The 69,009-nt window shown below is 47.4% G+C and overlaps 4 protein-coding genes across 9 annotated transcripts; all 4 read right to left on the bottom strand.

Annotated features, from left to right (window-relative positions):
* Positions 1-19,282: 19,282 nt before the first annotated feature.
* On the bottom strand, positions 19,283-33,710 carry MAG (myelin associated glycoprotein). 4 transcript variants are annotated; one of them, XM_037129531.2, is made up of 12 exons: positions 32,252-32,292; positions 30,401-30,460; positions 29,843-29,911; positions 29,301-29,669; positions 27,839-28,135; positions 27,469-27,726; positions 25,814-26,074; positions 21,972-22,259; positions 21,538-21,634; positions 20,725-20,824; positions 20,438-20,476; positions 19,701-19,768 (listed from the first exon to the last, which is right to left on the bottom strand). In XM_037129531.2, exons 3-11 carry the CDS (start codon positions 29,886-29,888, stop codon positions 20,450-20,452), a joined length of 1,743 nt encoding a protein of 580 aa, XP_036985426.2. In that variant the 5' UTR covers positions 29,889-29,911; positions 30,401-30,460; positions 32,252-32,292; the 3' UTR covers positions 19,701-19,768; positions 20,438-20,449. The 4 variants fall into 4 exon arrangements, with proteins under 4 accessions (XP_036985425.2, XP_036985424.2, XP_053523558.1 ...); XM_037129530.2 differs by lacking the exons at positions 20,438-20,476; positions 32,252-32,292 and adding an exon at positions 33,404-33,710 and having other exon boundaries at positions 19,283-19,768; XM_037129529.2 differs by lacking the exon at positions 20,438-20,476 and having other exon boundaries at positions 19,283-19,768.
* A 2,663-nt stretch (positions 33,711-36,373) lies between these two features.
* Positions 36,374-37,899, bottom strand: HAMP (hepcidin antimicrobial peptide). The gene is made up of 3 exons (XM_037129504.2): positions 37,745-37,899; positions 36,666-36,725; positions 36,374-36,583 (listed from the first exon to the last, which is right to left on the bottom strand). The coding sequence occupies exons 1-3, from the start codon at positions 37,826-37,828 to the stop codon at positions 36,479-36,481; spliced, it is 249 nt and encodes an 82-aa protein (XP_036985399.2). The 5' UTR covers positions 37,829-37,899; the 3' UTR covers positions 36,374-36,478.
* Positions 37,900-39,607: 1,708 nt separating this feature from the next.
* USF2 (upstream transcription factor 2, c-fos interacting) lies at positions 39,608-50,291 on the bottom strand. Its single transcript, XM_037129503.2, has 10 exons — positions 50,187-50,291; positions 49,885-49,931; positions 49,658-49,776; positions 49,310-49,510; positions 48,764-48,914; positions 48,554-48,641; positions 48,215-48,273; positions 40,632-40,726; positions 40,363-40,491; positions 39,608-40,269 (listed from the first exon to the last, which is right to left on the bottom strand). The coding sequence occupies exons 1-10, from the start codon at positions 50,246-50,248 to the stop codon at positions 40,180-40,182; spliced, it is 1,041 nt and encodes a 346-aa protein (XP_036985398.2). The 5' UTR covers positions 50,249-50,291; the 3' UTR covers positions 39,608-40,179.
* A 1,111-nt stretch (positions 50,292-51,402) lies between these two features.
* Positions 51,403-65,687, bottom strand: LSR (lipolysis stimulated lipoprotein receptor). Of its 3 annotated transcripts, none has more exons than XM_037129516.2 (10): positions 65,380-65,687; positions 63,883-64,227; positions 58,401-58,520; positions 56,401-56,457; positions 55,706-55,852; positions 52,878-53,039; positions 52,652-52,708; positions 52,433-52,564; positions 51,581-52,173; positions 51,403-51,489 (listed from the first exon to the last, which is right to left on the bottom strand). In XM_037129516.2, exons 1-10 carry the CDS (start codon positions 65,474-65,476, stop codon positions 51,454-51,456), a joined length of 1,746 nt encoding a protein of 581 aa, XP_036985411.2. In that variant the 5' UTR covers positions 65,477-65,687; the 3' UTR covers positions 51,403-51,453. The 3 variants fall into 3 exon arrangements, with proteins under 3 accessions (XP_036985411.2, XP_036985410.2, XP_036985412.2); XM_037129515.2 differs by having other exon boundaries at positions 52,652-52,711; positions 65,380-65,686; XM_037129517.2 differs by lacking the exon at positions 56,401-56,457 and having other exon boundaries at positions 52,652-52,711; positions 65,380-65,682.
* Between the last annotated feature and the right edge of the window lie 3,322 nt (positions 65,688-69,009).

Genomic DNA, 69,009 nt, shown 5'->3' with positions numbered 1-69,009 from the left:
TGGTGACTTTGAGTCACACACCTGTGGCTACTCAGCCCTAGCCTGAGCTTGACAGGAACCAAAATGTTGTTCCCCTCCCACTCCCCAGGAAAGTTGAAATTTCAGCCAGACCAAGCTCTGGGGGTGTTCAGCCAGACCAAGGAGGGGATGTTTTGCTTGGCTGTTGTCCAGCCTGTGAGCTGGCTAGAGTTGAGAGTAAGGTGGGTAGGGAAGAAGGAGGCTTGGAATTTTGGTACAGAAGGGCTATGAGAACCCTACCCTGGCTTAGGGGAGGAGACAGGAGCAGCCTGCACAGACCTGGAGCCTTTTCATCACTGAGACTGAATGATGGAGATGCTGCCTCAGGCAAAACCCATAGGACAGGGTTACCTCAGCTAGCTTCAACCTGGGATGTTAGTGGGAGGGAAGGGAAAAAAGAGGTCTGCGTTGTCCTGATCCTGGCCTGGTGCCTGAATGTCCTCCCTCCTATACCCGGTGGCTTATCCCTCTTAACAGATGGGCCATGAAACCTGCTCACCTCTATTCAGCCCAGCTAGACCTCATCTGTGCACCTGTTACAGAATTAACCCATTTGGGGGCCAAGATACTGTTACCAAAATAAGCCTTCTCCCCTGGGGTCTTTCTATTTTAGGTTCATCTTGCCCTCTGCCAAGTAGGAACTGTGTCTCTCAATGCCATAGTTTGGTAAAAAGGAAAGGAACTATTTAGTCAAAAGTTATATGGGTTTAGAGTAATGGCAGAATGTCACCACTGAATTTCAAAGTCCCTTTAAAACACTCACAAACACACACACAGTCCTTCCTCCCCTTGCCAAACCAGGCCAGTCAGGGTACTGTATCTCAGGAAGAGAAAACAGAAGTCTATAGCTTGGCTGGGCTTCCACTCTTAATCCAAAACCACATCCTCATGATGGGCCGATGGGAGTCCTCCTGTATTCTTTCAAACACTGAGAGACAGCTCCACTTCGCTGCTGTATCTTGCTTTCCTGCTTCTTAAGCCACGTGGTCAAAGGAACACCCTCTCTGCTCCCAAACCCGCATGGTTAAGCTCCAGAATGTGAGTTTAAATTCCGGTGCAGATCTTCCTCTATAACCCCATTTTCAACTCCTCCCACAATCACCTACATCTGCTAGCACTCCATATTCTCTGCCTTTCTTGGCTGCCCTAGTTAGTGGGCAAGCATTGTCTTGTGGCGTGGAACAAACCAGCTCCAAGCTCTTGCACAGGTGTTGTAACCAGGGGAGATGACTCCCAGTTACATCATGGGTCAAAGTCATGTCCATCTCCCTAGCTAGCCTGCTGTTGATATGCAAAACAACACTCAATAGTCCTGCTCTATGCCAGCCAGGCTTGTTGGGGGTGGGCTCTCATCCTACACCCCATTACACATCTGTCATCATCACTCTGAGTCACTGTGTCATGGGTTCTGACTTTTCTTCAGCTTAGACATTCCCAAGATAGGGGTGCCATCAGCATTTTCTGACCTTGAACTTGGTCAGAGTAGAGCATACTTATGTTCACTGAACATGTTCCTTCTGCTTTTTTTTTTGACATCAAGGAGGTGGCCAGTCATGTTGGACTCCTCTCTTTCCCTCCCTTCCAGCATTAGCAAGCCTCATCAGTTCCTCTGCCAAAATAGGTCCTAACCCTGCTGCTTCTCACCATCCTTACTTCTTTTTTCTTAGACAACTGCCATGGCCTCCTAAGCTCTCTCTCTGCCCATTGTCCACACAGCTGTCCTCTGTAACACTCTTCTGTGTATAATTTGCCAGTAGCTCCCCAGTTCTTATGCAGTAAAAGCCTGGGTCCGGATGATGGCCTACAATACCCTCTATGATCAGGTTCCCTTGGGTAACCACTCTGGCTCCATCACTGTACTCTAGGCATGGCACTTTCCTTCTTGATCCATGAAATTTGTAAGTACATCCCCACCACAGGCCTTTGCACCTGATCTTGACTTTCCCTGGACTCATTCCCCATAAATTGGTGGAACTCCCTCCCTCACTTCCTTGCCATCTCTGCTCAAATGACCTCTTTCTAAAATGGCAGCCTTGCACAGAACACTCTGTCCTATCTGACCAACATTTGTTTATCTGATCATCCCTTCCACAGGATATCACCTTCCTAAGGTTAGAGAGTGTTCCTTCTTGTGCACTGCAGTGTCCCTAGAGACCAGCATAGGCCTGGCACACACTAGGTGCTCAGTAAACAGGTTGATACCAACAGGTGGAGAAACCCTGGGGAAGGGGGGCGGTAGAGGGTCCAGGAGCTTGGTACTGTGTGACGCCTGAGTTTTGGCTATACTTGTGTATCATCAGTCACTATTAGTCTTTGTGTCAGAGCACTTCATTGTTTCCCAAAGTTTAGAGGTTTTTCCTAGGACCTCCAGGACTTTTGTCTTGTCTATAAATCACCTGAACTATTTTTATTTTATATTCAATACATTTCTTTAAATCAATTCACTTGATTGATTTTTTTAAAAAAGTTAACCTCTTCCTAAGCTTTTATAGAAAAAAATCACCAGTCTGGTATGCTAGGGTTTTGTTGTTGTTGTTATGACACATCCTAAATAAAATATGAATATTAATGAAAAAATCACTGCCAACCCCTCCTCAGATCTAGGTGGAGGGGTGGGACTTTGGGCAGCCGGGGTTACCTAGAGTCCCTCATTATTGACACTGTTCTGCTCCTCAGGGCGAAGTCCTTAGGAACATTCCTATCAGGCCAGACCTGCTGGAGCCAGGATCTGTTGTCAGGGGACAGGTGTGTCAGGATAGGGCCCCTGCCAGTACAAGAGATCTGGTCAAAATTTCCACTGTTGCTGCCATGAAGCCCTTACTATTCTTTGCCTCATCTCACACCATCTGTCCTGATTCAGCTCTTGGAGGTTTATTTTTATTTTTTAAAGATTTATTCTATTCTATTCTATTCTATTCTATTCTATTCTATTCTATTCTATTCTATTCTATTCTATTCTATTCTATTCTATTCTATTTTAATTGTTTTCAAGTACAGTTTTCTGCTCCTGGAGTTTTGCCAAATGTTTCCACTTGGAGCCTTCACTCAGGGTATTTCCAAGTGACTTTGCTTCCACGGGGACCCCTGACAGCTCAGGCCCTAAGGCACACTTCCATTTTGTGCTCTAAAAGTCCATTTTGCACTGGCCTTGGGAGCAGATGTCATAATAGAAATTTGGACATTATGGGTGAGGTTACCTGTCTAATATCCTCCTGACTGCAAGACCGTCAGTTCTGTGAGGAGAGGGCCTGGGCAAGACTTAGGTCAGGGACCCCACCCCTCTGCTCACAACCTGCTACCATAGCGATATAGCAGCCTCTGTCTCTAACCTTCCCTCCCAACTTGCTTTGGTTATTCTTGCTGCTAGAATTTGACTTTGGCCTCTGTTGTATCCTCTGCCTCCTTGCAAAACCAGGGAGAGCTGCCTTCCTCAGGAACCACACAAATTGCCCGCAGCCCTGCAGATCTGTTTTTATGGCTCCTTGAGCACTTTGGGCCCTGGAGCTCCTGTGGCTTCTCACCAAAATGGCAGTGGAGCACAGTGGTAAGGGCATGGACTGGAGAGCCAGGGCTCTGGGTTCAAATCAGAACTGCATAGTTACCAGCTGGGGGACCCCAAAAAAGTTAAATAACTTCTCTGTGCCTCAGCTCCTCCAGGTTCTCAAACAGTGCATTGGAAGCACCTGGAAACCTCATAAAAACACAGAGGGCTGAGCCCTACCCCAGAGTTTTCCATTGCTACAGAATTTGCCTTCCTAACAAGTGCTCAGGTGATCCTATTCTGCTGCTGCAGGGACTCATTGTGACATTCATTGTGACAGTTGTTAGAAAAGGTAAATGCAGACGAATTAATATATATTAATATATTGGACTCATGAGACATAACTTAAGTGTTCCACAACTGTTATTGTTAATATCACTTATAATAGAGGGTCTAGCCTTGTTTACTCTTTTTTTTAAAAAATAACTTTATATTTTTCAAAGTTTACATTCAATATTATTTTGTATTAGTTTCAGGTATACAGCACAGTGGTTAAACAATCATATAAGTTACAAAGTGTTCCCCTCAACATTTCTAGTACTTACCTGGCACCATACATAGTTATTACAATATTTTTGACCCTATTCCCTGTGCTGTACTTTATATCCCATGGCTATTTTATAACAATTGATTTATATTTCTTGATCCCTTTACCATTTTCACCCAGCTCCCCCTGCCTACTCCCCTCTGGCAACCATCAGTCTGTTTTCTACATCTATGAGTCTGTTTCTGTTTTGTTTGTTCATTTATATTGTTATTTAGATTCCACATATAAGTGAAATCATATGGTATTTGTGTTTCTCTGACTGATTTATTTCACTTAGCATAACACTGCCTAGGTTTCCCCTTGGTCTTGTTGCAAATGATAAGATTTTATTCTGGTTATGGCTGAGTAATATTCCATGATGTAAGATAAACAGAGGCAGTCTAGCTCCTCACCCAGATGTCTGGGCTACTAAGGGAAGCAGTTTCCCACAATCTTGAGAATGGGCATGATAAGAAGTGCTCTCATAGCCTTGAGACTGAGTCTAATAAACTGTCCCCAAAACCTTGAGTGGGCCGGCATACCTGTTGGCACCCTACTAGCTTTGTTTGTATCCAGTACTGAAGGCAGTAGGAGTTCCCTACTAAGTGCCACACTGGGGGACAGGTGAGATGCAGTGACATACACAGGGACACACAGCTTGCAGTGTGCGTGGTTAGCCCAGCCTTGAATAAAGGCATATCAAACATCCCAATGTCTCTGTGAATAGTCTTCCATCTGCCTGAATCCCATGAACTTGTCTGGCCTTGAACAGCCTTGTTTGTGTTGAATGGTACACAACACACATGGTGTATATGTACCACAACTTTTTAATCTACTCCTCTACTGATGGGCACTTAGGCTGCTCCCCCAAAAAATGCTACAGTGAAGTTAGGGGTGCATATATTTTTTGAATTAGTGTTTCAGGTTTCTCTGAATATATACCCAGAAGTGAAATCACTGGGTAATATATAAGACAGTTCCATTTATAATTTTTTGAGGCTACTCCATACTATTTCCCATAGCGGCTGCACTAATCTGCATTCCCACCAACAGTGCATGAAGGTTCCCTTTTCTCTGCATCCCCACCAGCACTTGTTGTTTGTGGATTTGTCGATGACAGTCATTCTGACAGGTGTAAGGTGATTATCTTACTGTGATTTTAATTTGTATTTTTCCGACAATTGGTGACATTGAGCATCTTTTCATATATTTATTGGCTGCTTGTATGTCCTCTTTGGACAAGTGTCTTTTTGGTCCTCTTATTCTTTTTAAAATGGATTGTTTGTTTTTTGTGTGTGTTGAGTTGTGTGAATTCTTTATAACTTTTGGGTATTTACCCCTTATCCAATGTATCATTGCTGAATATGTTCTCATATTTCATAAGTTGTCTTTTCATTTCATTAATGGTTTCTTTGCTATGAAAAAACTTTTTAGTTTGATGTAGTCCCATTTGTTTATTTTTCTATTTTCTTTCCCTTGCCGGAGGAGATATATCAGAAAAAAAATACTGCTAAGAAAAATGTCAGAGATTTTACTGCCTATATTTTGTTCTAGGAATTTTATGATTTTGAGTTTTACATTTAGGTCTTTAATACATTTTGAGTTTACTCTTGTATATGGTATAAGAAGGTGACCTAGTTTGATTTTTTGCATGTATGTGTCCAATTTTCCCAACATTTATTTAATAGACTATCTACCCCATTGTATGTTCTTGCCTCCTTATTCAAATATTAATTGACCGTATAGGTGTAGGTTTATTTCTGGGGTCTCTATTTTGTTCCAATGATCTATACATCTGTTTTTATGCAAATACCATGTTGTTTCTATTACTATAGCCTTTTGCTACAGTTTGATATCAGGTGGTGTGATACCTCCAACTTTGTTTTCCTATCTCAAGATTGTTGTGGCTATTTGGGGTCTCTTGTAGCTTCATATAAATTTTTGGATTATTTGTTCCAGCTCTGTGAAATACACCATTGGTATTTTGATAGAAATTGCGTTGAATCTATATATAGATTGCTTTGAGTAGTGCCATAAACAGGGTACTACTTCTGGGAGCATATAACTACTACAGGGAAGCATATGCTTCCATTTAGTTATATCTTCTTAAATTTTTTCTTCAGTGTCTTATAATTTTCTGAGTACAGGTCTTACCTTCTTGGCTAAATGTATTTCTAAGTATTCTCTGATGAAATTGTAAATAGGATTATTTTCTTAATTTTTCTTTCTGATAATTCATTGTTGGTATATAGAAATACAACTGATTTCTGGATATTTATTTTGTATCCTGCTACCTTACTGAATTCCTTTATCAGTTCTAGTAGTTTTTAGTGGAATCTTTAGGGTTCTCTATGTACATTATCATGCCATCTGCAAATATAATGACAGTTTTACTTCTTCCTTTCCAATTTGGATGCCTTTTATTTCTACTTCTTGTCTGGTTGCTGTGGCTAGAACTTCCAATACTATGTTGACATAGTACTATGTGGACATCCCTGTCTTGTTCCTGATCTTAAGAGAAACACTTTTAGTTCTTTCCCATTGAGTATGATGTTATCTGTGGGTTTGTCATATATGGCTTTTATTATGTTGATGTATGACTCTTCTATTTCCACTATTGCTGAGAGTTTTTATTATAAATGTGTGCTGGATTTTGTCAAATGCTTTTTCTGCATCTATTGATATGATCATGTGGTTTTCATCCTTCATTGTGTTTATATGGTGTGTCACATAATTGATCTGTGAATATTATACCAACTGTGCATCCCAGCAATAAACCCTACTTGATTATGGTTCATGATCTTTTTAATGTATTACTGAATTCATTTTGCTAATGTTTTGTTCAGGATTTTTTCATCTCTGTTTACTAGAAATGCCTATAATTTACTTTCTTTGTAGTGTCTTTATATGATTTTGGAATTAGGATAAGATTGACCTTGTAAAATGAGCTTGGAAGTCTTCCTGCTCTTGATTTTTTGGAATAACTTGAGAAAGATAGGTGTTATCCTTCTCTAAATGTTTAGTAAAATTCAGCTGTGAAGCCATCTACCCCAGGACTTTTGTTTGTTGGGAGTTTTTTTTATTACTGCTTTGATATTATTAGTTGTGTTTGGTTTGTTCAGATTTTTTGTTTCTTCTTGATTCAGTTTTAGAAAATTGTGTGTTTCCAGGAATTTGTCCATTTCCTGCAGATTCTCCAATTTGCTGTCATATAGTTGTTCATAATATTTTTACACTACTTTTAATATTTTAATGTTCATAATATTTTCTTAAAATACTTTGTGGTGTTATTTCTCCCTTTTATAATCCCTTTGTGATTTTATTTATTTGGCTCCTCTCTCTTTTTTTCTTGGTGAGTCTACTTAAAGGTTTATCAATCTATGTTGATGAGAGAAGATGTCGGCTAGGTAAGAGGGAGCAGATTCCACTTCCCCCTACACATGGGAGAGAAACCTGACCCATCTATGGAGTAACAGAGCAGACAGCCAACAGTACCACAGCATATATGAAAATAGGAGATCAAAAATTGCAGCGGACATTGTAAAACCAGATGGTAAGGAAGGTACTTCAGGACAATAAGGGCCCAGGGATCAGCACAGGCACCAGAGAAGCTGCAGCCCCAGGCCCAGGGCCCGCTGGGCTGGCCACATGGCTCTTGAGAGAGAGAGCTGGGTCAGTGCTCCCTCCCCGGCCAAGCAGGATTTGAGCAGCACTGGGAGAGACCTGGTTGCTTGAAGTTGCAGAGAAGGGAGTAAGAACTGAGTGGCAAACACATGGGGGCTGTGAGCACCCAGGCATAGCCCTGGGAAGAGTGTGTGCTGGAGCCCGTGTGACTGGAGGAGGCCAGGCCAGGGGACCATACCCGGGGATCTGGAGAGATGCCTCCAGAGACCCAGAGACACACCTCCAGAGACCCAGAGACCACACTGGTAAACCCACTCCTCAGCCTGCTGTAGCCAGCAAGAACAGAAAAACCGTTTTGGCCAGTTTGAAACCAGCAAGAGATTTTTTATTATTATTGTTGGTTTTTGTGTTTTGGGTTTTATTTTGTTTGATTTTTTAAAAGTAATTTTTATTTTTTAATTTTTATTATTTTTATTTCTCAATTCCTTTTCCTCCTCTTCTTTCTTATTTTATTCCTCTTCCTTTCTTTCCAATTTTATTTGTTCTACCTTCCTTAGTCTGCTTTTTTTTTTTGAAATACCCACAAATGAGACAAAAACACCCAGAACTGTGAAAAGACCAAAGTTGGACCTAAAGAGGGGGCATCCTAACAGCTGAGACAGAGAGACAAATTTCACTTTGCTATTACAGACAACCTGCAAGATATTGGATAATTATATTATTATTTTTCATTATTCTTACATCTTTTTTATTTTTTATTTTATTTTATTTTTTAAAATTTTATTTAGTTATTTTTCAAGTCTTACACCTTTTTTTGAATAATAGTTTTGTATTCCTCTTCTTTCTGTATAGTCTTCTTTGCTTGGCTGTTTATATTGTATCATATGACAGGTTGCCCCTGTCCACTCATTCATAGTGTATTGCTAATTTACTGTCCTTCACTTCACCTGTGTTCTATTAGCACATTACTGAAGGTCTGATACTCCCTATTCTTGGTATCTAGATCTCATAGATTCTGTCATATGATTGTTGCTCTAATATTATTGTAAATAATACCTGTTCAATATTATTGTAAATACTACACAACACCCCTCCTAGATCTCAGCTCACTTCACGGTTTCCTGAACTATATTACTGTAGTGGTTAACTCTATTCTCTCACACACTACACCTATTTACTATCCTTTATTCTCACTTACCTCAGAATCTGACCTTCCACAACCTCACTGCTTTCTAGATCCAACTTACAATCCTTCTCTCCCTAACAAATGTTTTATCTTCTTTCTGTCCTTTCTAAAAAGTGGCTAGTTGGGTAGAATATAACGGTTAACACTATACATCGCCAAAGGATCTCCTATCTCTTCCTTACTGGATGCTATTGTAAATAGCATGGAATACTCTCTTGCTGTCTTAAACCATTTTGCCTTACCCCTCCAACTGATCATGAAAAGAGTAGGTGGAAGTGGTGAACACCAGGATACCTGAAGGAGACTGCACCACTGAATCTCACAGGTATTCTACCACAGAACTTCACACCATAAACCCAGGGAGTCAGAACAGATCAATTTAAGAAGCAGAGGCTAGCAAGAAGAGTCTCACAAACAATGGGAAGACAAAGAAATAATCCCCAAACAGAAGGAAAGGAGAAAACCTCAGAAAGAATGCAAGATGAAATTGAGGCAACTCAACTATCAGATATTGAGTTCAAAGCAATGGTTATCAGGGAGCTTCATGAACTCATAATGAGCTACCAGAAACTACAGGGAACTACAATGAACTCACTGCAAACTATATCAACATGAAAAAGGAAATAGAAGCTATCAACAAGGGCCAAGAGGAAATGAAGAATACAATATCTAAACTGAAGAACACAGTAAAAGGAATCAAAAGCAGGATAGATGAAGCAGGAGATCAGATCAGCAAGCTAGAGGAGAAAGTAGAAAAAAATAGCACCCAGAAGGAGCAAGAAAGAGGCTCAGAAAGAATAAAGAGGGATTAAGAGAAATACAACATAATATGAAATGTAAAAAGATCTGAATAATAGGGATACCAGAAGGAGAAGAAGAAGAGAAAGGGATAGAAAACCTATTTGAAAAAGTAATGAGGAAAAACTTCCCTAATTTGATGAGAGAAAAAGTCACACAAATCCAGGAAACACCGAGAGTCCCAATCAAGAGGAACCAAAAGAGGCCCACTTCAAGACACATCATCATTAAAATGGCAAAATTCTGAGATAAAGAGAGAATCTTATAGGCAGCAAGGGAGAAAAAGGAAATGACATACAAGGGAGCCCTGAAAAGGTTAGCAACTGACTTCTCAATGGAAACACTCCAATCCAGAAGAGAATGGCAAGAAATATTCCAAGTAATGAGAACCTGAGGCCTACAACCAAGGCTACTTTACCCAGCAAGGCTCTCAGTCAAGAGAGAAGGCCAAATAAAAAGCTTCCCAGACAAAAGAAGTCTAAAAGAATACACCTCCACCAAACCAGCTCCACAAGATATGCTAAAGGAAAGGAAGAAAGAGAGAGAGAGAGAGAGAGAGACAGACAGACAGACAGACAGACAGAGAGACAGAGAGAGAGAGAGAGAGAGAGGAACACTGTCCCACTCCATGTCTTTTGGTTGGAGCATTTTGTGTCCCACAAAAATGACAATGCATAAGTACCTATCAATAATAACCTTTAAATGTAAATGAATTAAATACTCCAATTAAAAGACATAGAATAGCTGAATGGATATGAAAACATGGCCCACATATATGCTGCCAACAAGAGACCCACCTCAGGACAAAAGACCTACACAGATTGAAAGTAGAGGGCTGGGAACAAAATTTCTCAGCAAATGGACAGGAAAAAAAAGCTGGGGTAGCAATACTCATATCAGACAAAATAGACTTCAAAAAAAGGGCCATAAAGAAAGACCCAGAAGGTCACTTCATAATACTCAAGGGAAGAATCCACCGAGAAGACATAAACATTGTAAATATATATGCACCCAATATATGAGTACCCAAATACATAAAGAAAATCTTAGAGGACTTCAAGAAAGATATTGACAGTAACACAATTATAGTAGGGGATCTTAACACCCCACTGTCAAAAATGGATAGATCTTCCAAACAAAATATCAACCAAGATATTGTGGCATTGAACAACGCCTTAGATGAAATGGACTTAACTGATATATATAGAGCCCTTCATCCCAAAAAAGCTAAATACACATTCTTTTCAAATTCACATGGAATGTTTTCAGAGATAGACCACATGATAAGACACAAAACAAGCCCCAACAAATTCAAGAAAATTGAAATCATATCAAGCATTTTCTCTGATCACAAGGGACTGAAACTAGAAACCAACTCCAAGGGAAAAAACCCAAAAAACTCAAAATCATGGAGATTGAATAGCATGCTATTAAACAATGAATGGGTCAAGAATGAAATTAGAGAAGAAATCAAAAAGTTCCTGGAAACAAATGAAAATGAACTGACAACAACTCAAAATTTATGGGACACAGCAAAGGCAGTCCTGAGAAGGAAGTTCATAGTGATACAGGCCTACCTAAAAAAAGATAGAAATATTTCAAACAAACAACCTAACCCTATGCCTACAAGAACTCAAGGAACTACTACAAAGACAGCCTGGAGAAAATAGAAGGGAGGAAATAACCAAGATCAGAGCAGAACTAAATGACATAGAGACAAAAAGCACAATTCTAAGGATTAATAACTCCAAGAGCTGGTTCTTTGACTTTTCAAAGAACAAAATGGACAAGGCTTTAAGCAGGCTTATCAAGAAAAAGAGAGGACCCAAATGAACACAATCAGAAATGAAAGAGGAGAGATTACAACTGACACCACAGAAATACAAAGGATTGTAAGAAATTACTATGAAGAACTTTATGCCAAGAAATTTGAAAGCCTAGGTGAAATGGACAAATTGTTAGAAAAATATAATCTTCCAAAACTCAATGAAGAAGAAGCAGAAAGCCTGAACAGACCAATAACAGCAGAAGAGCTTGAAGCAATAATCAAATAACTCCAGACACACAAAATCCCTGGACTGGATGGTTTAACAGGAGAATTCTACAAAACATTTAAGGAAGAGTTAACCCCTACCCTTCACAGACTATTCGAAAAAACTCAAATTGATGGAAGACTCCCAAACCCTTTTTATGAGGCCAACATCATCCTAATCCCAAAACCAGATAAAGACATAACAAAGAAAAAAAACTTTAGGCCAATATCGCTGATGAACATAGACGCTAAAGTCCTCAACAAAATCTTGGCAAACTGCATCCAACAAAGCATTAAAAAGATCATACACCATGACCAAGTGGGATTCATCTCAGGGATGCAAGGATGGTTCAATATTTGCAAGTCAGTAAATGTAATACACCACATAAATAAAAGCAAAGACAAAAAACACATGATCATATAAACAGATGCAGGAGAAGCATTTGATATGGTACGGCATTCATTTATGATAAAAACACTCAGCAAAGTGAGAATAGAGGGAGCATTCCTCAATATAATAAAGGCCATATATGAGAGACCTACAGCCAATATCATACTCAATGGGCAAAATCTAAAAGGTTTTCCACTAAGATCAGGAACAAGACAAGGCTGTTCATTTTCATCACTTCTATTCAATGTAGTATTGGAAGTCCTAGCCACAGCAATCAGACATGAAAATAAAATAAAAGGCATCCAAATCAGAAAGGAGGAAACAAAACTGTCACTGTTTGCAGATGACGTGATAGTGTACATAGAAAATCCTATAGACTCCACCCAAAAACTGCTCAACCTAATAAATGAATCCAGCAAAACAGCAGGATACAAAGTGAATATCCAGATATCAAAGGCATTTTTATATACCGACAATGAAACAGCAGAAGCAGAATTCAAGAAAAAAAATCTCATTCAATAGAGCAAAAAGAGAAATAAAATACCTAGGAATAAATCTAACCAAAGAGGTAAAAGACCTGTATGCAGAAAACTTCACAACACTGAAGAAAGAAATCAAGGAAGACACAAACAAATGGAAACATATACCATGTTCATGGATTGGAAGAATTAACATCATCAAAATGTCCATACTACCAAAGCAATTTACAGATTCAATGAAATACCTACTAAAGTACCAATGGCATATTTCACAGACATAGAACAAACACTTCAAAAAATTTTATGGAACCATAAATGACCCCAAATAGCTGCTGCACTTTTGAGAAAGAAGAGCAAAGTAGGAGGGATTCACAATACCTGATACCAAACTGTATTAAAAGGCCACTGAAATCAAAACAGTTTGGTGCTGGCATAAAAACAAACACATGGACCAGTGGAACAGAACAGAGAGCCAAGAAATAATCCCAAGTCTCTATGGTCAATTAATATTCGACAAAGTGGGCAGCAACATAAAATAAAGTAAAGATAACTTCTTCAACAAATGGTGTTGGGAGAACTGGATAGCTATGTGCAAAAAATGAAACTCGAGTACCAACTTACACCATACACAAAAATAAATTTAAGGTGGATAAAAGACTTAAATATAAGCCAGAACACCATTAAAGTTCTGGAGGAGAACATAGGCAGGAAAGTCTCAGATATTTCACACAGCAACATTTTCACTGATATGTCCCCTCGAGGAAGGGACATAAAGGACAGAATAAATGAATGGGATCTCATCAAAATAAAAAGCTTCTGCATGGCTAAAGAAAACAATATTAAAATAAAAATAGAACCAACTGTATGGGAAAACATATTTGCCAATGATGCCTCAGACAAGTGGTTAATCTCCAGAATATATAAAGAACTTACATGACTCCACTCTAAGAAGACAACCAACCCAATTAAAAAATGGGCAAAGGACTTGAACAGACATTTCTCCACAGAGGACATACAGAGGATCCAGAGTCACATGAAAAGATACTCAATATTGCTAGCTATCAGAGAGATGCAAATTAAAACCACAATGAGATACCACTTTACATCAGTCAGAATGGCCATCATAAACAAAGCAACAAACAAGTGTTGGAGAGGTTGCGGAGTAAAGGGAACCCTAGTGCACTGTTGGTGGATTGCAGACTGGTACAACCACTATGGAGAACACTATGAAATTTTCTCAGAAAACTAAAAATGGATTTGCCTTTTGACCCAGTAATTCCACTGCTAGGATTATACCCTACGAACCCTGAAACACCAATCCAAAAGAACCTATGCACCCCAGTGTTCATAGCAGCACAATTTACAATAGCCAGGTGCTGGAAGCAACCTAGGTGCCCATCAGTAAATGAATGGATCCAAAAACTATGGTATATTTACACAACAGAATGCTATGCAGCAGAAAGAAAGAAGGAGCTCCTACTCTTTGATGGATGGAACTGGAAAGCATTACGCTAAGTGAAATAAGCCAGGTGGTGAAAGACAAATACCATATGATCTCGCCTTTAACAGGAACCTAAACAACAAAACAATCAAACAAGCAAAATATATCCAAAGACACTGAAATAGAGAACAGGCTGACAGTGTCCAGAGGGGAGAGGGGAGGGAATTTTGGGGGAAAAGGGGAAGGGTTTACAGGAACAAGTATAAAGGACACATGGACAAAAACTAGGGAGGTGTGGAAATGGGAGTGAGTGGGGAGGGTTGGGTAGGTGGGCTGGGATGGGAGTAAAAGACAGAAAACTAATACTTGAACCACAATTTTAAAAAATTTAAAAAAAATTTAAGGTTTTTATCAATATTATTTACCTTTTCAAAGGACCAGCTCTTGGTTTCATTGACCTTTTGTATTGTTTTTGTTAGATCATTTTATTTATTTCCACTCTGGTTTTTATTATTTTCTTCCTTCTGCTCACATTGAGCTTTGCTTATTGTTCTTTTTCTAGTTCCTTTAAGTATATATTTAGGGGTTTTTTTTTAGTTTTTCTTATTTCTTGAGTTAAGTCTATAACATTATAAATGTACCTGTTAAGACGTTTGTGTTTATTGTGTTTTCATATTAATTTGTCTCAAGGTAAATTTGATTGATTCCTTGATCTTGTTGTTAGTTCATTCATTGTTTAGTAACATGTTATTTAGCCTTCATATGTTTGTGTTTTTTAGGTTTTTTTTCTTGTAATTGATTTCTAGTTTCATCTCTTTGTGGTTGGCGAAGATGCTTGATATGATTTTAATCTTCAATTTACTGAGACTTGTTTTGTACCCTCATATGTGGTCAACCCTAGAAAATATTTTCATGTGCACTTAAAAATAATGTATATTCTGTTGCTTTAGGAAGAGATGCTCCGAAAATATCAATTAAGTTTATCTAGTTTGGTGTGTCATTTAAGGCTGCTGTTTCCTAGTTGATTTTTCTATTCAGATTTATCCATTGATGTCAATGAAATGTTAAAATCCCTTACTATGATAGCATCATTGTCGGTCTCTCCCTTTATGTCCATCAAGATTTATCCATGTTGAGTTTATTTTTGTGTATGGTGTAAATTGGTGTTCAAGTCATTTTTTTTGCATGTAGCTGTCCAGATCTCCCAACACCACTTGTTGAAGAGGCTAGTTTCCTCCATTTTATGCTTCTGCCCCCTTTGTCAAATATTAATTGACCATAGAGACTTGGGTTTATTTCCGGGCTCTCTATTCTGTTCCATTGGTCTATGTGTCTATTCTTATGCCAGTACCAGACCGTTTTGATTACAGTGGCCTTGTAATACAATTTTATACCAGGTATTATGATCCCTCCTACTTTTCTCTTCTTTCTCAAAATTGCTGTAGCTATTGAGTGGATCAAAAAAACTATGGTATGTTTACATGATGGAATACTATGCAGCAGGAAAAAGAAGGAACTCCTACCCTTTGCCACAGGTTGGATGGATATGGACAGCATTATACTAAGTGAAATAAGCCAGGTGGTGAAAGAAAAATACCATATGATCTCACCTGTAAGTGGAACCTAATCAACAAAACCAACAAGCAAGCAAAATATAACCAGAGACATTGAAATTAAGAACAAACTGACAGTAACCATAAGGAAGGTGGGATGGCATAGTGGGGAGCAGGGGGAAAGGGCTGTCAGGAACATGTATAAAGGACACATGGACAAAGCCAAAGGGGGGTAGGATCAAGGGTGGAAAGTGGGGATGGCTGGGGTGGGAGTGGTGGGGAAAAATGGAGATAACTATACTTGAACAACAATAAAAGAAAGGGAATAAATAAATAGAAAAAATATATTTTATTAGCAAAAATATTTACTTTATATATTTAAGTGTTTTTATGTGTGCATAAATGTCTACAGGGGTTCTATCCTCTTGTTGGATTGACCCCTTAATTGTCATGTAATGTCTTTCTTTGTCTCTTATTTTAGCCTTTGTTTTAAAGTCTATTTCTGATAAAAGTATAAATACCCTGGCTTATTTTTTGCTCTCATTTTCATGAGATATATTTTTCCAGCCCTTTAATTTCAGTTTGTATGTATTTTTTGTTTTGAAGTGGGTTTCTTGTAGACAGCATGTGTAAAGGTCTTAGTTCCTTATCCATTCAGTTACTCCATGTCTTTTGGTTGGAGCATAAATACATTTACATTTAAGGTGATTATTTATAGTTATGTATTTATTGTCACTTTATTCTTTATTACTATGTTCCTCTTTTCTTTCTTCTTCTTAAAGAAGTGACTTTAACATTCCTTGTAATACTGGTTTGGTGGTAATGAACTCTTTTAGATTATTATTGTTTGGGAAGCTCTTTATTTCATCTTTCATTTTAAATGATATCCTTGTTTGTTAGAGTAGTCTTAGTTGTAGGTCCTTGCTTTTCATCACTTTGAATATTTTGTGCCAATCCTTTCTTGCCTGGAATGTTTCTGTAGAAAAATCAGCTGATAGTCTTATGGGAACTCCCTTGTAGGTAACTATCTTTCTCTTGCAGCTTTTAAGATACTCTCTTTGTCTTTAACCTTTGCCATTTTAATTATGATTTATCTTGGTGTGGGCCTCCTTGGGTTCATCTTTTTTTTTGGACTCTGCATTTCCTAGACTTGTGTGATTCTTCTCTTTACCAGGTTAAGAAAGTATTTAGTTATTATTTCTTCAAATAGGTTCTCAGTCCTTTGCTCTCTCTCTTTTTCTCTTTCTGGTACCCTCATGATGTGAATGTTGTTACACTTGATATCTTCCAAGAGCCCCTTAAAATATTCTCATTTAAAGTTTTTTCTGCTTTGAGTGGGTGTTTTCTGTTATCTTGTCTTCTAAATCACTGATTTGATTTTCTGTTTTATCTTACTCGCCATTGATTTCTTCTAGTGTGTTCTTCATTTCAGATATTATGTTCTTCATTTCTGACTGGCCTTTTTATATGGTTTTTATGTCCTCTTGTATGGTTACTATATCTTTAAGTTCTCACTGAGTTCATCCATTCTTCCCTTAAGTTACTTGAGCATGCTCTTAAGTATTGTTTTGAAACCGTAGCTGGTATATTGCTTGCTTCCATTTCATTTAGTTCTTTCCTGGGGAATCCCCTGTTCTTTCATTTGGGACATATTTCTTTGTCTCTCCATTTTGTCTGCCTTTCTTTAATTATTTCAGTGTATCAGATAGATATACCCCAGTCTGCTATATACCCCAGTCTTGGCATGATGGTCTTATGTAGTAGGTGTCTTCTGGGCTTGGTGGTGCAGTCTCCCTGAGAACCTGCTCTACGTGCTCCAGGAACGTCCTCCTGTTGTGGTTGAGCCTTGATTTCTGTTGACCCATCATGGGTGAAGTTGAACTGCAGCCTGGCTATGAGGATTGCCCCCAACCACACTATATAAGCTGCTGTGGAGGGGCTGACCCCATGCAGCATAATTCACCCCAGCAGGGTCTGGTGGCTGTCAAGATCTATCTCCCTTTGGATGTGCTGATTGTGAAACTAATTGGGTTATGTTCTGATGTGATCTGAAGGGTATTATGTGTGTTATTTCTGGGGCTTCTTGGGAGAGATTCTGGTGCAGGTGAATGTCAGGTGCTTCCTGTGACTGACCCTGGGCTACCTGTTTAGAGCTACAAAGCAATCGACAGTTTGTGGCTGCCTCTGCTTGGCCTGGGTACACGTGTGTGTGGGGGGCAGACAGTGTGCAGGCTACATGCTAAGGCAATCTCCCATTAGCATCGAGCTGGTCAGCAAAGGACCCAAGATATCAGAGGTCCAAGATCTGCCTCTGCCTACTGGCTGCTTGTTAAGCTCTGGCAGTACATGAGTTGCATGAAGTACGTTCTTAGTGAGTCACCAGGTAGGGGCTAGTGGTGTTCACAAGGGTGCCCACCAGGTTCATAGAGACTCAAACTCAGCAACAAAGCAGGGTCTGAGGCCACTCAGCAAAAGTCTCAGGATACACCAAGGCCAACTACCACCTGCCAGGAGCCTGCAGACCTTTGTGGTTAGGTAGGGTCTAGGCAGTCATCAGAATGAGGTCAGCAGAGTTCATCAACCCCCAGAAGCCCAAGATTTAGCCATGCAAAGGGAGGTCTTTGCACAAGTAAGTGGTGCCATTTGGGCATATAAGGGGAAAATGGACCTCATCCTACAGTCACACAATTCAGTCTTCTCCATGGGTCTATCTATACCTCCCCAAGAGCCTTTCAAGACAGTCTTAACCATGGTCCCAGGCTGGCCAGAGTCAGCTGACAATTTTGCAAAGTGAAAATTGGACAGGGAAGGGCCACCATTAAGTTGGGAGACAAGGCATCCTTACAACCATGAGGCTAGTAAATCTCCTGTGAGGGCGTGGCACTATTTTGGTACACAGGGTCCGGCCTTCTTTAAATTCCTGACAGGTATTATAGAAAAAGAAGAACTGGGTCCAGAGCCTGTCCACACCACTTCCTAACTCTGAGACCCTGGAAAAATCACCTAGAGTCTCCTAGCCCCAGTGTTTTCATCTTCAAAGGGTTGCCCTGGGGGTCTCTTCCCAGGATAGGCTGAGTCTCCTGAAGGGGTTCAACATACAGCTAGTACCTAAGTAATGTTTCTTGAACCAAAATGGGATAAAGTTTGAAGACTACAGTTGCAAACTACTGCATGAATGTGAGAGATAGTAGTCAAACCAACACAGGCTCGTGAAACATTAAGACCTGGGATCCCACTAATCTACAGGGCATAGGAAGACATGTCAGTGTGTGAGTGAAGCCACCAGGTGTGGGACAACAGGGAATGTGGGGGCTGTGGCACTGAGGGACAAATAAGAAACCCGTGCCACTTCAGAAGGAGCAGCTACCTTCTCTTTCAGTGAGTCACAGCTGTGGCCAAGTGTGAGCCCAATACTGTCAGTCACTCTGTAACAATGGCAGGAATGACTGTTGTTATGTGAAATCAACCACAAGTCAAATAAGACATTCTGTGGGCCAGATCCTTCCCACAGCTCAAAGTGGGAACAATTCATTGGCAGCTGGCCAGGGCTTAGGGCTGGAATCCCTGGGCCTTGCCTCTGAACAGGACCCAGCAGAAGGTTAGGAGAGACATGAAAGGCTCCCCCAAGAACAAGCCAGAAATCATGAGGATCTAGACAAGTATTTGGCTTTGGGGCATTTATTTCATGTCCCTTCAGTACAGACCCTGGGGCCAGGTATGGGGGAGAAGACCAGGTGGGGGATAGTAATAAATAACACAAAGAGACGAAACTCCCCTCCAGACAGACGAGGTTAAAGGAGGTTAGAGGGGAGCCACACTGTGAGGGTGAGGTGCTGGCAGGGTGGGGGTAGCTGGGAAGGAGGGGGAGGCCAAGCTCCCAAGACCTCACTGTCACCTGCCCCATCCCTTTCCTGCCCCAGTGCTCGCTACTTTTGGGAGGAAGGGAGTCCACAGCCAGTGGGGGCCAGTGAGGGTCCTGAGGGGGTGGTTGCCAACAGGCTGCCCCCAGCTCCCTCACTTGACACGTATTTCAGCATACTCAGCCAGCTCCTCTGTCAGGGTATAGCTGTCCTTGGTGGGTCGTTTTCCCAGGTCTGAGTGAGAAAAGCTCAGGTCCAGCTCTGGGCGCTCTCCACGAAGGCCCAGAAGCCTCCTCTCTGATCCCAGGCGCCTCTCACTCTATGAAGGGAAACAATCCATTAGAAGAGTCCTGTTCTGCCTTTTCCAGATATAAGGCTGGAGTTGCTTTCACCCTCACAACCCCAGAGTTGAGTCTCAAAGCCCTGTGTGAACCTTTTTTCTCAAGGACCGCCAGCCCAGCCAGCCCCACAGTCCCCACCCAGGTCCCACTCTGGGGACTTTGCCCACACTGATCCCCCTTTGCAACACCCTCCTCATTGTTGATCCTGAAATAGCCTACAAATTCAATAAGTTTGGGAAGACTTCTTCAACATGGGAATCTGGGGGCACACAATTCAACCCATTAACACCTTCCCAGAGTAAAACCACCTGGTTGGATCCCACCTTTCCAAATATTTGTACATGCATGGCTCCATGAGTCCTTACCCTATGTTTGGGTCTGGTGTGGTCCCCCTTAATCTTGACAGTCCTGGAGGTGTGCCTTTGGTTTCCCTTTCATGCTTTCCACCCCCCATTCACAAACACATGAGAGCCTTTGGACAGACACATAGAACAGTGGCCACAGACAGAAGGGAGTAGCAATGGGACATGAGTACCAGGCAGGGCAGCCTTAACAGGGGACCATCCTGGACTCCTGGCAGTGACACACACATGGATGACAGCCCCAAGGCCCAGAGCTGGGCACACTGAGGTTCCCCCCAAACCTACCTCCTGGGCTGTTCATTCCAGGGTAGAGACCTCTCTGGACTATTGGAGAAGGAAATGTGGTCATAGACCCAGGTGAGGGCTTCCCTTGGGCCTGAGCCCCATAGCCCCCTTCATAGTCTCAGAGTAAGCATCCCTCCCAGCCCATGTCCAAGCCAGCCCTCCATCCTTCCTCCTTTTTCTTCCTAAGGAGCCTGACCTCCCCTCTGGCACTTGGCCTCCCAGGCCCCCAATGTTCTTGACATCCAGGTTCTCCAGCTAGCCTGGAGCCACAGGGCTCTGGCCCTTACCTCATACTTCTCCGGTGCCCCAGAGATGCGGAAGTCACTGCTGAACAGTACTGGGGGGTTGTTTCCTGCTGAGAAGCTGGGGCTCTCTGTCACATTCTTTCTGCAGGGCAGGACATGGCAGCCCAAGTGGGACTCCCAGGCCTCCAATCCCCCTCTATTTCTGTATTCCCATCTACCTTAGGAATTTGGCCCAAGGGATCCTGGATTTGTTCCCACCCATCTCCCCATGACAAAGCAGATGGCTCTTCAAATGAACAGCCTCCTCCTGTCCACCACTGCCCATCTCTCCCCTGCTTTGTGGCTGAGGATGAGCCACCTAGCTCCTGGTCTCTGACACTTTTCAGGACCCTAGCCTAGCTTCTCCATGTTCTCTTTATATGCCCTGGGTCTGTGTTGCTGCCAAGATGTGGAACAGAGAGATTAATTCATTTTTTTTTGGAGAGACATAAGGAAGAAAAATAACAGCACAGTTGTGGCAGGTAGGTGTGGTTTGGGACTAGAGATGGTTTTTGTTGCCACACGTGTGTAGTCATTGGTGCTTGCTGTAGCTGCAAGCCAAAGGAAGCTAGCTTTCCCCATCACACCTCTTGGAGGGCAGGAGATCATAGCAGAGAAAGTGGGGAAACAGGAAATGGTTGGTGGAAAGTGCTTGGCTCAGACACTGGCACATGCATAGGGCCCCTTTCTCCTCCATCCAGCTGAACATTCATTCTCAGCAGAATACACCCTCCCCCACCAACACAGGGCTGCCCTCCCTTGCCCATCCCTCAGCCCCTCATGCCACTCCCAGGTCAGCCCTAATGGGGCACTCACTTTCTGCGTGTCTGGGTAATGTAGCAGACGATGGCAATTAGGATGGCAAAGGCAACAACAGCTCCCACAGGCCCAATCTTGGCCCACATCAGGCGGTCTGAGAATATAGAAAACCCAGGTGCCCTCAGGGCTGCTGGTGGGAGTAAGATACCTGGGTTCCTAGGAGATGGGTGGGGACATTAGTGATAGTGAAAAGTAGCTGGCACATTCTTACACTGACTGACTAGTCTGAAGGGTATGGGGAGGGTCTAGTATAGGCAAACTTGCGGCAGCCTCTCCTTACCGACCAGAAGGGCCTCTTTACCACTGGATCAACCTGTATAACCTGACCCATGCTCAGTGGCTGATGGTCAGTCAACTTTGGGGAGAGGAGCTTGGATCCAAAAGGAGTCCCTCTGTTCCTGTGGCTCCCAGCCCCAGGCCACACCACTCACGGGCTCCCTGGAAGGGCAGCTCCAGGCTCTTGGTGCCATAGAGGTTTCGGGAGGTACAGATGACCCGTGGCGGGGCCTGGGCCTGTCCCCGCAGTGTAAGAATGCTGGTGAGCAGGAGGCCACTGCGCTCAGAGTACACAAACTCCCGCTCTGTCTCGTTCACCGTCACGTTGCGTGAGGGCAGCTCAAAGGCCACAGAAGGTTCTGGGTTGGATTTCACCACGCACAGGCATTGCACAGTGTCTCGGGCTGCTGCACAGTGAGACTCCAGAAGGATCACAGGAGCAACTGTGGGACAAAATCAAGACTTGAGTGGGCTGTAGACAACTAGAAGCCAGGACTCTTTGGCTGAGGGTGAAGAGCAGGGTGGTAAGTTCTCAGAGAAATGATCTGCATTTTCTCTTTTGCACTATTCCTGTGCACCCCTTCTATCTTTGTTCACCTTGTAAAACATAAATCACATCATGACATTTCCTGCTCAAACCTGTCTTCCAATTGCTTTGTGTCACAGAATAAAATCCAACTTCATTTTTTAAAAGATTTTATTTATTAATTTTTAGAGAGAAGAGAAGGGAGGGAGAAAGAGAGAGAAACATCTAGGCACAAGAGATACATCAATTGGTTGCCTCTTGTACACCCCCAACTGCGGAACTGGTCCTCAACCTAGGCATGTGCCCTGACTGGGAATCAAACAAGCAGCCTTTGGGTTCGTAGGCTGGTATTCAATCCACTGAGCCACACCAGCCAAGGCTAAAATCCAACTTCTTTGTCCTTTATCCACAAGGCCTTGTGGGAACTAGGCACTCTCTGATCTTTTCTTACCCTGAAAGGCTTATTCCTTTCTAGTCACACTGGCCTCCCTGCTATTTCTCAAGTTTATAGAGCTTTTCCCACCCAGTTATTTGTATTTCTCTCTCAGCCTGGAGGATTCCCTGAAGGTACTGTCCCTTCTCATTCCCTCACTCCATGAAGGTTCTACCCAGATACTCCAACACTCTCTTGCTTCACTTACTTCACTCCCTGTCCCAACTAGGTTTTCTCTCCAGCACTCATTTCTACCCGCGTTATACATTGATATGGCTTGTCTCTCTTTTCCATGAAGTCAGGCTCTCTTTCTATCTCCACTCTGTTGCCCACACTTACAATATGCCTTTCAAGTAGCAGAGCTCTGGAAAGACTTGTGGAGTGGGCTATTGAATTCTGCTGGCTACCCCTTCAGGCCATCCTGCAGATGGTCCTGCTGACTCCCTAGAGCCCATCATGCACTCTGACCCTCACTCCGTCACAGTATTCTCCAGTGCCACTAGCACTCAGCACCACCCTCTACCCAAGACCATTCAGTTGGGTTTTGCTTTGCTGCCATTTATATTTTTTCAAAAATGGTACAGGTATGATAATTTTCCAAAATATGAAATTACAATAGAACTTTGAATGTTGTTTTCAAAACTATATTCTTGCCCTGGCCAGTGTGACTCAATGAATTGAGTACTAGCTTGTGAAACAAAAGGTCACTGGTTTGATTCCCAGTCAGGGCACATGCCTGAGTTGTGGGCCAGGTCCCCAGTTGAGGGTGTGCAAGAGGCAACTGGTTGATGTTTCTCTCCTCCTCTTTCTCTCTCTCTTCCCTCTCCCTAAGAATAAATAAATAAAATATATATATATTTTAACTATATTCTATTTCTTTCCTGGAGAGGCCAGCACTCCCCTCTGCTCATTCTAGCCTGAATTCTGATTCTCAGTTCTAACCAAAACTCACACACAGGCAAAAGACCCTTGGCTCACCAACCCCACTTATTTTCAATTTCAAACAAAAAAGAATATGCAAGTAACAGTGATGGGCCAAGAGTCACATGACCAGATGTAGTCACAAGAGAGATGATTCTAATTGGAACCTCAGTGCATACACGTATATACCCCACATAAACAAAGTATATATCCCAATTCTGTTTAGGCACACATGCACCACGCTTGCTGTAGTGTTACCAAATTAACACAATGCAGAGCAAATCAATAATAACAAACCTGAGCTCACAGCAATTAAAATTAAAAAAACCCTTTTATTCAAGACTGCACCACTATGCTCCTGTGACAATGTCTGCCCTAGATACTGCTGGAACCCTGGCACTCTGCCTGCACATGCTGAGCCACTCTGAAGCTTCACAGGCAACCTGGATGACCTATGAGGCCCCAATAGATACTAAACGTACCCAAAGTGACCTTCATTTCTCCTCAGTTAAGGATTAATGATAGTACACACCTGCTTCAGGGACATCAGAAGGGCTTAGCAAAATAACATCTGTAGAGGACATAATCATGACCCAGAGGAGGTCCTTAATGCCCATTTGCTGCCACGACTTTTATTATGCGGTGGAGGGGGGGCGAGTCTGTGACTGATAATGCACATGAGATGGTGTTACGTGGATGTTCGGTGGCTGCCATCAGGTTCTCAGAGGGTTCTGAGTCTTAAACTTAAGAACCACCAGCTTGAAGTGTGACAGGGAAAAGGGTAGAGCAGAAGAGGGAAGCAGGGCCCAGAAGGGTGCATATGGAGAAGACAGAGTATGGCACAACCCACATGCAGTGATCACACTGGATGCTGTGAGTGAACAGAGGCCAGAAGGAATGTGGCCAAAGACTGAAAGGTTAGTGAAGGAGTGGACAACCATGGCATTGCCCTGGAAGATAGCACTCCAGGAATAATCTATAGCTACCATGTACGGATTATTGCCATACATACAGAATATTGAATAGGAACTGTGCTCAGTATCTTCTGGCAAACTTGTGTGCTGGGGACCATTGTAAGCAGAGTAGTTGAGACTTGGAGTAGTGAAGTTTGGAGGCCAGTGCCAGAGGTTGGGCCAGAGCTGAGGAGGAAGCAGGAGCAACAGAAACATGGAGGTGACACTCCATAGGGAGTTGCTGGAGGAGGGGAATCAAAACTGTGACTTGGGAGCTACAACCCAGGATGGTGGCCAGGGTGGGGGTTGTGGTGGTGTTGCCTATAGAGAGGAGATCAGGAGAGGCGCTAGCTGGCAGTGAAATAATGAGTTTTATTTCCATAGCAGTTAGCTTTTCATGTTGCATCATCCCATCTTGCTGTCTATACTCTGTTTGTTAATAAACTTGGCGCCCTCTTGGTCCTGTCCTCCACCTATCACTGAGCACACAGCCCTTTGCGCATATAACTGCTTGACCTCTGACTGTATTTTGATGTAATAATGCAGGAAAAAGTCGATTTGGGGCAGTACAGAAGAGTGGGACCAGACCTCCTGGATTTTAATCTTAACTTCTGCCATTTTCTAGCTGTGTGACCTTGGTCAAGTAGCATAACCTCTCAGGGCCTCAACTTCCTTCTTTGGAAACTAAGGATAATATAGAACCTCCCACATATGGATGGTCATGAGGATGAAATAAGTGGATCCCGATACAGAGCTTCCGACAGTGTCTGGTACAAGCAACGCTCCACAGGGGTTAGATGTCATGGTTATTATATGAGTTAATGTAAAGGAAGAGTGGCCGCATCACACCAGCTCAGGATGACTCAGGTAACCCCAGGCCTGGCTGTCCTATTTACAGGGATCCAGAATCTCCCTGGTTAAAAGCACACTCTGGGAATGTGGAGACACTGTTCTCAGGTGGAACTTGTATTTTCTTGCTGTGGATTCTGCTTTCCTGCCTTCCCCATGCTTGTCTGCTGGTACAAAGCTAACCCTTGGTTGGAACATGTAGGTACCTACAGTTACCCAGATGTACCCCATTGAAATATTTACCTCAGACTGGAGGGGAGATACAAATCCTGCCAGCTCTCAGCAGGAGAAGGGGAAAGAAAGGGGAGTACTTACACTCTACAGATAGGTTGAAGGCAGTGGCTCTCTGGCCATACTGGTTCTCAGCCACACACCAGTACTCTCCATCATCCTCAGGTGTGACAGCAGGCAGTTCCAGCTGCAGCTCACTCTCATAGATGACTGTGGCCAGGATCTGCTTCTCTTTGAAGATGGTGAGAATAGGATCTGGGTTGCTCTGTGTGGAGCACAAGATGGAGACTGTCTCCCCCTCCACAGCCACCACTGTCCCATTCACTGTTGGCTTCCGGGGTGCATCTGGGGGCAGAACAAGGGACAGATGATCAGAAGCCAGCAAGTACCTCTTCTGCCAGCCAACTCCCATCCCCTAAATGTGGCCCCAGACACCCCAACCCAAGCACACCAGCTCAGGATGGCTCAGGTAACCCCAGTCCTGGCTGTCCTGTTTACAAGAACAGGGACTCTGCAGCCAGAATGCTTGTGTTTGAATCTGGGCCCTGCCCTTTCCAGCTGTGTGTGGTCCCAGGTCTTAAATTCTCCGGGACTCATGTTTTTATATAGGAAATGGGCTTAATAATAGTTCCAACTTGCCCTGGCCAGGTGGCTCAGCTGGTTGGAGCATTGTCCCATATACCAAAAGGCTGCGAGTTTGATTCCTGGTTGGGACACATATGGGAGGCAACCAATCGATGTTTCTCTCACATTGAAGTTTCTCTTTTTCTCTCCTCTCCTTCCTCTCTCTCTAGAATCAATAAACATTTCCTTGAGTGGGGATTTAAAAATGACAATAATCGTCCCAACTTCATAGGGGTCACTGTCACTAAGTGACAGGCACTCTTCTAGTCTGAACAAAGTAGACGAAGATCACTGCCAATGTGGGTGGATGTTGTGTAGGCAAATAAAATATATCATTGGCAAATTGGGCATAAGTGCTTTGGAGAAAAATGACAGGAGGGATGGAAAATCAGGGTAGTTCCAGTTTTAGCTAGGATAGTAAGGAAAGGTTTCAGTGAGCGTAGCATGAGGTGGGAGGAGCCAGCTTCCGGGATGCCTGGGGGATGAACATTTGTGTAAAGCAGTTAGAAAGTGCTGAGCAAATGTTGGCTGTAGCTGTCATTATTATTATTCCCAGCCCTGGCATTTTGCCTCAATAAGCATTTGTGAATGAATAAATGAATGAATGACTTCTTCTGGGTTCCTAGTGAAGAATCCTGTCTGACTAGCCTTCTCCTCCAGGGCCCCATAACATACTGGTGTGCACAAGGGACTGGGTGAGGCCTGGGTCCCCCCAGCCCTCCCATTAAAACTACAGTGGGGCTCATTTTTAAATGCAGATTCCAAGGCCAGGCCCAGATCTACTATTAGGTCAGGCAGGGCTGCCCCAGGAAACAGAATGTAACCATTTTTCTCAGGTAACAAACTTAATCTGTCTTTTACTCCTGTCCTAGGGACAAAGGTGGTTCAGAGTAGGTGTTCACTAGATATTTGTGCAAAGAACGAAGAAATTCCTTGACCCATAGCACTCTTCTTCATCTTCACCTCCACCGCCATTCTGTTCCTGACATGCCCTGGGCCGGCCCAGCCCCGGACCAGCCCTGCCCCACCCCTCTCTGGGCGAGGCCCCTTTCCCCCTTAATCTCTGCTCAGCAGCACCAGTGCCAGGCAAGTGTGCGCACAGGGAAGCCACTCACACATGACGCTGAGCCCCACGGTGCGGTTGTCCTGGCCGTAGGCGTTCTCTGCCAGGCAGGCATAGATGCCGTCCTCCCCGGGGGTCACCTCTTGCAGCTCCAGGAACAGGCTCTCGGCCACTGCCTCCTGGAGCACCGTGCCATCCCGCATCCAGGTCAGCAGCGGCGGTGGGTTGCTGTCAGCCCCACAGAGCAGGCTGACATGGGAGCCCTCGATGGCCTCCACCGAGGAGTTCATCTCCACAATCACAGGCGGGTCTGGGGCCCATGACACAGCGGGGTCAGCTGGCACTTGCTGCATGCCCTGTGGGGACCCGCATCTCCCCCCACCCCGCCCCCCTCCCGCCGCCAGGCCCGCACCCAAGCTCACACTTGACGTCCAGACTGGCGTAGCCCTCAAACTGCAAGGTGGTGTTGGGGAAGGAGGCCTGGCAGCCTAGCCGGTGGCCATTGGCCTCTCTAGTGGGCACAAAGTGTAGCAGTGACACCTGCACCCAGGTGCCCTCATCCTCGCGCAGCCGACCCAGAATGGTGGGCTCCCCGAGCCCATCATGGCCCAGCCAGCTCAGCTCTGGGCGCAGCTCCGGGCAATTGTCAGGCACCATGCAGCTGACTTCCACTTCCGTGCCTGCCACCACCTCTGGGGGAACCACGATGTTGGGGGTGCCTATGTGAGGTGGGGAGAAGGAGGACTGAGGAAGCAGACACCCCCACCTTGCCCAAGTCCAATCCTGGTACCTGGTCCCCTCCCCTTGGAAACAGAATTCCCTGAAACCTTCACCCAGAAGCCCTGCACAGATCCAACCACAGAGGTAACAGTAATGAACATGTACTAGTCTGAGTACTTTACAAGTGCTGAGCTTGCCAGTCCTTCCAGACGTGCTGGCAGGACACCGAGGCCACAGCTGGTGAAACTGAGCTTCAGACCCTGTCACTGTGGCTTCGTCATCTGTGCATCTAACACTGCAGCATAGTCCTTACGAACCCTGTCTCCTCCCCATGTTTGTTTTGGTTTACTTCCAATAGTGTTGGGGGGCATGCACATGTATGTGCACCTGCATGTGGGGAGGAGCCTCTTTCTGCATCAGGATCAGGGTCACAGTCTGGCCTTGTAGACTAGATGCTGATGGGCAGCCTAAATCAAAGACCTCCAGGTAGTAAGCTTCTCAGAAACTAGGCAGTAGAAATGCCTGAAATCTAGCAGTTGGCCATACTCTGGCTGTCAAATTTGGCCCAGAGCTGCATTTTATTTGGCCTAAATTTAGGAATTATATATATCTGAATCAGCGGTTAATGTTTAGGAATTAGGAGATCACAGGGAAATTCTGGTTTCTTTTGAAAATTTGTTCTGCCTAGTAGCAATGGCTCCGAATTCTACCCCCACACCTGGCACATGGCACCCAGCTCTGCTTGGAGCCCTTGACAACCATTCATTCACTGAGCTTTAAATGCTGCTTTTATCCCCATTTTACAGAAGAGGGAACCAAGGCTCAGAAAATTTCATTCTCTGCCCAGCAAACACAGGAGTCAGGAGGTCTTACCCCTCACCCCCTGGCCCCACCGCCTTTTCCCCAGGTGTTTCTAGAAGAGTAAGAGCATTCCTTTTCCTCTGAGGGCAGCAAGACTGTTTGGGGGCCCACTTTGCTAGTTTTTGCCATCTGCCTGGTGTCTGTGGACACTGGGCTTTGCACCCCTCAGTCTAAGAAACAAGTCCCTGGATCTTTGCTGGAGAGACCTCCCTGGAGAGGTGCTTGGGAGGACTTCCTGCTGCTCTCCTGCCTGCCCCAGGGACACCCCTGCCCCACTGCTTGTGCAGCCTCCGGGGGACTCACTGATGATGTCCAGGATGCTGTGCTCAGAGAAGGTGTACTGGTTGTAGCCCCCTAAGTCCCCGCGGAAGTAGTACTTGCCGCCGAGCTCAGGGCTGAGGTTGCTGAGCAGGAGGGTGCAGTTGCGCAGGCCCAGGTCCCCAAGGAGGCGGCTGCGGCCCTGGAAGCTTTCATGGACAACTTGGGTGCGTGACTTGAAGACCACTGGGGGGTAGTTTTTTGGGTAGGGGCTATTGAAATACCAGACACCATGCACAATAGCAGGCCGAAGTTCGTCAGGGAAGTCGAAGCGGCAGGGGATGGAGACGCACGTGCCCTCGAAGGCTGAGATGGACGATGGCATCCAGGCACCCCAGTGACCACCTCGAGAGGCTGCAGATGAGCAGGACTGCTGAGGCCGAGGGCCACGTCCTGACTGAATCACCCCTTCCCTGCTCCCATCACCTTCTCACAGTCTGAGGCATCTGGGAACCTACAGAAACAACCCTAGCCTGCTTGGGGCCAAGACTCCAGATCCCCAGCCACCCCCATTCCCCAGTCATTACCTGCAATCATAATCCAAAACAGGGGCAGTGTTGTGAGGAATATCATTTTGTATAGCAGGTGAGCGACAGCTAGAGAAGGAAGAGGAGGGCATTAAGGGCCAGGAGAAGTGAAAAGAGGTGCTTCCAGTTAAGGCTTCAGGAGGGGGCTTGTTCAGATGGTAGGTGTTGCTGCTATTAATATTTATAATTACAAACATTTATGTGGGATTCACCATGCACTATTCCTCAGTGCTTTGCTCTGCTGTGTTATTTCATTTGATCTCTTTGAGGTAGGTACAATTATTATCCTCATTTTATAGCTGAAGCCCAGAGAGGTTAAGTAACTTGTCCATGGCCACGCAGCTGGTAAACAACAACTAGGATTCAGGCTCTATCTACCTGGCTCCAGGTTTGCAGACTTAACCACCCAACTGTCCTGTCTCTGTGTGGTAGTAATATGCTGACAATGATCTTCATCACCATTGTGCCCCTGCAGGTCCCCAGAAGTAAGGACAGAGCCAAGGCTGAACCAGCAGCAGGAAGAAGGGGAAGCCAGGAGGAAGGAACACTGCCCCTCACCTCAGACTTCCTGAGTTGGTAACGTCTTCTGGTCCCCCTTGAAGATGTCAGCCAGCGACCCTGGAACAAAAGTCAGGCAAGTGCAAGAGGTTGGAGGCCTGAGCACCCCCTGTCCCTCTCTTTCAGCATCTGCTATGAGTTGTGGCCTTTTCTAAGGCCACGTGGATGCTTGGGACCCTCCCACAGCCTGGGCGCTACTCTACATGGGATCAACGCCACCCATACCTCCCCCTAAAACTGCCATGGACAACTGTGGGAAAGGAAAGGAGAGTGACAGAGCATTGAGGTGGGGAGAAGGATGTGGTGAGTGGGGTGAGGCCTGGGGGTGGCAGGCAGGGACCCAGTGCCATCAATGACTGGGTTTCACAGCATCAACATTCCCAACATGCCGTGTGAATTCCTGCCGCCCGCTCCCACCCCACAGACAGCCCCTGCTGTCTCCACCCTCAGCAGAGGCCAGTGCCTGGCACAAAAGAGCCCTGTTCCCTCAGGGGGAGGGTGCTGCCTCTTGGAGGACTCCTGGGGTAGTAGGTGGGGTGAAGGAAAAGTTGTCATTTCTAACTGGGCTCTACATGGGGCCAGGAAGGACCAGCAGTTGGGAGGTAGGGAGACCCTGGCATCTGGCTGCTCTGTGGGTCCCCTCAGAGTGGGAGCCAGGGTTTCCAAGTAGCCTTTACCACCCTCTTCCCACAGACACAGATGCGTACACAGCCAGTCACATGCAAATGCTGCTATGAAATATGACAGATCTAGACCCAGTGGGAGGAGCAGACTTGTGCGATAGAAGCTCATGCAGATACCTGATCAGGACCCTGCACACACACACAGGCGCTGTAATCCCGGTGCCCACAGTAGTGGAAGCAGACCCACATTGCCTTCCTCCTGCCCACCTCACACCTGCACTGACATGGGTACAGCATTCAGGCAAGCACATGGCCCTGCCTCCACGCCATGCTCACAAAGACACTCCGACTTGTGTACCCACACCAGGGAGTAGCTAAGGACAGACCCGCCCAGATACATGCTGATGGACACAGCTGACACCATCCTTGCACCTGTGATGGGAAGGTGCAGGAGACAGATGCAGGGCCTAAGCAGACACATGAAACGATCATGTAGACCAAGCATTCTTAATGGGGATGAACACTGGTTCTTGGGGTGGGGGCAAGAAAGGTCAGTTTCACCACTGATTTGTGACTCTCTCCAGGGCCTCAGTACACAACATACATACAGCCTATCTGTAGTAGTGAGGTTCATAGAGGGAGTGGGGCTTAGGAAAAACAGGTCTAAAAATGTTCCTTAGTGGGGTGTAATGAAACAAAGGTTGACAAACACTGATATAAATTAAGACCCACCCAGGAGAGGTGCACACACACACACACACACACACACACACACACACACACACACCTTGTTGTGCTCCCAGTTACTGCAACTTGCTCACTCACAGCCCACTGCCCCTCACCCTCTCAGAGAGCAGAATGCAGGTGTCTAATCACCTGGGCATCAGTCCATCTTCACCCCACCCCAGGCTGCTTCCACCACATCTGCCCCAAACTTGGAAGCCCCAGGGCAGCTGTTTCTGCATAACCTCCACCACAAGGGGTGCTGAGAAGGGCCCTTGGTTCTCTTTCTGCAGTTTCTTCTCAAAGTACTGTCACTGTCCTGCCATGGTCTCAGCTCATTCCAAAGTCCTAAAGAACACCCCCCGCCTCAACATCCTAAATTAGCACCAGTTCACAGCAACCATCCTCACTTTGCACATGCTTCAAGTGCCCCTGCTCCACCCTCTCAGTCCCGGCCCTCGGCTCCCACCCTGTCGCTGGCCCCTCTTGGCTGCTGTGTACTCACCAGGATGCTCCTGTGTCTGCACCCTTTGCTCCTCAGCCCAGCTCAGAGTCCCCTGGCCTCCCAGGGTCTAGGCCCCCAGTTGCTTGCCCCTCCCCTCCTCCAGGGTGCCAGGGGCCGCCTGCCTCCAGGGCCCAGCTCCTCCCTGTCCTCCAGGGGGAGGGGGACACAAAGGGGCCCTTGTCATCACTGCTCAACTAGGCAGCCTGATGCCTGGGTTCTACTAGCTTCTTCCTGGAGGGGATGGGGGGGGGCACCGCCTCACTTGTTCCCCTCCATCCTCCATCACTGTGCACCCTGGTTCTGAGTCCCTGGGAGGGCATTCTAATATCTCTGAACATCTTAGACTGAGAGACAGAAGGCATTGTCCCCAGCATCCAGGGAATCTCAGTGATAACAATAGATATAACCCTGGTCACGAGAGGCAACAGAGGCTGGTGTGGGTGGGAGGAGGAGGCTTCAGTGTCACCTCCACCCTCACTTACAGTCACTTTCCCTAGGTCACATTTGGCCCTGCATCTGGTCTATTTTCTTCTAGGCTCTTCTTGTCATCAGAAATGACCTTAGGTATTGACTATCCATTTTCATGACAGCATGACCTTCAGAAGGGTAAGGGCTTTGACTGCTTATTGCCAATCTATCCTGTTGTACAACAGCTCCTGGCACAGTTAAGCTTCATAAATGCAGAGTGGATGCATGAAAGTGCCCATCTAATACTGTGTGGCACCCTCTGGCTCGAGGCCTTTGCACTTGTTCCTTCCTCTTGAGAAGCTCCCCTACTTCATCCCACCTGCGCTCTGCCCGAGCCAAAACTCCCTTAAGTGGAAGCCATTTCCTCCTGAAGCCTACCTGCCTTCTCACCAAGCCAAAGCCGTTCCATTTATTTATTATTATTTATTTTTTAATTTTTTATTTGTAATCCTCACCTGAGGATATGTAGAGAGGAAAGAAGGAAAGGAGAGAGAGAAACATTGATATGAGAGAGAAACATCAAATGGTTGCCCCTTGTATACTTCCTCTAGGTATGTGCTCTGTCCAGGGATCAAACTCTCAAACTTCTGGTGCATAGGATGATGCTCAACCACTTGGCCAGGGCAAAGCCCTCCTGTTTAAATGTGACCCTGTCCATCCACAGCCCTCAACATGTCTGCTCACCTGCATTGTCAGCGAGCTCCTTCTCTACTAGCCAAGAGCACCCAAAGGCATTTCTGTCTGTCTGTCTTACTCATTCTGTGTCCCCTAGATCAGAGGCTGTGCCCAGTGCTCAGTGAGGGCTGTATTGACTCTGAGGTGGGTGGGGACCCTCTGTGGGCAGATTCCACAGTGATCCTTCTGCCACTGCAGCCCCTCCTATTGGTCATGATTTTTGCAAACTGGCGGCCAGGAGCTGGCAGTGGTTTGACAAGTGTAGTAGTGGCTTGACCATGAGCTGTTCAGCCATACTGGGGCATTTTATGTCTCCCTTTAGGCCAGAGCAGTGGGGAGGGAGGGAGGGAGGGAGGGAGGGAGGGAGGGAGGGAGGGAGGGAGGGAGGGAGGGAGGGAGTATTCTTTCTCTCAAGAAAAAACCTGGGTGGGTCGGGTGGTGGTGAGGGGTGGGAAATCCCTCAGACAGGGAATTGAGGAGTCAGAGAAGGCTGGGTGGAGGGGGGAGAGAGAGTCCCATCCCCATTTCAGGCTTCATGATGTCAGACTCTGCCCGTGCCTTTCCCAGTCAGGAACAAAGGCCCATTGAGAGTGGGGTGGGGCTTGAACGCCTGGGTCCAGGAGAAGAGAGGGGCCTGGTGCCTGGAGTATAGGGGGGGACACCATAACCCTGGGGTACTCACATGTTATAGCCTTCCGTGTCAGTACCAACTCACTCGGGTTCATGTGCCTGTGCAGCTTTGGGGGTACAGCTCCTTTCTGGCTGTGAACCGAAGGCTGTCCATGGGAGAAGCATGCACAGGAGAGTGAGTCCCACAGAGAGCACTAGCTACTATCTCCGAAATCTGAAAGCTCCAATCCAGAGCACAGGCGGCCTCGGGGGGCTGGAGAGCACATGCCTGCTTACCTCGAGAGGGGCTGCACTTGTCCAACTTCTGGCACTGCCAGCTCAGCTGGTCCTTCCAGGCAGGGCAGGGCTGTTTGTTTTCTAGGGCTACTATGACAAGGTACTACAAACTGGCTCAAAAAACAGTTTATTATCTCACAGTGCTGGAGAATAGAAGTCAAGGTCAACATGTTGGCATTTGGTTCCTCTGAGGGCTGTGAGGAATAGGCCTATTCCTTTCCTGGGGGCTTCTCCCCTTGGTTTGTAAGTGGCTATCTCCACGTTGGCATGGCATTCTCCCTGTGTGAGGGTCTCTGTGTCCAAATTTCCCCTTTTTAAAAGGACACCCTAACAACCTCATTTTAAATCGATTGTCTCTCTAAAGATCCTTTCTCCAAATAAGGTCACAATCTGAAGTATTGGGATTTAAAACTTCAAGTTATAAATTTGGAGGAGGGGGACACAGTTCAACCCATAACATCAGAAGTTCAGATTTTTATGTGTGATATCTTGCTTTTTAGGTATTAGCCCAATTTTATCTAAAATACTGTGCAGACCAAGCAAAACTCATTTCAGGGCAGAATCAAGCCCTCAGGCCCACTTCTTTAATCCTCTCAAGTGGGAGTTGGTGCTTGGTCCAACTCAGGGGCACTTGCTGCCCTCAGCCAGACTTGGCAGTTTTGTACCAGGAGTCCTCGAAGTGCAGCCCCTGAGCCAGCTTGGAAGCTGGTTAGAAATGCAAGTTCTAGGCCCCCACCTCTACCTGCTGAGTCTGGAACTCCGGCAATCTGCACTTCACCAGGCCCTCCAGGAGGCTTGGGTGCACACTGAAGTTTGAGTGCCGCTGCCTCTCATCTCTAGGCCAGGATCTCCAGCTTGCCTTCCCCTCCCTGCCCCTCAGTCTCAGTTCAGGAAACCCTCTCTCAGAGGATGAGCCTCTCATGGCTTTAAAGGCAGAAGGCAGAAGTTTGTGGGTTACCAGACTTAACCAGCTCCCAGCTAGGTTAAGTTTGGCTCACAGAGTGTTGATTTAAAAAAATCAAATTCCTTTTATCAGTTGCCAAAATTTTAAAAAATCAGGAAATTTCGCATAAAAGATTGCCACCTTCTCTTGAAAAGAAGCTGTAGCTGTGTCCCGCCTGCCTTTGAGCATGGCAACCATCACCAGGAGCCCTCTGTAGATGGGATCCAGGCCTCCCACTGCCCTTCCACAGACAACAGTGAGGCCAGATGGCCAAGGCCCTTTCTCATCACACTACTGCTGTTTTCTCATGAGCTAAGAAAATACTGAATTGCATCTTTGTTTCTATCAAAAGTGGGGAAATCAGATAAGTTGAGAGGAATGCAGTTTTTAAGAATGGGAGGGACCTTAATTCCTTACGGAGGTGAACAATATTCTCTTATGTGTCTCACTTGCAGAGTGTGTTCTTATTGGGAGATTACAACCTAAGATGCTCCTATAAATCAAATCCATACCTCGCTCACTTATGCATCTGTCTGGAAGGCCAATGTTCTCAAATTTTTTGGTTTGAAGAACCATTTCTGCAAAATTATTGAGGACTCAAAAATTTTTTCATTTAAGTAGGTTATACATATAGTTGCTTAACATATTAGAAATTTAAATTGGGAAATTTTTAAACCACAAGCCAGTCCATTAGCCATCAGAGTGATGATGTCATCATATGTCACAGATCTGGAAAACCCCATTGTACACTCAAGTGAGAGTGAGAGCGACAGTTAAAGAGACAAGTAACATCTTAGTCATGTTCACCTGTGGAGCCCTAGTGGGAGCCCCAGACCCGACTTTGAGAACCCCTGCTAGGCATTTGAGTTTGTCACCCATTTTAAGACTTTAAGAAAAAGAAAGTTTGTCTAGTTTTCATTCCCTGCTATGGGAACAAAAATTCCAGGCCTTATGAAGTGTGGCTTAAAGGAGAACAGATAACAAATTTCCTTCACCAAGCTTCCTTGCAACCCCAGGACACAGCAACCCCATACATCCCACCGAGCACTGGCCCTTACCAGACAGACAGTGGCCAGAACAGGCCCCTGGCTCAGGCCTTTGGCAGGGAGAAAGGGCAACAGACACTCTGGTTTGGAAAACAAAAGCTAGAACCAGCTATTTTATTCTGAGACCATTCACCAAGTGTTGGAGGGTGACAGGAATAAATAAGGGAGGAAGAGGAGGGCCAAGAGGCTCTACGTCTTGCAGCAGATCCCACACTTTGATTTATGACAGCAACCACAACAGAAGATGCAGATGGGGAAGTGGGTGTCTCGTCTCCTCAGCCTCTGGAGCCCAGACTGTGGGTAGAAAGGGACAGTGAGTGGTTGTGGGCCCAGGGGAGGCTGTGGAGGCTCCAAAGGGAGGTCCAGGTGTTCTCACCGTCAAGCCAGCTGAGGCTCCAGCTGTGTCCTGAGTCTGGAGATCTGCAAGCTGTTTTGTCTGTGAAAGCAGAAGGGGTATTGCAGATGGCAGGGAGCCCAGCAGAGCTCTCAGATTTGGCCCCACCAAACAATTCCTTACCCAGGGGCTGCGTCTGGTGCTCAGATGGAAGCCTTGCTTTCTGGCCTTTTCTCACCTTCCCACAGACAATCGCCTTCCTACAAACAGCTTTTTCCATAGCCACTGTTCTTCTTCAGGACATCACCCTCCCTGGCCTGGATGGGAGCCCTCATCTGTAACAAGTCTCCCTGCATTTTGCACCTCCAATCTGGGCCCCTTGCAGTATCAGATTGTGGCTTTACCCATTAGAAACGCCTGCAGGGCTTGAAGATCCTGCACTTGGAGGGAAATCAGTTTGCCTGACTGCCCATAAGACTTGGCGTATCTATCTATTCCCTCAATCTCATCTCCAAGCACCATCACCTCCACTTCCTAAAGCCTCTGATCATTAAGTACACCATGCTTGCTCCCAACTTCGGTCTTTGCTTGTTCTCCCCTTCTAACATCCAAGTCATAGGTCAAGTAACATTTTCTCACAGAACACTCCTGCTTGACTGCCAGCTCTTGATTCCGCCTGAAGTAGCCCCACCATGGGCACTGTTACAATCTCTTATGTTATTTGTGAATAGCATTTACTAAACACCATGACCTTATGTTTTGTTTTTTGATGGATTCCCTGACCAGACTGCAAGCACCATGATAGGAAGAATCTCCTACCTACCTTGTTCTCACTAGCCAGTGGGGGTCAAGCAGCAGCTACACTGCTTGACCCCCACTGGCTAGTTTAGAACTTTACACAGAGTAGGTGCTCAATGGGTAACTGTGGAATTAGTTCAGGGCCCCAGTCCCTACTGCCAGTCCCTATTTCTGTTCTTTAAGCAGCTAACCACCCCCTCTTTGCCTGCCTTGCACTCTGCCAAGTCCTGTGGGTCTCTAGCTGCCCTCAGCAGTCCCCTCCCAGGGCCTGACTCTCCAGTCCTAGCTGCCTGCTGGGCCTAAGCCCTGTGGGCTCTCCTCACCTGATGGAGAACTGAGGCACTGGTAAGGCTGGTCAGGAGGAGGAGCAGGAGGCAGGCAGCCTGGATCCGCATGTTCAGTGCCATTGTGCTGTGTCTAGCTGTCCTGCTTGTAGGTCTAGGACCGCTCTGGTGTCTGGGTTGTTACAGTTGCTTTTATGGGGCCTGCTGGGGGAGGCGAGGGTGCTAAGCCCCCTCCCCTTTGTCCTAACTCATTTCCCAGAAGGTAGTGGCGCCAAAAAGGCGGGAGATAAGCGGGAACAGAGTGACAGGGCACAGGGTTGTGTCACCCTCAGCCAGCAGAGGTGTGTCCAGGGGGTGGGGCAGATGGGGCCACAGACAACACCTCTAGCCAGCCCCCTGGGAAATACTTTCTCTAACAGGACATCACCTTGCTGACCTCAGAAATAATTCCCCCTTTGGCCCCAGAGGTTGAACAGATCAATGAGCAGGAGCAAGATTATCCTTGCTCCCCACAGGTTCAGTTCTGTTCTGTAGGGAACACTGCAACCGTCAGAGGCAGGAGTTTGAGTTTGCACAGCATGTGTGTGATCTTCTGTGTTAGAACCTTAAGATGTGGCCCTAGTATTTGGAAAATGTTCCTGTGGACTTGACCATGAAAGATACCAGTAGTAGTAGTGTTTGCACCTCATATGCCATAGCAGACATACTGACTCAAACTCTTGTGTCAACTCAGCCAGTACTACCTGCCCTCAAAGCAGCATCAGCCTATCCCATTCCAGACTTTGCACTGCATTCAGAGCCCCTAGCTGCCTCGTTGGCCCATCCTCAAGGACCTGGCTTCCCAGACACTGCTGCCTCTTAGGAGTCCACCATACCCACCCTTGGTTTCCTTACTCGACAGGAGAGGAACTGAAGGACGAGACTGGGGCACTTCCTGAGCCAGAGGCACAGCTGGCACCCTGGACTAGGCAGCCTGACTGATCAGGCTTCCCCACCTCCCCAAAACAGGCGGGCACAGTGGGGTGTACTGGACCTGGCTCATGCTGGCTCAGTGGAGCTACTGTGCACATCTCATCCCACCTCCACATTGTGTTGGTACCCTGACTCCAGCAGCGGGGTATGCACACCACAAACCAGGGAGCTTTTGGGAGGGCTGGTCCCCTAGACCACTGGGTAGGGAGATGAAAAAGGCTGCCTGACTGTCCTAGCCATTCCCTGCACCATGGGTAGTAGGTACACATAGCCCAGCGGACCCACAAACTTGATTCCAGAGATGGGACTTTGGCCATTTTGCAGGACTCAATCCAGGATCATCCAGTGTCGACCCCATTGTTAGAGCCTGAAGATGCTGTTGCCAAGGAATGAAAGCTTCTTCCTGCCATCTGCCTCCTTATTCACTCTGTTAAGCTCTCTGCCTGGTGTCACTGCATCTCCACTCAGGCCAGGTTTCATCATCAGCCAGGGGCAGGGGTCACAGCACAGGCGCCAGAGCCACAGTGCAAGGCGACAGGCTGACGGGCCAAGCCTGGCTTCTTGGCCATCTGCCTTCCTTGGGGGTGGGGGGCTCAAGGCCAGGCCCCACCATTGGCTGGTGCAGAGGGAAGGGCTTCAGCCCAGAAGGGCAGGGCCAGGAGTCAATCCTGTTTTTAGACTGGTGACACAGGAGACCCCAGCCTCTCCAAAGACATGGATACTTGACCCAACCTCTCCCCACCCCCACACCACCTGGGGCCTCAAACAGAATATTCTTTGCTCAATTCCTCCATCCATCCATCCGTCCATCCATCCAACAAACTGGGGACCATGCAGTACAGGGTGGCAGGGACTGACACACAGCCACCAACACAACGGCGGAAGCCCTGCCCTCCCTCCCCACACCTGAGATGAACAGATACACAAACAGACAAGGCGGGGCCACATGGGGCCAGTTTATTGCAGTTAAATACCTCTCTATTTTTTTGTCCATTTCTCCATAAAGAAAATTAAAACACACACACACGCGCACACACACACACGCACACGCCCAAAGGGAAGCAGGAATCCAGAAACAAGAGGTGGGGTGGGACATGGCCTCCCTGCTTAGGTCCAGGTCCCAGGGAAGGCCCCTCAAGGGCTCCCCCTCCTTCCCATAAGCACCGCATCAGTACCTCTAGAGACTAAGGAGGCAGTGGGGTATGGCCAAAGCCTCTGTCCTCTTCCCTTTTGCCTCCAGATGAGACCACTAGAAGTGCTGGGGCTTAGTGGGGCCCAGGAGAAGGGACACAGATGGGGGAGGGAGGCTATCACTTCCACATTGAGAAGAGTGGTGGGTGCTTATCCACAGAAATGCATCACTTCTCCCCATTTTTTTTTGTTAAAAATCTACTATAAAAAAACGCAGCTGGGGGAGGGGCATCTGTCCCTCTCTGTGCTAAGGGCTGGGGAAGGGGGCAGCAGAGACCCAGAGGTGGCCCTGCTACATGATGGGGTGGGTGTCACTGCCGGTTGCTCTCGCCCACCATCTCCAAGTTGTGCTGCTGCAGCTGGGCGCGAAGCACAGCATTCTCATTCTTCAGCTCCTCAATCTGGCAGATACGACAGGGGACAAGGAGCCAGTGATAGCTCCCTGTACCTTGGGATCCAGGGTTCTCCACCCAGCTCCCAGCCCTGGCACTCACCTGTTGCCTCAAAAGCTCATTGTCCATTTGCAGCCTCTCAGCCTCCTTGAAGGTCTCTTGCATGCGCTGATTGGTCTGGCGTAGCTCCCGGATATAGTCGCAGGCCTTTGACAGGATCCCTCCTTTACTCTGGGGGTAGGGTGAGGTGGGCAAGAGCATTGGAGTAAAGCCTGCCTGCCGGCCTCTGCCTACTGGCTCACCCGTGGACAACTCCTGTGTCCAGTGGTTGAGCAAACTTCAGACTTTCGGGGGGCGCAGAGGGCACTCACCGCTCCCGTCTTGCTATTGTCTGCGTTACAATCTGGAATGATTTTTGAAAGTTGGACGATCCAGTTGTTGATCTTGTCCCTCCGCCTCCGCTCCACTGCAGGAGTAACAGCGGGAATGACAGCTAAGGTTACAGTGCTTCCGGTACGCCGAGGTGATCTGCCTCCAGAGGCAGATGCCAGCAGAACCCAGGTTGCCGAGGTGGAGGGTGGGCCCTGGGCAAGGTCACACTGCTAGTGAATACAGGGCCAAGAGCTGAACACGGGTGGCAGGCCTGCACGCCTGCGTCGCACTGCTTCTCGAGAGGAACAAGGGAAGGCTCACTCTTAAGTACCATATTTTGCCATATACACTGAGCTCCTGTGTACAATGCGCACCCACGCTTTTGGGCCAAACTCTCAGGGAAAAAAAAGCCTTTTTAAATAAATTATTTATTTATTTGTATTTAGAAACAAAACTGATTGCTGTATTCTAGGATATCATTTTGCATACAGATATCGTTTTGCTTTCCAGAGTTACACTTTTTTTTAGAGTTACACTTTAAATGCATAAGCACAAATAACAGAATTAAAGACATTTATTAGATATGTAGTTAGTACTACCCATGTATAATGCACACCCTTACTTTTCCCTAAAAAATTTGGGCAAAGAAATGTACATTATACATAGCAAATACTGTGCTTTTAAAGGAGAATCAACAATGGGAGACTGTGGGTTCATTCTGTTTGCTTATTGTTAAAAATTTGAGCTAACATTTAAAAATTAGAAAATTTCACATAATTATTAACATCTTTTGAGAAAAGGAGTTGTGGCTAGAGTGGGCATGTGTTCTTGAGAGGCAACAGGCAGAGTCCATTCACACGGAACCCAATGCTCTCTCTGATTCCCATAATCCCTGCGTTTGATTTGCCAGGTCTCTCCAAAGCTCTGGGCCCCATGATTCTTTCTCTTCATCTTTAAAATCAGTCTCACCATGTCTCATCCTTGTTTAAAACCCTTCTCCAGAGAGCTGGCAAGTCGCAGACACCCAGAATGTCGCTTACGGCTCACAGGAGCCTGGCCCATCAGGATGCTGGGCCACTGAGGAACTACATGAACACTATCTTGAAGGCCAGGGATGGCAAACCAATAGAGGATTTCACTTGAAAAAAATCCAGATTTGAGATTTCCATAAAACGCCATAACCTCTCTTTGCCAGGAGAGTTCAGCAGAAGCCGCCCCCTTCAGATAGGGCATGTCTTCCCTCTGGCTTCTCACCTGGCCAACACATCCTGAGCTTATGACAACTGTCTGGGGTCTGCCTTCACTGAAGCCTGAGATCCCCGGTGTGAGGCCTACTGAAGCAAACCATCCCAGCCCTTCCTTACCTTCCAACCCCAGCCCTAGGCACTGGTGGGGACACCAAAGAAAGCCTAGTTATTCCCCCAATTCTCACCCACAACTCTCAGTCCCCTGCCAGGATGGCCTATGGATAAATGCAGGCATGTCTGTGAAGAGGAGACTGGGCCTATAGGTAGGATTTAGAAAGAAGGGTAAGAAGGTATTTTCTCAGGGTTGGTTAGTGCTGATGAAAGATTAGGAGGGGCTAAGGGTGAGAAAGGAGGGGCAGGCCAGGAGAATGCCCCTCAATCCTCACGTCTTAAGGCCAGTGCCGCCCCTGTCCCTTGTGTTCCCTCAAAGAACACATCTGCCACTAACAGACAAATCCCACTGTCTTCTCTTGGCACTTGGTTTTGTCCACTCATTGCTGACCAGTCCTTCCCACCTCCAAGTGATGCCCCACTCTTGCCTGGGTGACAATACTCTTTTATATGGTGGACTCTCCCCCTTCATGGCTCTTCTTCCTCCCTTGCTCTCCTCTTTCCTCAGAAACCTCCCCAATATCATGACAAGAACCGTGCCCAGTAGAGACCTTCGTAGGGCCCCATTGCTGTCAGGGTGATAACTTTCCCTTCAAGGACAGCCATGTCTGTCTGTCTCTGGCAATTCTGTGGCTAAAAGCTACAGCACAGCCAACAGTGCAGCCAGGCCCAGTAGCACAGCCCAGCACTTCCCTCAGCAGCATGCACGCTCCACTCTGGAGGTTTTGGCTGAGGAACTCAGCCAAATGCCTTCTAGCAGATGGCTTCTTGCTTTCTTTCCCCACCCTCATGCAGTCCAGCATTCATGAGCCTGGGCACCCAGGCTGCAGCTATGATCTCCCATGTACTCCTTATTTCAAGCCACTAGGGGGCAGGCACAGGGGTGTGGCACATCTCCAGTTTGCATTTACTTCTTAAGAATGTATTGCCTGCCCTATTGTGGGAACGGCACTGAGAGGCTAGAGTCCAGGGTAAACTCGATCTCTGTCCTGCTGGCACTCACTGTGAAGTACAGGTGAACCGGTGACAGTGATACCTACACTAAGGGAAATGTGTCGTAACTGAAGGCTGTGCCAAGTGCTTGGGGAACTACAGGGTAGAGGAATGATTTCCACATGGGATGGGGTGGGGTGCAGCTTCAAAGACTTAGAGAGAACACATCTGGGCTAGTTTCTGAAGGAAGCGGTATCAGGCAGACAGGTGTCAAGATACCAGAAGCAATAACGTGGAAATATTGCAGGGGCACACGGGGGGCATGGAACAGGATGGTAGGAAAACATAAAACCAGGTTGTGAAGGCTTTGAATGCCTTGCTAATTGGTCTGGACCTTGCTAATTGGTCTGGACCTCATCTCTTACTCTAGGGGTCCAGGCTCTTGAGTCTGGGACCTTTCATTAAGGAGGTGGTAAGGTGGTCAGTTCGTAGCTTGGAAAGACCATTTTGGCACATCTGAAATGGAGGAAAACCATTAAGAAGACCAACGCTACATATATTCCACAGAAGTGCTTCAGTTATACCTATATAATATTTAAAACTCAGTTTGCAAGTGAAATCTTCCAGGACTGAAGGGAGACATGAACAAATTCACATATATACTTGGAGATGTCAACACTCTTCTCAGAGACTGACAGAACAAGTAGACCAAAAAAATCCAGGATAGGAAACCTGAACACTGTCAACCAACTTCATCTAGCGACACCGAGGGAACATTGGAATAGCACTGGATACCTGTTCTTTCAAGTGCACATGGACATTTTCAATCAGATAAACCATATCTGAGGCCATATAAGAAGCCATAATAAATTTTAGAGAACTAAAATTATAGAGTACAATAAAATTAAATTAAAAACCAAGCCATGGTTGGCATGCCTCAGTGGTCTGGGTGCTGGCCTGAGAACCAAAGACTCGCCAGTTCGATTCCCAGTCAGGGCACATGCCTGGGTTGTAAGCCAAGGTTCCCAGTAGGGGGTGCACAAGAGGCAACCACACGTTGTTGATGTTTCTCTCCCTTTCTCCTTTCCCTTCCCCCCTTTTAAAAATACATAAAGAAAGTCTTTTATTTTTATTTTTTTAAATATTTTATTTATTTATTTTTAGAGAGAGGGGAAGGGAAGGAGAAAGAGTGGGAGAGAAACATCAATGTGTGGTTGCCTCTCGTGAGTCCCCTGCTGGGAACTGGCCTGCAACCCAGGCATGTGCCCTGACTGGGAATCGAACCGCGATACTCTGGTTCGCAGGCCCGCGCTCAATCCACTGAGCTACGCCAGCCAGGGCCATAAAGAAAGTCTTTTAAAAAATCAGTAACAAAAAGACATCTAAAAACCCAAAGTATCTAGACATCAAGCAACACACTTCTAAGTAACCAAGGAGTCAAAGAAGAAATTACAAAGAAAACTGGAAAGTATTTTGAATTGGATGATAATGAAAACACAACATATCCAAATGGGGTGTAGCTAAAGTGAGTATTAGAGTAAAATTTGCAACTAGGAAGGTTTGTATTAGGAAAAAAGTTTAATCTTTAAAAAGTAGGGGACCCCCCCAGCAAATTAAGCCCAAAGTAAGTAGAAGGAATGAATTAGTAACATTAAGAGTGAAAACTAAGAGAGAAAAAAAGAAAGAAAAAGCAATCCCATCCAGCATTTAAAAATCAGATTTCACATAAAGCTCTGGATTTCTGGCTACTCAAGAGGTTTTCCCAACAGTGGGCCCAAATGCTGTAACGGCAATGGGAAGGGGCTGCAAAGGTCACCCTTCAGGCAGGAAGGGCACGCATGCCCCAGTTCACTGAGGGGCCTGGAGATGGGTTCCCACAGCACCAAGAGGTGGTGGGAAAGATGCAAGAAGAAAGAGAAGTTGATTTAGAGTCCACTTCAGCACAGAACCTCAGGTTTTGGAGATGTGAGGGAAGAAGGGGGCAGAGCTGAAGGTGGCCAGGCTTTAGGTTATGGCTTAGACAGTTGTGCTAGGGGTGCCTTTTGCTCCACTGAAACAAGAAACGTTGTATGCGAGCCTTTGGGGAGAGGAAACAGCAAGTTTTGTTTTGGTCATGTTGAGTTTAAGGTGTCTCAAGGACATCCAGAAACGGAAGTTCTAAATGAGTAGCTCAAAATGAGTCTGGAGTTCAAGAAAGCCCCAGAGGGAAACCAAGGAGTGGGTATCACCTTTCTGAAGTCATACAGGAGAAATCCAGCAGAACCTCCTCCTAGAGAAAGAATGAACTCCTAACAACTGAGGATGCGGCTTGGGGGATAATGACAATCCCTGGGCCTAATATTTCACTCTCCTGAGGCTGATCTGAGAGGGGACCAGACCTTAAAAAACACCAAGAGCCAAAGCAGTTTCCCAGACTTGGCTAATGGAAGAAATCACTTGGGGAACTTGTCAAAATACAGACCCCAGGGCCTCCCTCTGATCTACTCATTGAGAACCTGTGAGGACAGCCCTGGAGACCTTGATTATTAATGAGCTTCCTGGAGTGTTTTGGAAGCCCTGAGAGAGGGAAAGAAAGGTAAAGAGTGTAGGAGATTCAGAGCAGGTGGGGGAAAAAGATCATTACCAAAAGGAGGGGAACAGGCAGGATCAGATGCTCAGAGGTAATATAGCAAAGGAAGCCAGTGGATTTGGAAACGAGGTCATCATGAATGACCTTAAATGGACCCATTTCTGTAAAGGAAAGAGCCAGCCTGCCAAGGGTACGGGATGGGTAGAAGGTGGCATAAATACTCTGCAGGTTAGGAGAGGCAAGATTATGAAAAAGACTGCTTTTTATAGGAAAAAGATTCCAGACTGTTTTCAGTTGGATTAATTCAATGAGAGGCAGAGAGTGAGAAAGTGAGGTAGAGACTGGATGGCATCCCAAACGTGGTTCACTGCAGTCTCACTGTGAGGTGCACTACACTGCCAGGGAGACCAACACGTCTCAGCTCACTGTATCTTCACTATGAGCCTCTGCAGGAGTGGGGTTAACATCACCTTCCAGATGACCAAATAGGCACAGAAATTATAAACCAGACTGAAAGCTGGGATAAAAAAACTATGGTACATTTACATGATGAAATACTATGCACAAGAAAGCAGGAACTCCTACCCTTTGCGACAGCTTGGATGTATCTGGAAAGCATTATGCTGAGTGAAAGAAGGCATGTGGTGAATGACAAACACCATATGATCTCATCTATAAGTGGAACCTAACCAACAAAAAAGGCAAGTAAAATATAACCGGAGACATTGAAATTAAGAACAAACTGACAATGACCAGAAGAGAGGCGGGAGGGGATATTGGGGGTAAAAGAGGAAGGGTTTTCAGGAACAACTATAAAGCACACATGGACAAAACCAAATGGGAGGATCAAGGGTGGGGATGGCTGGGGTGGGAGGAAAATGGAGACCACTGAGTTTGGACAATAAAAAAATAAACATATATAAAATGAATCAGTCTGACACCACATGACATAAGAAGCAGAGACAGAACTACTGGGTAGCTCACAGGAGGCCCCTCAAACATGCCACATACAAAAGCCAAGCTCAGACTCATCCCTTCCCTTTTCAAACCAACCTGACACCATCATGAAAACCTGATTCTTCAACCTTGGAATCTTCTCCCCATGGTCCCCTCCCTCATGCCCTGTCCTGTCTCTGACAAGATGTCTGCAGTCACCTCCTATTTTTCTAGCCTCTGGTAACCCTTACTATCTAGTGCCATACACAAACCTCTCTGCTGGTTTCCCCTTAAACTACAATAAAAATCCAAGAGCAGGAACACTGGAAGACCTCATACAAGGCCCCACATGACCTGGCCTTGACCAATCCTCCGGCAACCCTGCCAACTTCCTCTTTCCTTTCCCGAATTCTGCTGTTCTTTAAACATGCCGAGTCTATTCTGGCTCAGGCCTGGGTGTTTGCATTTGCTCATTCCTCTACCTGGGACTCTCCCCGAGTACTTGGCTGGCCCATTCCTTAAGATCTATTCAGGCCTTTGCTCAAATGTCACCTCTCAGAGGCCTACACTGCCACCATTACCCTCCATCTCCTTGCCCAGCTTTATCTTCCTTCGTGCTAGCTGATATGTTATTGTAGCTTTGTGTAATTTCTGTTTTTCCCACCCCAATAAACACTACAAGAGCCAAGACCTCATCTGTCTCATTATCCACTGTATCTAAGAACTTGAAACAAGGGCTGGCACACAGTACATAAGTGCTGAATGAATGCTTCAATTTAGTGAGCTGCTTAGCTCACAGCTGCATAAACCCATCCCCAATCAAGTACCTGTAGGATTCTGGGGCCTCACCCTGGCAATGGTGGGGGCCTTCCTTGACTCTCCTGGCTTCCTTCCCAAGGACTCCACAGGGAACCTCTGCAACAACCAAACCAGCACCCTCCAAAGAAACTTGACTACTTTCTGCCTTCCCTCTTCCAGCCTGTACTTCCCTCCGACTGACAGGCCCTCCCAAAAACCACCTCCCTGGGGAAATATAGCCTGATCCCCCAGTGTTCAGTTAGACAATAGCCTGAACTCCTAAGCCTCCCTGACACTCCACACCAAGCCCCATACTTACCCCAGAGCACATGTTGCTCAGCTTGGAATCCACCTTCAGGACATATTTTCTGAAGGATGGTTGTTTGGTATAAGTATTCCCCTTGACCTGAATGCTGCCATGTCCACCACAATGGCTACTGACTGGGGGGTAGGAGTTGGGGTGGGAAACTAGGGAAGAGCAAAGAGGGCTAAAATAACCTCAGAGTAGATCTGGTACTTATAGGAAGGGCAGGAGGCTCCAATGTTGGCTAGCCAGAGATATAGCTTCCTGCATTTCAGCTTCAGATGTGCTCCCTATCAGACCAGAGTTATTCCGGAAGCCAGGCGGGCAGGGAAATGGCACACAACAGCCAACAATGTTTGAAAGGTAGGTCCAGGAAAGCCAGATCAATCCAATTTTTCAAAGGCAGCAGGAAATCCTTATGTGAATGAGACATCTGCCATTTTAGATGTGGGCCATTAATTCAAAATCAGTAGCCAGGATGATAAAACACATTCCAGTCCATGACTCCTGCCTGTACATTCCAGACAATGAACTTCCCTCACTTGTTTCTACTTTTCTGGCATTCGACAAACGCCTCTCTTGCACTCGTAGTGTGGCCGGTGACCTCTGACTCCACATACCAGGCTTGGCTGTGCCTGTGGAGCCGAGGCCTGGGCTGGCCCCAGGGCTCCACCTTGACCTTACCTTCATTGTGCTGAGCTCGCCTTCTCTCATCCCGTGGTGTTCTAGTTCCATCAATTTTTCTACAAGAAGAAATGGGCACATGTCATCTTAGGCTGCATTTGTCTAAGGATTTATTAAGGAGTTAAGCCTGAAAATGACTCTTATAAGACACGTCCCCATGTAGAAAGAGGAAATGATACTTTGTACTAAAGAAACAGAAACAGGCCGAAAAATAAACTAAGTGCCTGCTGTGTGTGCTCAACTGACTGGCTTGTATTCCACAAAACCTTCCCTTTCTTCAGCCCCACACCAGGCCCTCCCAGTGTCCCCTGCTCCTGGGCTAAGGTCTCCTGCACATACGGGGAGTAAGGGTGTGTCCGGGGTGCAATTGTCCTTTGTGTTCCTGTCTGAAGCACGTCCTGGGGTGTCATCATGACATAGAACTGGCCTGCAGGGAAATCAGGAGTTAGTGCTAGAGTCAAGGGCAGAGTCAGAAATAGCCAGGGGCTCCCTCCCTGCTAAGCCTGTTGCCTCCCCTGCCTTCCACCTCGGCCCCCTTCCTCCTTTTACCTCCAGCCTGCAAGCTCTGGTCTGTGGTCTGTACTGACACAGCCGTGGTATCTCCCACACTGGACGCTGGGAAATAGGCAAATCGTGCCTCCCCACTAACAGCCTCAGCTGCTGGGCTGCCGCCATTGCTGAAGGGATTTTGGATTACAGCCTGGGGAGTAGGAGGACACAGAGGCCACCCTTAGCCATCTTGTTCCCCAACCCATCCCCTCATCCTGTTTGATAGATACTGCATTCACTGTGGAGGATGAGCAGCCCCTCTATATATGCCACTCTGCCTACGCCTCAGATAACACTGTGTCTCAGACACTCAGCAATCATTTAGTAAACAATTAATTTTTACTTTTAAGAGACTTTTCTACTACCATCATCTCTAATTTAGAAATGAGAAGACAAAAAACAAACAAACAAAATGTCCCAAAGTTTCACTACACAGAACAAGAATTTAGCCCACATAGCCAGAGAGCCTGAAGACAGTATCTATGTCGTACACGCCCCACCCACTGGGACTTCCCAAGATCATAGTCAGTGTTGCTGACCACCTACCAGTGGGAAGGGTGCTGCGGGGCCTGGGGGCACAGAGGCAGCAGCGGGACCGGGGCGTTGGGCTGCCCCATCCACACCCACCTGGGTCACAGCCTGCTGCCCCCCCGCAAAGGCAGCCGTAGACACGACGCTGACGGCACCTGTTGTGTCGCCCTGGCCATCCAGCTGACCATCAGTCACCTGGACTACGCGGTATGTCACCTGCAGGGGGCGGCAGAGCAGCGAGACCAGCGCTAGAACCCAGGCAGGGCCCAGGTCCGAGTCCCTCTCGATTCTCCAGTTCGACCCTCCACTCTCCCCACCACTTGCCACCCCATCCCCGCACAGGGGCTCACGGCCCTGTCTCACCTGTCCTCCATTATTCTCTGTGCGGAATTGGTACTGAATGTTGTGGTCGCCAAACGCCGCCTGCTGGACGCTGGCGATGGCCACCGCCGTCTGCTCCTCCGCTCCAGGGCCGTCCCCGCCTACGGTCGAAGGAGGGTAGGGGGTTGGTCAGCGGTCGAGTGGGCCCGGGCTCCCCCAGGGCCCTTCCCGGGCCCAGGCCTCAGCCCGGTGGCCCCGCGAGCACTCACCCTCCTGCAGCTCGACGCCCTCTTCGGCCTCGGGTCCCTTGTCGTGACTGCGGAGAAGGCGGGAAGAGGTCAAGGACGCCTGCACCCCCGCCCCTTTGCTCAGGTGCAGGTCCCCGACCCAGCCCAGCCCTTTCTAGGGCTGAGGCACCGCTAGGACCTGGGACCGGGGGCATTAGCACGTTCCCCCCTCCCACGCGGCCTCCATTTTGAGCTGAGCCTGGCGGTCGCTCCGGATCATGGCGGCCCGGCCGCAGGGCCGGAGTCAGGGCGCGCGGGGGCACGGACCAGCCAGGTGCCCTTACCTGGTGGCGGCAGCGGCGGTGGCCGAGGCAGCAGGATCCAGACCCGGGTCCAGCATGTCCATGGGGGGGTGGGGGCGGGGGGGGGGCGCGGGGCCCGGGGGGAGGGGAGGGGGGGAGGGAGGAGGGGAGGGAAGGGAGGGGAGGGGGAGGGGGCGGGCGGGCGGCCGGGGGGGCCCCCGAGCCCGGCGCTCACGCCGCGCGGCAGGAGGGGACGGAGGAGACACGGGAGCCGCTCGCGCTGATCACGGGGACAAACAGTGGGGTCATGTGAGAAGGAGATGCCGCCGCCGCCGCCGCTGCTTTTCCTGCAGCCGCTGCCGCCTCCACCCACCCTCCTGCCGGCTCGCAGCGGTTGTAGGCTCCGGGACGCAGCGCGGTCGCCCCCCGCCCGCTGCACGCGGCCCTCGGGCCTTCTTTCCCAAGCCGCCGCCGCCGCGACTTTTTTTTTTTTTAACCCGGCCCGCCCTGGACCGCCGTCGCCTCTCCCTTGGATTTGCCGCTCGAGCGTCAGCCGCCCGGCCTGGCCCAGTCCGGTAGCAAATCGCTGCTGCAGCGGCCGCCGCTTTCTATTTTTTCCTTTTTTTTCCTTCCTTTACTTGTGCTGCGCGCGCGCGCGCGGCGGCGGCGGCGGCAGCGCGAGCCCCGGGCCGACACGCGCTCGGCGGGGGAGGGTAACCCCCGGGGGACGCGCACGCTATTTGTCTCGGATGGCGGTCGGGCGCGCGCCGGCCCGGGTGTCTGCGGAACACGGAGTCGCTGCCACTCCCCTGGGCCGCCCGGGTGGAATGCGGCCCCGGATGGAACGCCCGGGACCGAGTCAGACTGTGGAGTTTGGAGACTATAGTCAGGAGCTGGGGAAAAGTGAATGGAGTGGAATCGGAGAGGAGCGCGCACGCGCGTTCCCGGCATTGAGGCTAAGCTATTCGAAAGCAGAAGCTCGGGAGCGCATGCGCACGTCTGGGCGGGGCTGGAGCGCGCACGCAAAGCAGGGCGGAGCGAGTGTGGGGCACGTACTCTCCTGCCTAGGGAGCGCGAAGGCCAAGTCGGTCCTTTCCTCCTGGCCCAGGGCAAAAAGTCCTGGGAAAGGAAGACACATGAAGCCTTGTGCAAACAAACGATAGCTCTCGGGGCTCCGCACCTTATGCGGCAAAACAAATGTTTCCCTCCAGATTTAGGCCTCTTGATCACATATTTTATTATACTTTTGAGAATCATCAACAGTTCCTCAAATCGAAAAAAAAGTACAAAAACTACATACAAAACGAGATCAGACGACTAAACTTTCCCGACTCAGGGCCAAGTTCTGCAAAAGAGAAAGAAAAGGGTGTGAGCTCAAGAGGCCTGGATGAGAGCAGCCAGGAAAGTCTTAAAGCCAGGGAAGGCTGTCCACTCACCTTCCTAAGCCTCCGCTCCCGTGAGGCCTGGGAGTCAGTCTCAGAGTAAGGGGGAGGGGGGGGTGGGTAGTAGGCCCCCTCTTTCTCTTCCTCCCTGTAAGGTCTCCTTTCTCCTGGCCCCTTTTTCCTCAATGCCTCTTCCAAAACCCGCCCATCATATTGGGGGTCCTGGGAGCGGTGGTGGCGAGACTTAGGGCCAGCATAAGGGCGGTCCCTAGGCTTGAAGTCATCGAAGTGGGGTTCCTGGGAGCGTGGAAAGCCCCTTGGGTCTTCCTGGTCGTAGAGGTCATCACGGCTGCGGCTTCGTGGGGGTGCATAAGCTCGGCCTCTCCTTCCACTACTTGGGGGAGACTTCCCCGATTCTGCAGAGCCTGGCCGTGTGAGGTCATCCAAAGCATCCACAGAGCGGGCCCGGGGCCGACCTGTCCCCCAGCCACTCTTGGGCCGCTCTGTGAGGGGCTCTTGCTCCCACCTCCTGGGGCTCCGAGGGAAGTGTTGACCCCATTCCTCATCCCGGATCGGGGTGAGGGCAGGGGCCCTGGAAGGCCGAGATCTCCAGTCGTCTTCATGGAGGGACGTGACTTCACTCATGGCTGTAGGGAAAGGAAGTGTCACTGACTGCTAGGTCAAGACTTAATGCCAGGCACTCCAGGTCTAGGAGTGTCACCACTTGGCTAATACACTCAACAAGAGCCCTAGGCTTCTCATCTGCTTAGGGTGATATGCAGCATTCCATACACTTCTCACTATGGCCTCAGTAGGGAAGGAGCAAGCATCCCTGGGACAGGTAATCAGGGAGACATGCTTCCCCAACTCCCCTCTGGAACCCCTCAAATTCTTAAGGCTTCTCACCCCTCTCTACACGGCCGTTGAAGGGGCCAGGTTGAGAAGGGTCAAAGTTGGCTAGTTCTTGCTCCATGTAGTACAGGACCCGCATGGAATCATCCTGCTGGTTGGCCTGAATTCTGTAGCCACTACGGACTTCTAGAGACAAGAGATGGAGGTGATCAGTTTAGGTGTTTACTCAGCCTCCCACCCCTACAGGTATGTCCAACTCTGCTCAGGTCTTACCAGAAGTCATACTGCTATCTGTATCACGAAGCAGGGGTACCTGGGAGCTACAGCCACCTACTGGGGTAGACTGGCTGTCAGTAGCTGCCCCTCCTGGAGCAAAGCCCTGCATTCCCAGCGCCCTCCTCTGTCCCCGATTCCCTCTTTCTTCCAGCCCCACACCCTTTAGTGCCCAAATACCCAGCCCACCCCTGCCCCAGCTGCTTCTGGTCCCACCAGAGCTTACCTGAGCTATTCTTGTCGAAGTCTCCTGAGTATCCATTGTAGACAGGGCCCATGGGAATCATGGTTGCTGGGGGTGGGGTCTTGGCAGGGGAAAGGTAAGCATAGGTGCTGGGGGCGTAGATACTCGGGATGCCTGAGGTGGCTGCTTTGCCAGCTGCATACACTGGTAGGACACACTCAGCATGAGATGGTGGCCAGGAGCCATACTGCCCTTCTGTTATAAAAGTCTAGAGGGGGATGTACCTGTACCTTCCCCCCACCTCCCACTTGTGGAGCTACCCTGGAGACTTTGTTTCTGCAGGTCCATTATCTTCCATGAGGCCAAACCTCTTGTGAGTACTCACAGAGCTTTGATGACAGGGGAGTACACTGGCAGCCCCTGCCCCCAATCTGGCAGTTTTGTTTGACAGTGTGATGGTCTGCCAACATTTGTTGAGGTTTCACATAAAATCCTAACTCTGTAGCCACCTTATCAGGAGATATGGCCGCATGGGTCCTGCATTCTTACAGAGCAACAGGGGCAAAGATGCCTCTTTAGATAAAGCCTATATGCTAGACCCACAGGCCAGCATATTCATGTTAGCAACAGAGTCCCAGATTTAGAAAAGGAATCATCTTTTCTATCATCTTTTCTAATCATCTTTCTAGGGAAGGTCCCATACCTGCTCCCATCTCAAGCCTACTGAGTGTTCCCCATAGGGTCTCCAGACCTAGCTGCCATAGGGAGTATCTCTAGCGTTTCCAGCTCCTGGGCTGTACCCACTCTTGCTCTGTCTTTGTCTTCTCCTGGTTCTAGGCTTGACAGCTCAAGGGAAAATCCTTGCTGCCTTCCTCCCAACAAAAAGCTGGGTTTTGGTAGCTGCTCTTGCACCAGTCACTAAGCTTAAGCAAACTGCTTCTTCCCTGGGCCTCCAACAGGAAAAGGTGGGGTGGGTGGGAGGAGATAGGTTCAAGAAGATAGGCTTCACTTCTGATTCAGTGGGGAAGCAGAAGGCTCAGTGGTCTTCCCAGAAGCCTCCAGCACCTCAGGTAATTGGCTGTTTTATAATTTGTGGTGGGAGCTGCTGCTCTCAGATGGTCCAGGAGGGCTGTGGCTATGGCTGTGGAATAATACAACCTCTGATAGGGAGTTAATGGGGCCTCAGTTTGGGGTAACAGGGACTCAGAATGGAGGGGATTTGAAGTCCTGGCCCTAGCCCTAACTTAATTTGTGGGGTAATTGCAAATTCATAGCCCCTGGGGGTCCTTCCCAAGGAATGGACTAACACCCATCACCTGGATGGCTCTCAACTAAAAATGGCAAGAAAGGTAATGGCTTGCATAAGCCCCCAGAGAGCAGTGAGTTGTTTTTTTTTTTTTTTTTTTTTTCAGGGAAGTGCTACTTTAAGAAAACAGTCTGCCTACCAGGGAGCTCCGTGACCTTAAAATTAAACAGCATGGATTGAACTGAAGCTCTGCTGAGTACTCAGTCTTCCCTTAATGCTCACAACACCCCACCAGGGAGGGACCTTAGAGAGAAGGAAATAGGCTCAGAGAGGGAACACTGGGGTGCGAGCAGCAAGGCTCTGATTTGCTCTCTGGCCCTCGGTCATTACTGATGCTGACAGCAGTGATGTCCAATGGCTAGTAGCTGTGGAACAATTTACATAGGCTGAGCCCTGCACTAAATGCCGGACACCAATTTTCCATATTCCCCCTGTAAGGCGAACTCTGCCATAGCCCCATTTTATAGAGGAGGAGACAGAGGGGAATTCACTGGGCTTCCAAGCAGATAAGGAGGCAGGTCAGGCAGGCCTCAAGTCTCCACTTGCCCAAGCATGCAAACAATCACTTGTGATTTAACTGTTCACACTGCTTGGGCTGCGTTACACTGGAATTATGGCATGTAAGCTTTAAACATTAGTACACAAACATTCATCTGTCTAGAGTACATGGGTGATCCTTTCCATCACCTGTTCACTACTGGCCTAGAAATAGGCAAGTGCCATGAGAGGAGCCGGTCTATCCCTCTTTGGCCTCATGTTCTAGGTGCTCCTCAGGTGTAAAGTTAATTTGTTTCTATCTGTCAAGGTCAAACAAAGATAGGATGAACTTGACCATAATAAAGAAAAGGTGAAAGTGCTGAACTTACTAAGGACTAGTAGAGAAGTATGATTTCATGGCCCATTTTCACTGCAAGACACTAGATATCATACACATATGAATACAAGAAAGTGCCAACGTAAACATCCATGTCAAAACTGATGAAAACAGGAAAACTTTAAACAGCTGAGTGCAGAGGTGCTGGATTACCCCAACGTGCTTGCAGATGGGCAGTGGGGCCGTGGGAGGAGGGGAACTCCCTTCTTTCCCCTCTCCGGTTTTGTTTGCGTCTTACCCCTCACCTCTGGTGCCACTTCCATTCCCAACACTCCAGGTGCCACTCTGATGTGCTAGGTATGTCTTTAAACATAGTATCTGTATGAAATCCAAGTGCTTGTGTGGATGGGTTTTTAAAAATTTGTTTAAAGTATGTGGTGCTATAATCCTAGTTTGGTTTCTTACCTTTCACTTAAGATTTTATTTTTTAAAAGATTTACTTTCTAGTGTCTGTTTTGTACTGTTTGAATTTTTTGCCATGTGTATAGATTATACTTTCAAAGAAAAACCCTCAAAGATTCAAAAACAAATGAAAAGTTTAAGTATGTGAATAAAAATCTAAATCAGCTGGTCCTCCTTTGAGTGATTTCCTCCAAAATCACTCAACTCATAAACTCCAGGCCAGTGTAACTCCTCCCCTTAGACCCAGGCACATTGTCAAGCGGGTATGGTCACTCAAGGGGCACTTACAAGCCTCTGGGCAGCAGCACCTCTCCGGGCAGCAGGGGCACCTGACGTAACAGCAGCAGGTGTGTGGGCAGCACTGACACCAGCAGATGCCCAGGAGGAGGAAGACAAGGAAGACAGCCAGGCAGACCACAACCACGAACAGCCAATCTACAGAGAGATAGGAACAAGCCCTGAGCCATGAGGCCGGGGCAGGAATAGGGACACAGGCACAGCAGGGTAGTGCAGAGATGGGGAGAGGCGAAGCTATTTTCATAGCCCTCCAGGGAAGCTGCACCCTGTTGGAGTCCCCACTGACAGACTCTGGGGCACAGCAGAGGTGTGCCCACTCCACTACAACCCAGGGCAATCCCAAAGTTAGGGAACTCGTTCTGGGCTCATGAGGGAGAGGCAGAAAAGGAGAGGTGATCTGGTAAGAGCAAGACAGGCTATAACCTCAGAAAAGGGATAGAGCACCAGCTGCCCAGATCCCAAACCCCAGAAAAGCACTACAGGCACCAGTCACAGGAGCTTCCTGCCTATACCCCAGGCCCATCCTTAGCCATCCCTGCCCACCCCAAAGCCCAGAGCCAGGTCACTGGATGCCAGAGTTGAAGTCAGGCAAAGTTAGTGGGGGCCCCACACAGCGAGCAGTGTTTAAGGTGGGGGAGAATACTTAGAAGCAATGAGTGGTGTGTAGGGGAACTCTACCCCCATACCTTCCATGGGCCCCGCCTGAAAACCAGGTAAGAGCTCAGCCACCCCTGAGGTCCTGCCTGGAGGGACAAAAGAGAGACAGATTACGCTGGCAAGGGCCAGACCAGGCCATCCCTCCCCAGAAGCCCAGCTCCAGACTTATCAGGGTGAAGGTGTGCCCTGAAGCAGAGGACAGGTTAGTGGACTAGGAGGGTCACAGCACATGGTTCCTGCCCTCTACCCCCACCCCCACCCACATGGGTCTCATGCCACAGGAAATTCTGTTGCCCAAACATGACCCAAAACATTCCCCATGGGTTCTGAAGGTGTGACCTCAGTTTGGGCACTTCCATCTTTTCCACATACACAGGTCCTATTGCCCCAAAGGACAATCCTGTGTGAGGGTTGCATTCCATGTGATAAGGACAGTCCTGTTCCATCAGGCCAGTAGGCACAGTGTCCTAAGGCCCTTGAAACTGTTTTAATTTCATTTTAAAATCTGAAGAAAAAAATATAACAACAAGTAATAAGGAATTGTCTTTATAACAAGGCAATCATAAAATATGTATTTTTTAATGCAGAGGAAGAAACCCATAATGTCAAAAGTACCTACAGCCTCTAAAAGTCACAATGTGGCCCTGGTTCTCTGGCCCATGAGGGTCCCACCTTGGTCCATTCTGTCCCATCCACCTGTTTCATGGGCCAGCTAGTCCCTTTCCTCGGGTGTCATGGCTGTTCTGTGCCCAGCAGCACATCACTGGGGCATGCACACACCCAGATCTCTGCCAACAAACTTCTACGCGGAGCTCACACACTCCATGCCACATCCCCCACTGAGGAGGTTTCCACCATCCAAACCAGCAGTTTTAAAGAGTGTGGTCCTGTCGCCAAAGCCAAAATAATTTTCCTCATAACACAAAGCTATTATTTGCCATTTTCACTCTCGTTCTGTCGGGTTGTACAGTGGAGTTTTCCAGAGGCTCTGTGACATGTGATGACATACGTTATTGCTTTGATGGTGAGGGACTGTGGCCTTGTGTATCTTGCTTTAAAATTTTTCCAATTTCAATGTCTAAGCCATTGAACAACTAAAGATGTAACCCACAAAAACACACAAAACCTCTTTTGAGATCCTCACTGATTTTTCAGAGTGTAAGTGGGTCCTGAGACTGCATTTTGAGAACTGCTAATGCAGATTGTGCATCTTACTAAAAACAGGCAGAGGTTCTCTGGGTCCCTGGTGCGTGCATCCTGTAGGCTGGCCCGAGTGCCCTGCAGCCTGCTCCCAACCCTGTGTGCTCACTCACAGGCACACTTCCTCGCAGCCTGCGTATTATGATGGCAGTGTATGTAAGTATGGCCTGGCAGCATCTCACATACAGCATGTCACTCAAGGCTATGTTTTGGCTGAGAATAGAATATCTGGCTAATGGCAAATCCTTTCCACAAGGAAAGGATTTCCACATTGCCCTCATTGTGGCAAGGGGGCTGCATGGGCAGACAGGGGCTGCTGTTGCCTACCCCGCAACTGCCCTGGGCATCTGGAGGGGCCAGGCCTGAGGGAAGAATTCACTGTGTAAGCCACAAACGCCATCTCAGCAGAGTAGAGGACAAGGTTCCTGTAATTTGGCAAAGGCCTCTGGGATTAGATGTGGCCCTGAAGATGTGACAGGTCCAGCTTCCTTTCAGTTATACATATCATCAACCCTCTTTGCTCACTGCCAATCAACTCTGGCCATTTTTGTATTTTTTAAAAAATGGGACCGAGAAGAGGTCGAGTCCCCAATTCCCTCCACTCTTAGTTTGGCTCTGGCTTACTTGAAATGTTGTGTGGGGAGGGGTCTCTGCCTAGGGTGCAGGGCACAGATAAGCCCAAGTGACTGGTGGTGGTGCTTTGAAGGGAGAGCAAAGCAGGCAACAGAGCTTAAGGGCAAGCTGGAGGGCAGAAGGAGATGTACAGAAGTGGGAGAAAAGGCCCCCTTTTCCCTTCCCTTCCCAGGCCCTCAGGGACCAACCCACTCACCCAGGACGATGAGCTCTGCGTAGGCCTCGTTGTTCCCCTGGAGGTCCTGGGCTGAGACCACAGAGCAGTAATATACACCACTGTCCCCCCAAGCCGTCTGGTCAAAGGTTAGGTCAGCATCTGTATCAGGAGAAGAGTGTGAGGCCACTGTGGGGGAGGATGGATCCTTCTTCCACGGGGCCAATGGGAAAGGGGTCAAGGAAATGAGGCTGCAAATGCACCAGTGACAAAGAAATAATTCATACTAGGCACTGCTTCCTTTAAGCTCTGTATTAAACACCTGACATGGTGTAGTTCAAGAAATCTGTGAGGTGGACAGTGTAACCCTTCCTGGTTTGTAGATGAGATGATTTGACCCACCCAAAGTTGTCCAGATCATCAGTTGTCTTGACTCCAGGGCCAGTGCTTCAAACTTACAACCATCCTCTTCCGTACCCTCTCAAAGTAAAAGTTTCCTCCCCCTACATGAACTACCAGGAGCCTGGTAGAGGCCGGGATGTGGGTATAGGGGAAGGAGGCAGAGATAAGGAGCTCAGATTCCAGGGATCAGGATACATGCAGGCATGAGAAATAGTGGGGGGCGGTGTGTGTGTGAGGGAGAAAGGCTTGGAATTTCTCAGTTCCCTAATCCATCTACCCACCAACAGCCCCCACAGTCTAGGGTCAGGCCCATGGCTTGGGGACGCTCAGGTCTGAAGCAGCCCCAGGTAGTGACCTTGTTAATTACACCACTAATGAAAGTCTTTCAGCGTTTCCTGTTTCTTCTCTACTTCTCAGGCCCTAATTATTAAATCACTTCAGCCATCTACCAGTGTGAGAGCCAGGGGCCAACTTCTCCTGAGGCCCATGGAGCACAGCAAACAGGAATAACCCCCACAGCCATCAGGCCAGTTTCTTCCCAGATGCTCTGGCACTCTGGCCCCCACCGACCTGCTTACCACCTTGCCCCACATACCCACTGTCCTTCTCCATGACAGCTGAGGGTAGTAACTGTATGTCCAAGTCAGCAGCACCCGGCACTCACCAGTGCCAGGAATGAAAGGACCACAGCTTTCATCCTTTAGAAGACCTCACATCCATAGAAAATCCCTCCTTTCAATAACGTCTACCTCCACCACTCACAGGGCCCTTGGTATGATCTGGACACTGGTTACACCAGCCTCATCCCACCATTCTCCTCCACTCACTAGCCTTTGGGCACCCTAGCCCACTGTGCCCCCAACATGCTGGGCTCACACCAGCCTTGCCTTGCGTCAGTACTTCTGCCTGGCACTGTGTTCTTAGATCTTCACAGGGCTGGTTCCATTCTGCTCACATAGTTCCCCCACCCCACTGCTGAATTACATCAGCTGGGTTAGGGGCTGAGCACCCCTGATCCTACTCAGGAGAATGTGGGCTCCACCCAAGCAGAACCTGGTCTGTGTCAGTCACTGCTGAGTCCCCAGTTGCCCAGGACACACGGCTTGGCCAGAAACCCAGAAATGAACCCCATCCCTCCTCAAGCTGACCTCCTTTAGCTTTTGTTATCTGTTTCAGCACTCCAGGCACATGGTGATATTCAAATAAGCCTTTGATATATCCAATATTCAACACATACTTATCGAAAGAATACTATGTTCTGGGGAGTATCTGAGGCACATGGTAAACCTGACAGCAACAGTTCTCAGAGTGATCAGTGGAGCCTAAGCTTCCCCAACACCTTTTCAGAGGATCCCAGAGATCCAAGTTACTTGCATAATAATACCTTTTCCACTTAATCTCTGAATGTACTGTGGAGTCTTTCAGAGGCTACATGACATGTGCTATCACACAATATATTGAATGCAGAAGTAATTTTGAGAATCCAGTTTCTACTCAGCCAGACTTCAAGATGTGCAAGGAGATATACAGCAATGATGCAGTGTTCACTGAAGTTTTTGTTTTCTTTTGGGAAATACAGTAGTATTTTCATTAAAAGTATGCTATCCATATTAACCTATAAGGAACTTATCATTTAAAATATTTTTTAAACTTCTTAGTTTGCTAGCTATAAAAATGAATTTCTTTGAGGGCCTCAGTAATTGAGAATGAGAGGTCTGCCTTGGCTGGGTGGCTCAGTTGGTTGCATTGGTTACAGGAGCATTGTCCCATACACCAAAATTGTTGCAAGTTCAGTTCCTGGTCAGGGCACATACCTAGGTTGTGGGTTTGATCCCTGGCTGGGGCGTGTTTGAGAGGCAACCTATCGATGTTTTTCTTACATTGATGTCTCTCTCTTCTCCTGTCCCTCTCTCTCTCTAAAATCAATAAACATAAACTCAGGTAAGGATTGGAAAAAAGAGTGTAGAGGCCCTAAGACTAATATAATAGGTTGAGAACCCCTGCTGTTGACAACAGATATAAACCTCTGCACTTACAGAGCTCAGATCTTAACTGGGAAAGGGAGACAAGTAAAAAATTTAAATCTATAGCGTATCAAATGGTGATAGGCAATATAGATAAAACTAATAGGGAAGGCAGACAGAAAGTGCCAGTGTGGAGGTAGTGGCTGTGCAAGTTGAAGCAGGGTGACCTTTGGAGCAGATGTGAAGGAGGACATAACTCCCCTCCATGGTCACATATGTAGCATCAGTTACTGAGTTCTTACTATATGCTGGGTCCCTCTGCATGTATTCTTTCACTGAATCCTCATAAAACTCTTAACTATTGTGAGTTCTCCCAAACTCTTTTTTTAAAAATATTTTATTTATTTATTTTTCGAGAGAGGGGAAGGGAAGGAGAAAGAGTGGGAGAGAAATATCAATGTATGGTTGCCTCTCATGCGTCCCCTGCTGGGAACTGGCCTGCAACCCAGGCATGTGCCCTGACTGGGAATCAAACCGCGATACTCTGGTTCGCAGGCCTGCGCTCAATCTCCCCAAACTCTTTAGACTATCTAGAACACCATCATTTCCCCACCCTATCTTTAAACCAGACTCTGACCACATCTCTCCAAAACCAGAGCTCCAGGGCAGGTCCTTGCCCAAGGCTGAAGAAGTGGACAGGAACCCCCCACTACAGTGAAAGTTCATAGGCTCCTATATAGGCCTGGACCCGGGCCTCCATGTGTTTTGTTTGCCCTGCATGATATTTCCAAAACCCATGAAAAATACAGACTCCAACTTCTTTTGATCAATTCTAAGGCCTGGGCCTACCTCCTTCCTGCAAAGCACACCCTGTTCCCAGTGTGTATTTTGTCTGGTCCTGACACCCTGGGCTGGGTGTTGCTCAGTTCTAGATACAGGGAGAAGATGCCCAGTCTCCAGTTTATAACAGAAGCTGGTCCTCTGGTACCTTATCCACACACAGCAGAGGCAGCTCTCACAATCTTGGGGGTCCATGAGCAATCTGGTCCAGTGTAACTGACTGGGGGGGTGGTAAGCGAGGCACAAGGACCCCAAACTGCCTGAAGAGGTCGAACTAGGACTCCTATGCAGGAGTCCCAAGTCACCCAAAGCAGGGAACAATGGAAGGGGGAGTGCCCTCCCTGACCTGAGGCTGAACCACCATTATGGTTTGCTCAGAACTACTTTCACTAAAAATATAATGGCTGGTCACCCTTGGAACACCACAAGAGAGTCCACTTTTCTCCATTCTCAAAGCTGAAATGGAGGAAGCTCCTATGGCTACTGGGCTTCCTGAGAGGATGTACATACAATGGACAATCACAGCCTGTATCAAACATGGGCCCACATCAAAGCAGCTTGAAAGACCTGGGTCTGTGAGGTCTCTGGAGCATGAAAAATCTGCTCCTGCTCCAGCTCCAGCCTGAGGGTAACTCTGGAGTTTTGGACTCAGCAGAGGTACGATTCCAGCCAACCTTCCAAAGCACCCTCAGTACCTGGGCTGTCCTAACAGGGCTGCCAGATGGCCGGTCAGTCATACCTGCTCCTGGCTGGTGGGAGAGGTTGCTGGGATATGGGGGAGGGAGCTAGGACAGGTTGAACCCCCAAGAAGCACTATGTCCTCAAGAAGAGCAGGATGTTTAGGCTTAACTGCCTATGGAAATTCAGTGCAAGTAACAAATTCAGTTCAGTCCCTCCTAGAAATAGAACTGAGAGGCTTGGACCCTGGAACCTTGCCTTTTGTTCATGATCTAGACAGAGAGAAGGGGGGACTGTGCCCATACCCTGGTCTCTTGGGGTCTACAGAGGGACTCTCCCTTTGCCCCTCTGCTCCCATGCCCAAGATTAAAACTCTAATCTTAAGACAGTGAAAGGATAAATCCATTAAGTGGGTGAGCTTTCACTCCTCACTCACTGCTGTTCATCACCTTCCTCCCTGCCCTTTAGATTAGGACCCAGTCCCAGCCTCTCTTCAAATCATATTCAGGTCTTAAGGTGTACACCCGAGTCACTGCATACAGGTCTGTTTTATTGTAGCACTTAGTACTCTCTAATATTCTCTTACTCTTTATCTGCTATTTACTGCCAACCTCACCCCACTAGCATAGCACCTCCTTGAGGGCAGGGATATCAGATGTCCTCACCACCACTGTATCCCCAGCACCTACAACAGCACCTGACACTTAGTAAATGCTCAATGAATATCAACTCAATGGATAAATGAATGAACAACTTCCCCACCACCCCTTACTTAGTCCCAATAAGCACTTCCTATCATTAGGTAACATTAAGGTTATAGACAAGGGCTCTCAGGGCTGCCTGGGTTCAAATCCCAGCTCCAGCTCTTTGCTAGCTGTGCACCTAGACAAGCTTCTTAACCTCTCGGTACTCCAAGTGTAAAATGTGGCCGTGAGGCTGTGATGTGTAAAGCAAGTCATGGACTTTCTCCATTAAAATCTCTCACCCTTTCACTTCACTGTTACCTCCTCTGTGAGCCCTGTGCAAAGGGGTTACCAGCTAGACACTAGCCCTAAAGTGACTTACTTAGAATCCCAGCTGTTATCAGCTGTGTGACCCTGTGCAAGTCACTATGGCCTCTCTGGGCCTCTGTAAAATGACACAGAATCTACTCACACAATTATACTGTGGTCTAAATGAGTTAATCCACATAAAACTGTATTAGTGCCTAGTGCATAGGGAGTATGTTATACATTGTTATTTATGTAAATTTTACTTACTACTGCCAGTAGTATTAGTATTGTAGAAGCCCTGCCTCTTTCTCCATTACCCACTGTTTTTAATTTCCAAGCACCTGACAGTATGTGTTGTATTTATCTTGTTTTTCTCACTGAATTTCAAGCTCTACGAGGGAAATGATTTGATAATTTTCTTTACTCTTGTATTTCCAGGGCCATGAACAACACCTGTATATGTTAGGTGTTCAATACTTCTTTGCCGTTAAGTAAAGGAATGGATGGATGGATAGAAGAAAGGATCCTCCCTTTATCAGTCATTTCAAACACTGGCACTAATGAGCTTTCACTTGGTGCACACAAGGGAGCCTGGCAAGCCTGTCCCCAACCCCATCCCCTGCCTTCTCCCTTCCCTGCCCAACATACTTCCTGTTATGGTGATCCTCCGGCCCTGGTAGTAGTCTCCCAGGGTCACCGCATTGCCCTGCTTGGTGGCCACAACCCTGACGGTGCGCACGCTGTCCTGGCACTCCACATAGGGGTTGTAGCCCGGGTTACCAGCAGCCAGCTGGGCATTGAGCTGGTTGTCAACACTGGCTGGAGAAAAGGCGTCAGCAATGCGATCCCGGCAAAAAGACTTGTACTTCCAGATCACAATGGGTGCTGTGGGGGTCGTGGTCAACTGGTAGGTACAGGGCAGGGTCACAGGCTGGAAGAGGATCACCACGTGGTAAGGGTCTGACACAGTCACCTGGATGGCACTGACAGGGGCTGAGGGCAAGAGAAGAGTCAGTAGGGACCACTATGAGCTCTGGAAAGTGCTTCAGCAGAAACAAGTAACAACACTTGTCACCAACTTGACACTTACAGGTGTATGGTTTTACGGAGACTGGCACACATTATTCCTTAATCCCCAGGACTGGTGAAGAAGCTCCGATAATGACGCCCATTTTACAGGCCCATGGGGCTGATGTGGCAGGTGCAAAGTCAGAAAGGTTTCCTGGAACAGCCTGTCCATCTCTCTTCCAAGACTATGTCCTCTGAACCACCCCAGTCCCCTCTTCCCCTAACTATTCTCTCACAGAAGGGCTCCTCTGTGGTCCATACAGGCAAGCCCAAATGGCCACCACAAAGTGCTGGAGACCTCACTTCAAAAACCACAATCAAGGTTCCCAGTTACACCCACTTTTGTGGATTGGGGGTTAAATTTTGGAGTTGTCTGAATAAACTGCTTTGCCACATAATAGCTAAAGCTCCACAATGTGTCCATCAGCTTCCCACCTTACCTTACGCAAAGCCATCTCAAATAAACATGCCAAAAGTGCTTGGAAAAGATAAAATTCCCCCCGCACGCCTCCACCCAAACATCCGATCCAGTGAAAGTTTGCCAGAATAAGACTATTTCAAACCAAGTCCAGAAGTCCATCTCACCAGACCCTTATGCACAAATACTGCGGAGCACGGGGTCATGGGTGGGGAATTCCTAATCCCTCACTCAACCGGAGTTTGGGTACTGTTTCTTGATCTCTCCCTCCAGGACGTGTCTGATTCAGCCCTCGAGTGCCCTCTCCTCGCTACCCCAGGACTTAGAAATCCCCGCGTGCGCTCAAGTTTCCATCCTGGCCTTTCCCATCTGGGACCCAGTGGTCCCATCACCGCTTCCCCACAAAGAGTTCCATTCTCCTTGCCGCTCCAGGGTTGGCGGTCCCGTAATTGCACTTCCTGCTATCTCTCAATAAGAACAGGGGAGCGCTTCCTACGCGAATGGGAGAATTCCCTTCACACTGGCACACATAGGTCCTGGTCCTTTCGATCCCCCCACCCCCAGCTCTCCCGCCTCCCCCGCGGTGTGGAACTTTATTCATCCTCCTTCTATAATGCGCTACCGCCCTTCCGTGGCACCAGGGGCCCCGCTCTCCATACCTGTGCACAAAGTGCCTAGAAAGAGCCACACAACGACCACCGCGCCCCAATCCGGGGTACCCAGCACCCCAGCCAGCCCGCAAGCCACTGGCGCCATCGCCGCAGTCTGGGCCAGTCCCGTCGGCGCGTCCCCCGCGGAGTACCAGGAGGGTAAGGGGCGCGGTGCGCACCAAGGCTGGGAGGGGTGCAGGCTCCTCCCCCTCCCAGCTCCGTTCTTTGTCCCTATTCAAAGCCCACTCTTCCCTGTCTAGGCTTCAGTGAACGGAAACAACGTGGATAAAGAACTCTTTTAGCTTTCAGGGAGAAAATTGCTTGACTCACTGGTTCTCCAAGTCTCTTCCCTCCCCCCCCCCGCACTCTGGAGAATGGATCGGCCCAGGTACACAGGCGAGAACAGAGGGCTGGGCAAAGGGGTGGGCAGCTTGCAGCGGAAGGGGCTCCACCACCTTCCTGCCCGGAAGTGGGCTGACCCAGGTGCGCCTTGACCCATAGGGTTGGAACCAAGTAACAAGCCTGCCGGGAGGGCACCGACAGACCTGAGATCCCGTCGGGCCCACTGCTGTTCGAGCCAAGCCCAGAGGAGTGTGACTCAGGAGAACTGAGATTCAACTGGACTGATTCACCTGTTTAGGGGGCGGGGTCCCAGTGAGCACCTATTCCCTCTCGCCCCTCTCCCGGCAGGCTATGGACCCGCCTAGATACACCCTGCAGGGCGGGGCGAGTCAAAGCAGGCTTGGGCCTGGGAGAGGCTTCCTGGTAGCACCTGACTGATGATCGAACCCACAACCTTGGTGTTTGGGGACGAGTAACCAGCCGATATAACCCACCAGAGGCAGCTCTTAGACTACTTGAAGAACCAAGTGAAGTTCCCGGAAGGGAAGTGTTTCTTCCTTTGGGACGCCCAAGAGGAATCAGGCCCAGGAAAACTTGGAATTGTACTTCCGAAGTTTTGTCTGCCTACACCGCTTCTCATCTCGTGGTTTGGCCTCTGGGCATCTCTAGCCCCAGGTCAGGCCTCCGGAACCCCTGGCTCTTGAAGGGGCCGAGTGGAAGCGCAGGACTAAAGACAGGTTTTCGGGTTTTCAGCTAAGATTCCCAAGGGCTGGACTACCTGCGTGTTGAGGCGGGGCGGGGCGAAGCCAACGGAACGCCGCACGCTGGGCGAGGCTCTGCTGCCCCACGTCGGCAGGTAGGGGAAGTGCGTCCTGGGGAATCCTGCACTTTCCTCTAGACTCTGGAGGTCGCAAACTGGCCACTCTATCTGGCCTGTACCATAACCAGGGATGTTTTATTTTGATCTTGTTGAAATTCAAGTAGGATCACGTACGTCTGCTCAGAACCTTCCTGTGGCCCTCCCTCCCAGCAGAAACCAAAATACTTAACTCTGTGCCCTGCGCCCTCCCTGACCCTACTCCCTCCCAATTCAGCCACTCTGGCCTCCTCTGTTCCGGAAAGTGGCTCTCACACTGCCACTTTAGGCCCATTGCCCTTAATAATCCCTCTGTTGGGACACCCTTACCGAAGGTGGCCCTATGATTCTCCTCCTCCTTTAGGGCTTTACTTAAAGGTGCACCCGTGCAGGTGCACCCTTGCAACATTTCTCCTGGTCACTTTGTGCAAAATTTCAATATCCCTCCCCAACTTTCACATTCATTTCTTTTTAACAAAATATTTTTATTGTGACAAAATGTGCATACCAAAATGTGTGTCGTTTTAACCATTTGAGATTTTGTTTATTTATTTTTAGAAGGGAGGGGAGGCAGAAAGGGAGAGAAACATGATGTGAGAAAAGAATGGGTGGCCTCTCCTGCACCTCTACCAGGGAGCAACCGCGTCCAGGCTTGTGACCTGACTGATAATGGAACTGGTGACCTTTCAGTTTGCAGGACAGCATCCAATCAACTGAGCCACAGAAGTCAGGACTATTTTAACCATTTGTGTGTAAGATTTAGCATTAATTACATTCATCATTCTAACTTTTTTATCATCCCCAATATAATTTCTGTACCAATTAAATAGTAACTCATCATTCCTACCTGTCTCCATCCCCTAGTTACCTCTACTTTCTTTCCCTATCAAATTGCCTATTCCAGGTACCTTATATAAGTGGAATCATATGACATTTGTCCTTCTTTGTCTTGCTTATTCACTAAGCATAATGTTTTCAAGTCCACCCATGTAGTATATAGATAACAAAGCGTCATTTTTTTTAATGGCTGAATAGTATTTCACTGTATGTTTATACCACATTTTGTGGTATATCCATTTGGGTTGTTTCCACCTTTTGGTTATTTATTGTAAATAACACTGCTGTAAGAGTTGTACAGATACCTGTTTTAAATTTTTTTGAATATATACCTGGGAATGGAATTCCTAGATTATATTGTAGTTCTTTTTTTAATCCTGTGAAACTGCTGAGCTGCTTTCCCCATGCTGCATCTTTTATATTATATTACAGCAATGCAGGAGGGTTCTACACTCTCCATATCCTCACTAACACTTGTCATTTCCTGTTTCCTTGAGTGTAGCTATCCCAGTGGGTGTGAAGTACATCTCATCATGGTTTCATTTTCACTTCCCTGAAAACTAATGATGTTGATCATCTTTTTATGTACTCATTGGTCATTTGTATATCTTTTTTGGAGAAGTGTCTATTGAAATCTTTGCCCATTATTTATGGGTTATTTGGGTTTTTTGGTATTGAGTTGTAGTTCTTTTTATATTCTGAATATTAGTCCCTTGTCTAATATATAATCTGCAAATATTTTCCAGCCTGCAGGTTATTGTTTCACTTTCTTGATAGTATCCTTTCATTTACAAAAAATTCTTAATTTGATGAAGTTCAATTTATCCATTTGTCGCCTGTGCTTGTGGCATTATATCTATGAAATATTGCTAAATCTGAGGTTGTGAAGATTTTCCCCAACATTTTCTTCTAAGAGTTTTATAGTTTTAACTCTTAACTTAGGTCTTTGATCAATTATGAGTTAATTTTTGTATATGGTATAAGGTAAGGGTTCAACTTCATTCTTTTGCATGTGGTTATCCAGTTTTGCCATCACCATTTGTTGAAAAGTCTTTACTTTACCCATTGAATAATATGGGTATCCCATATTATTTGGCATCCTGTCAAAAATCAATTGACCATATATGTGAGGGTTTATTTCTGAGTTCCCTATTCTATTCCATTGGTCTGTGTATTCACACTTCTGCAACACCATACTCTTGTAATTAATAAAACTTTTAGTAAGTTTTGAAGTTTGAAAATATATGTCCTCTAACTTTATTCTTTTTTCAAGGTTGTTTTGGCTATTCAGGGTTCATTGCAATTTCATATGAATATGAAGATTTCCTTACATTTCTTTGAAAAAGGATGTTGGAATTTTTATTTCAACCTTCTTTTCAGGCACTGTATTGAATCTGTATGTCAGTTTGGGTGGTGTTGACATCTTAACAATGTTAAGTCTTTCTATCCATGAGGATGGAATGTCTTTCCATTTATTTAGATATTCTTTAATTTCTTTCAGCATTCTTTTGTAGTTTCAGCATACAAGCCCTTCTTGGTTAGATTTATTGTAAGTGTTTAATTCTTTCAGATGCTATTGTAAATGGAATTTAAAACATTTCTCT

Source organism: Artibeus jamaicensis, unplaced genomic scaffold (genome assembly GCF_021234435.1).
Source record: "Artibeus jamaicensis isolate MK-2021 breed Jamaican fruit bat unplaced genomic scaffold, CSHL_Jam_final contig_470, whole genome shotgun sequence".
Taxonomy (NCBI): Eukaryota; Metazoa; Chordata; class Mammalia; order Chiroptera; family Phyllostomidae; genus Artibeus; species Artibeus jamaicensis.
This window is presented reverse-complemented; position numbering and strand designations above follow the sequence as displayed.

What these genes read in the sequence shown, in the direction of transcription:
- LSR (XM_037129515.2), bottom strand. Translation starts at nt 65,476, where the DNA reads ATGGCGCCAGTGGCTTGCGGGCTGGCTGGGGTGCTGGGTACCCCGGAT. An exon ending in TCTAGGCACTTTGTGCACAG is followed by an intron (nt 64,228 to 65,379) that starts GTATGGAGAGCG and finishes TCTTGCCCTCAG; the next exon opens with CCCCTGTCAGTGCCATCCAG. An exon ending in AGATAGCAGTATGACTTCTG is followed by an intron (nt 52,565 to 52,651) that starts GTAAGACCTGAG and finishes TCTTGTCTCTAG; the next exon opens with AAGTCCGTAGTGGCTACAGA.
- HAMP (XM_037129504.2), bottom strand. Translation starts at nt 37,828, where the DNA reads ATGGCACTGAACATGCGGATCCAGGCTGCCTGCCTCCTGCTCCTCCTC. An exon ending in GTGCCTCAGTTCTCCATCAG is followed by an intron (nt 36,726 to 37,744) that starts GTGAGGAGAGCC and finishes CTGCTTTCACAG; the next exon opens with ACAAAACAGCTTGCAGATCT. An exon ending in GAGCCTCAGCTGGCTTGACG is followed by an intron (nt 36,584 to 36,665) that starts GTGAGAACACCT and finishes TTCTACCCACAG; the next exon opens with TCTGGGCTCCAGAGGCTGAG.
- MAG (XM_037129530.2), bottom strand. Translation starts at nt 29,888, where the DNA reads ATGATATTCCTCACAACACTGCCCCTGTTTTGGATTATGATTGCAG. An exon ending in CTTCAACCTATCTGTAGAGT is followed by an intron (nt 22,260 to 25,813) that starts GTAAGTACTCCC and finishes TTTGTCCCACAG; the next exon opens with TTGCTCCTGTGATCCTTCTG. An exon ending in GGGCACCGGAGAAGTATGAG is followed by an intron (nt 19,769 to 20,724) that starts GTAAGGGCCAGA and finishes TTCCCTTCATAG; the next exon opens with AGTGAGAGGCGCCTGGGATC.
- USF2 (XM_037129503.2), bottom strand. Translation starts at nt 50,248, where the DNA reads ATGGACATGCTGGACCCGGGTCTGGATCCTGCTGCCTCGGCCACCGCC. An exon ending in ACAATAGCAAGACGGGAGCG is followed by an intron (nt 40,492 to 40,631) that starts GTGAGTGCCCTC and finishes CCCTACCCCCAG; the next exon opens with AGTAAAGGAGGGATCCTGTC. An exon ending in ATGAGCTTTTGAGGCAACAG is followed by an intron (nt 40,270 to 40,362) that starts GTGAGTGCCAGG and finishes CGTATCTGCCAG; the next exon opens with ATTGAGGAGCTGAAGAATGA.